Below are 72,089 nucleotides of genomic sequence, written 5' to 3'. Positions count from 1 at the left end.
ATAAGATTATTCTACAGGAAGGAAAAGTTCAAGGATTATGCCTCTTCCAGACCTGCCCTACAAGTGATACTTGAAGATGTTCTCTTGACAGAGAAAAGGAATATCAATCACCAAAACCCAAGGCAAATGCAGAGAACATCCCATTGAATCAACAGAAGAAGACTAAACCAATGAGTAACCTTTTGCTAAAATGACAGACCCAAATTACCACCCAGTCATACTAATCCTGAATGTAAATGGATTAAACTCATCAATTAAATGTCATATATTAATGGATTGGATCAAGAAACAAAACCCATTTATTCTTTACCTACAGGAGAACACATCTCACCAACAAAGATCAGTGGAAAAATCTCATGGATTTTGATGTTTTTGCTTTAGTTTCTTCAAAACAGTTTTTTTCTCATATTAAATTCTTCACTGAATCATAGATCATACAGTAGCATCATTTTCTTCAACAAGATTCTTGATTTTCTTTTTCATTTTTTCAATGAAATATTAGTCATCAGTAGCATGTCATTTAACTTTATAGCACTGTAAATATCTAGTTTTCTTTCTGGTGTTGATTTTTTGGTAGCTTTTCATTTAAGTGTGTAATACAGAGTATCATATCCAAAAGTGAAGATACAATGCAGTGTACATCTCTACTTCCAGATCAAAGACTGAAACTGTTAGATATATCTAGACAATAGGGTAATGGACTCTCTGCCATCGTCTATATCCACAATATCAGCATACACTTAAGTAGCAGAATGATGGACTTATGACTGTTTATGAAGAACTACACTATTGTAACAATGCAGGGTAACTCAGTGGCAGGGAGGGGATTTGTGGGGGAGGTAAGGAAAATCCCAGGGCCTAAGGAACTGTATAATAAACTAATTTTTAAAATGAAAATAAAGTAAAATAAACTGACTTGAACAGTTTGATCATCAATAAGCCTAAGAGACAGATATGGAACTTTCCAGCCCAAAGCGGCACAATATAAATTGTTTCCAAGTATATGTCGGACCTTCCCCAGAAAATGTTTAGCTCGTAAGGCAAGCCTTTTATAAAATATATTTATTTTTATAGGAAAAATACACTCACAGAGAGAAGTAACAAAGATCTTCGATTTGTTGTTTCACTCCCCAAATGGCCACAATGCCTGAGGCTGAACCAATCCAAAACGAGGAGCCTCCTGCTAGTCTTTGAGTGAGTGTAGGGTGCCAAGGGTTTGGGATATATTCAGCTGTTTTCACAGCACACAGGAAGTGACCTGGTGCCCAGCTGGGAAACTGGTCTTTGCACGAGCATGATTAGCCAATTGAGCCATTGTGCTGGGCCCCTAAAATAAGTCTTCGCAAATTAAGGTAAGGTTAAAATTATTTCGTGTATATTCTCTGGTTGTAATGAAATAAAACTACAATGAATAACACAAGATATGTTGAAAAATTCATGGATACATGGAACTTGAACAACAGATATGTGATTAACCAATAAATCAAAGAAGAAATAAAACGGAAATATTAGAAGACATACCAAAACAAATGAAAATTAAAGTTCAATGTATGAAATTTATATGTATGAAAACAGCAAAAAGAATCATTCAAGGGAAGATTATAGCAAAAGAAAGAAAGAAAGAAAGAGAAAGAAAGAAAGAAAGAAAGAGAGAGAAAGAAAGAAAGGGAGGGAGGGAGAAAGAAAGAAAGAAAAGAAAAAAAGTCCTAATGTGAAAAGAAGAAATAGAAATGCATAGCCTAACTTTATATTTCAAAGGGTTAGACAAAGAACAAGCTTATATTTCCAGACAGGAGACGGAAGGGAATGATAAAGCTTATACAAGGAATAAATGAAATGTAGACTAGAAAATGTAGAAATTAAGAATTTTTTGTAAAGTCAAACAAAACTGATGACCCTAAAGCTAGACTTATCTTGTGAGAAAAGACTCAAATAAGATTAAAAAGACATTAAAATGATACTAAAGAAAAAACATGAGAATAAAGAAATTGCTAAGAACAACTTATTCCAAGTAATTGGCTAACCTAGAAGAAATGAACAAATTCCTAGAACCATCCAGCCTACCAAGACTTAATCATGCAGAAACAGAAAACCTAAACAATGACCAACAAGGGAATTGAATCATTAGTAATCAAACACTGCCCACAAAAATAGCCTAGGATGAAATGGCTCATGGGTGAATTTTACCAATAATTTACAGATGAATTAATACTAATCCTGTTTAGACTTTTCCAAAAATAATGAAGAGGGAAGGATACTTTTAAGCTTATTTTACTGAGGTAAGCATTACTGATACCAAATCCAAAGGCACGAGGAAAAAAAGATACTTTAGACCTATGTGCATGATGAACAGTGATTAAGAAGAGAAACAAACCTCAACAAAACACCATCAAACTTTTAATATTACATTAAAAAGATAACACTTCAGGATTAAGTGGAATTAATCATTCATTCTTGAAAAGCCAGGATGATTCAACAAAATACAAATGAATGTAATGCTCTACCTTAAGAGAACGAAAGAAAAATATTTCAATAAAAAAATCATTTGAAAATTTTAATATACTTTCAATTTTTAAAAAATTTAACAACAAAGTAACTATGCAAGAAATGTGCCTCAACATAATGCAAGCTGTGTGCCCAGCATGGTAGCCTAGTGGCTGAACTCCCTACCTTGCATGCACTGGGATCCCATATGGGTGCCGGTTCTAGTCCAAGTAGCTCCACTTCCCATCCAACTCCCTGCTTGTGACCTGGGAAAGCAGTCAAGGACGGCCCAAAGCCTTGGGACCTTGCACCTACGAGGGAGACCCAAAAGAGACTCCAGGCTCCTGGCTGCAGATCGGCTCAGCTCCAGCTGTTGCTGTCACTTGGGGAGTGAATCAACAGATGGAAGCTTTACCTTTCTATCTCTCCTCCTCTCTGTATATCTGACTTTCCAAAAAAAAAAAAAATGTATATATATGACTTTAAAAAAATTAAAGATGGGGCTAGAAACAAAGCTGACACACAATGTGCGTGGACTGATGTGGGTAACAGACTGAGCTAGACTCTGTACTAGTAAACATACAAAGAAATCAAGTATGAGATTATCTCAGACAAGGTCTTTGGGGATCTCTCCAACTGAACCGATAAACTCAGAATTTCAACCATGGGGAGAATCACAGGATCCATGTCTGATCACAGAGTGCATGTGTCGGAGCTGGGTCTCCTCGGTGGCTTAGATGAAACAATGGACAGCATCCCCAGATGCACATGGAGAATATGGAGTCCATTAGAGCCTTTAGAGGACAGCTGGTACCATAGCAGAGGAAGCAGGGCAGAACAAATTGGTCAACTACCCTAGCCATGTGTTAGCAGCAAATATCTGAGAGAATGTCAAACAATGGACCTTGGAAGGATTTCCTCATCCTTGGATCCTTGAGATAAACAACATTTCAGAACTATCAAACTATTGAAATTACCTGAGCACAACCCTCAGAGCATGTTCCTCACCAGGAACCCTGGCATGATGTCAGGTGGGGTTCCCATATCTGGCTGCTGAGGCAGTTAGGAGGCTGGGTGTGGTTTCTCCCCTCATCCCCCAGATACAGGAAGAAAACGTGGAAACACTAGGTCTCTCAGCTTCCCCTCGCCCTCAACCATATTTGGAAAATAGGGAGAAACAATGAGGGTGACTCGAGTTAAATGATTTCTCTTTTACTATCTAATTAGAAGGGTGAGATATTATTTTGATGAATTATTAAATCAATCATTTTTCAAAAATAAAGAGTAAAACGTGAGCAATCAGTGATGTACAATTGCAAGGTTAATAAAAGTGATGTTATCTAACAGAAATCAAACAAGGAAAAAGTTATAAATTCAGTTGCATTTAACAATTCAGTGATAAAATGTGTTATTTTTCTTAAATAACAAGGAGAAAAGAGATAAGTAACTGCTAAGTTCTACTCCAATGCTAAAAATATATCTAACATCCTTTCGTTGACAAGATATTCTCCGTAACCGAGGCTGGTACACCTGTATTCTAGAAGGAAGAGAAAGGAAAAAGAGTGGCACTATACCAGGAAAGCGAAAGGTTTCCACAGCAGTTTTCCTTTAATACAACTTTGATCAAAGTATTTCATTGCCTTTATTATCTATCAAGATGTCTGCAGAGAACATCTTCAGCAAATTGAGATAGTTTCCTTTTTTAATACATATTTTTTCAAAGATTCATTTGTTTTTATTGGAAATTCAGATATACAGAGAGGAAAAGAGACAGAGAGCAAAATCTTCCATCCATTGGTTCACTCCCAAAGTGGCTGCAATGGCCAGACCTGAGCTGATCTGAAGTCAGGATCCCAGAGCCTCTTTCAAATGTCCCACGCAGGAGCAGGGTTGCAAGGCTTTGGGCCATCTTGGACTGCTTTCCCAGGCCAGAAGCAGGGAGCTGAATGGGAAGTGGAGCTGCAGGGATATGAACTAGCACCAATCAGGGATCCCAGTGCATGCAAGGCTAGGACTTCAGCCGGTAGGCTACTATGTAGCGTTTTTTAAAAATCAGTGACAGAAGGGTTTAGGAGGGGGAATAGCAGGACCATCTTACTAATAAACAGAGCTGTATTACTATAGTAATAGTAATATCCCTTTTTTTAAAAAAACTGCAATCACAATTAATACAATTGGATTAACGTCACCCTAAGATTGATTTAAAATTTAAAAAACTATCCAACTAAATAACCCTTAGCATAACTAGGCAACCAAAGAACAGGAAGCCAAAAGTCGAACAATGGAAATTAGGCAAAAATCAATTGCTGTAGGATTTTAATATAAAATGTAAAAGATCTTAATATAAAAAATCATGAGATAAAATATTAGTGCATTTTTATAAAGCTAACCAAAAGAGTCAGTAGCAGAATTCCAACGTTTTTCATAGTGATCACAACATGAAGAAAGCTAAATATGACAGTATGGTGAAAAACAATTGGAAAATCCACAATGGAAGTGGAAAATTAAAAAAAACATCTCCAGAAAGTGATATTCAAACCATAGAAAATATTGAGAAAAAGTAGATTGAAGAGGATGAGAATGTGCAAGCTTGGGAAAAGTATTCCAATTCTGTGAGACTTAGCTTACTAGGGCAGTGCAGATCAGACTAGCTCATCTTTTAGGTGACATTCAGGAAGTTTCAAGAAATTGAGATAGTAAGTTTCTTGCACAGTATTTGTATGTCAGAATGCTCAATAGAGAAACTCGATGACAGCCATATTTACACTAATAATGTGATTAGCAGAAACTGATGTAGTAGTAGCTACGGATAGTGATCGTATCAACTTGTTTGAGAAAACTTGGCGTTCAATCCTTCCTTTAAACATATTTTTGATAAAATTTTACAGAATTAACTCTTCCTTCTAATGGTAACTTGATCATTGTATATACTATAAAATTTTCATTTTATTTGTGCTTGTTTCATTTGAAAGGTAGATAAAACAACAGAGTTCTGTCATCTGCTAGTTCCCTTCCCAAATGTCTGAAATAGCAATGGGTCAGATGAGGCCAAAGCCAGAATTCAGGCGCTCCTTTGGGTCTCCTAAGTGGGTGACTGCAGTTTAAGCACATTTAGTTGCTGTCTCCCAATGTGTTTACTGGCAGGAAACTGGAATGAAAGTAGGGCTGAGAATTGTACTGGGCCCTCCAACTCCTTAGATTCCTGTCACTTGGAGATCATGCTTCCTTACGTATCAACAGCTCAGAGTGCCACATGGTGGTCCCCATCTTGAGACTGCACACTTCATCTGATCATTTCCTGAAGGATACATACAATCCCTTCTACTTCACTTCATTTTATTCTACTTCTACTTCGTTTTATTCCTACTTATGGACCTCATCTCTTCAATTTCAAGCATCCTCTATGTTGTCCTGTGTTGGGGACTCAGGATGAGCAAGCTGTCCATGGAGGGTTCACACAGACCCAGGTTAAGGAAGCACACTTTCTTCTGGGCACTCAAAGGCCAAGTACATCAGTCTTAATATAAAGGGTCTCCAAGAAGCTGTGGAAGTGTATTTTATGACAAATGTAGGCAGATATGCATGGGTTTCAAACTTTTTGCACCAAGATAAACTTATATTATAATTCCATTCTCTCAACTTTATAAAGTACCCTCATATATGATTTTGTAATATATAAAATTATAAGCTTGGAAACTGAATTAAACATTTCTAGATAAATGGGACAAAGAAGAAATATTTTTCTGAAAATTAAAAAAAATTTGGAACTAAATACTTTAAATTCAGTAAGTAATATTACAAATACTACAGATAAATATGAGTATAACTAAATGATATTTCAATATAAATGCATATTCTTATTTTTTGGGGTCAAGAACAAGGGCTAAATAAATGTTTTCTTTATTTAAAATAAAAAAGGTTGAAATAAAATGAACTATTAATTAGAGTTAATAAATGTAAGGAAACAATAAAGATAAAAGCTAGAATTAAGAGACTATAAAATATAGCCTCAAATACTTTTATGGTAAAATAAACAAAACTCTAGGAGAATTAACTAAGGAACAAATACATGCTCAGGCCTGCTCACGTGTGCACCTGCCCATACCCACAAAACATCAGAAGCAAAACAAGGGGAATAGTCACTGCTGATATGAAATAAAAATGTAGTGTCAAAACTGGTGATGCCAGCAATTTTAAAACCTGAAGAAAAGGATTGAGCTCCAAGAAACATAATATTTGTTTAAAATTTTTTAATGAAAGTGGAAAATACAAACTGACACTGATCAATGAATTAATCTAAAAATTCTTCCAGTTGGTTTCCAAAAGACCTGACACACTATGTTCTGAGTTATCACAAGAAACAAGAATATTTGTTTTTGGTGAAAAATGCTTTGTAAAACAGAATTAAATACATTATGTAACATCTATACATACATATGTACATATATGTCAGACTTTTTAAAGTGAAAAATCAAAACAGTTTAGTTAGTCAAAAATAGGCACATGCAAGTTTTTAGATTCTTTTCCTCAGTTAGACAGCTTTTAAAATTTCTTTAACTTTTCTTCAAATGAATTTGTTAGTAACTCCAAATTTGTAATGTTTTTTTATTTTATCCTACTTGGATTCGCTGTTTTGCAATGGAGGAAATTTGCCATGTGATCAACCATTTAGTGTGGGAGTCTGAATACACACAATACAAGCTGGAGAGACAAAGTGATGAGAGACAACAACAGAGAGAGACCAGAACAGTAGGATTATGGGTGACAACCAGGATGACAGGAGGATCTGTAAGTTCCTCCAGGAATCCAGAAGTACTTCCATAACGAAGTCTGCTGGAAGACTTGATGCTAATTTAATAACTTGGAATTCTGGGTTGTTTTATTTGGATAGTAATGTAAGGAAGAACTTAAAAATGTATCTTAATTGTAAATGTGCCTGTAGTTATATATGTTTTATGTCAATTATTTTTTATTAAGTTTTTAATGCCTGAGTAAATACATCCAGATTTTGTTGGTAGGAGATACAACATGTGAACAATAATTGTTTATTTGGCTCTGTTTCATGATTTGTTTGCTTCCTTTATTGATTCTATTTTTTTGTATTTTTAAGTGAACACATGAGAAACTAATTATAAAAAGTTCAAAATGAGTTAATTGTGAATAGTAGGAAAATGATACCAGAGAATGACTTTTAGACAACTTCACTAGATAGGCTTTCCAAAAGCACATGTTGTGCACTGCACAGCCTTCTAGCTTTGACCTAATGAAATAAACAAAAACTTAGTTTGTGCTTAGCAAGCTTTAATCCTAATTTAGCCTTAAGTATGACTTATACCGCTGGTCATTTCCCTGTTATAGTGAATTTCATGAGATAGTCACATACAGTCTTATATAACCTTAAATACCTCCCAATGGCCCTACCTCTAAATTCTATCAAAATATGAATTTGAGATTCTGTTCCCAACACATACACGTTTTGGGACATTATTCAAACTTTAATGATCAGTGAATTATAAGAATGAATATATGTATATATGTGCGTATGTGCGTGTGTGTGTGTGCATGCATATATATATATATATATATAGAGAGAGAGAGAGAGAGAGAGAGAAGATTTGTAAGTAAATGGATGTCTCTGCCTTATTTTTACTGACCTCCTTCTGAAAATAATGTTTGGTGACCCACATCCTTTTCATTGATGACGAGATCATTCTTTTCTATCTAAACCACAGTATGTGAAATATGTAACATTTTTTCCATGTAACATTTTTCATAGTCTCTGATGCTGCGATCACAAATGGTAATCACTTAATAATCACATAATCATTGTAATTCCTGAACTATTTATTTCTCTGATGACTTACAGTTTCAGTGAGTTCATATTTCACTCCCTGAATGAGTTATACTTTGGTTAAATACTAAAATCACTGATTTTTAATAAATACTTATCTATTTATTTGGAAAGAAGAACTACAGGAAGAATGAGACAGAGAGAGAAAGACATGGTTTCCATCCTCTGATTCACTCCCCTAAATGGCTACAAAAGCTGGGGCTAGGTCAGGCTCAGGAGAGATTAGAAATCCACCCAAGTCTATCATATCAACCCTCTTCCTTTGCCTTCCCAGGGTCATTGGCAGTGAGAAAGATTGTAATTGGAGCAGATGGAATTTGTATCAGTGCCCAAAGTGGCTGTGATGTCACAAATGTGGCTTAGCATGCTATTCCACAATTATGACCCCCTAAAACAATGATTTTAAAGTTAATTATTTTTTCGTATCTCTCAATGCCTAAGAGAAGTGAGAGAATGCTTGGCTTGACTTTTTGTATTCCTCTGTGTGCTTCTGAGTGTAAACATCTTCAATACAGGCTGATTCATAACTTAATTTAATACCTAACAGATTGCCTGGTCATAGAGTCACCTTTCTACGTGCAGAATACCACATCACTCAGATTATATGAACGACACCATAAATCTATGCAGACACTCATTTTGTACTAGTGCTCAGTACCCTTAACCTCATCAGAGAGCCTGATAATCCTCAAATAATTTTGTTGGCTTCTTGCACTGTTGCCTAGTAATGAAAACAGAACCTCCTTCCAGCTATTGGCCTTCACATCACCCTTTGGGAAAACACACACAGACACACATGCACACTGACACACTGCTAGATATTCAACAAGACTCAGTGTTTATTTGGGGACCACAAATAGCTTACTTGGGTCAAATAAGATAATCCCTTCAGGTCTTTTTCCTTTGGGCCCTCATATAACAAATCACATGTTTGTTTTAAGTCTTTTTTGGCTAGAAAAGAAAATGGTATGGAAAACACTGAATTTTTAATATTGTTAATCTATAGCTAACTCAGTTTGCTGTCTTATGCAATACTGCAAGAAACAGCTGGAGTCTACTAAGCAGAAAGCACTTTTATGGTTTCTCTTAAGGGCTATTAAATCAACGTGATGAGAGCACAGCTGGACTGGATCCTGAAAAATTTATCAGATCGCACACAATACATAAAGGAAGCACGCGGTGCTATTGCAGACTCGGCACCAGCCTCCTTGCTTAGGCCACAGGTGGAGTTTACCAGAGAAAGCAAACTCCCCTAGTGAGCCCTTGAAAATCTGATTTTTCTCTATACCTCTCCCTTATGCGTGGGTGTCTTCTTAAAATACCAGTTACTCATGCAACTCTTAAAAAGATTTTTCTGGCTGGAGTTACTGGCATGACTAGGAAGTACAAGGACCTGCTTGGCTGTCTCAATATAGCTTTCAACACCAAGAGTCATGGTTTTTTGCTTAATAATTTTTAGCACTTGGTAGATCCAAAATTACAGCCCTTATGAAAACTGAGAGAATACAGAGACTGAGTAAAGCTTTTGATAATAGCCAATGCATAAGCAACAACTTACACATTGTTAAATTGAAGCAAGAATAAGACAACAATAAGAAATTAGAATTGTTTTTCCTTTTCTTATCTGAAATAAATTTCCTCAATTTTTTAAGGAACATGGATGTCATAGATACAAAATCATTATTACTTAAATGGTATGCAAATATTTTCTATTCTGTGGTTCATTAAACCAACAGGTACCCATTAAGTGACACAGTGATAGAACTGAAAAATAGAAACTAACCTTCCGAACCTGTTCGCAATTAGGCATAATGGCTCAGGATTCTATTCCAATGATTTCTGCCATCTTAGTCTCTATGTCAAACTGAGAGGACAGCGACATAATGGAGCATGAATATAAGCCTAAACTGGGAAGTCGGATTGCTGATTTTGAGGAGCTAAGCAATTTCTGCAATTTTTTTTTTTAAATCTGTTTCATTTGTAAAATGGAAATAATTACATTTTTCCTCTATAAGTATTAAAAAGGAAAATGTATATGAAATATTTAGCTCAGTGACTGGCATGCAGTTAGTCCCTATTATTATTATTTTTTTAAAGATTTATTTTTATTATTTTTTTATTGGAAAGGCGGATATACAGAGAGGAGGAGAGACAGAGAGGAAGATCTTCCGTCCGATGATTCACTCCCCAAGTGAGCGCAACGGGCCGATACTATGCCAATCCGAAGCCAGGAGCCTCTTCCGGGTCTCCCACGCTGGTGCAGGGTCCCAAAGCCTTGGGCCGTCCTGGACTGCTTTCCCGGGCCACAGGCAGGGAGCTGGAAGGGAAGCGGGGCTGCCGGGGTAGAACTGGCGCCCATATGGGATCCCGGGCGCGCAAGGTGAGGACCTTAACCACTTGCGCCACCGTGCCGGGCCCTATTATTATTATTTTTTAAGATTTATTTATTTGTTGGAAAGTCAGATATACAGAGAGGAGGAGAGATAGAAAGGAAAAGCTTCCATCTGTTGATTCACTCCCCAAGTGACCGCAACAGCTGGAGCTGAGCCGATCTGCAGCCAGGAGCCTGGAGCTTCTTCCAGGTCTCCCACGTGGGTGCAGGGTCCCAAAGCTTTGGGCCGTCCTGGACTGCTTTCCAGGACCACAGGCAGGGAGCTGGATGGGAAGTGGAGCTGCCGGGATTAGAACTGGCGCCCATATGAGATCCCGAGGCGTTCAAGGTGAGGACTTCAGCCGCTAGGTCATGCCACTGGGCCCAGTTAGTCCCTTTTATATCATTCACCACTTATGCTTCCTCCTCTGTGTCCTATTCCTCCTTCCCCACTGTGATGAATGCCCCACTGTGGCATTCATCACCTTCATAAGATTATGAATTTTTGATTATAAAATGTGCCTTATTTATTTATGCCTATATCATAACACATTTAATTTTTGATGGATGAAAACATGGCTTAATCAAGCCCTTGGTGATAAATCATGTGTCATGCTCTACTGGATAAGAAGGCCCTAAAATGAGTATCAAATCCTATCCATAATATATGGCTGGAGAATTTCCCATGCTACAAAACAATTTTAAAATACATACATGTCAAAATGTAAAATTATATGCTATAATAGATAGTGATTACCATATATCATGGGTTTCCATAAAAATTTATTTGCAGAAACAAATCAAACCTGTAGTGCTACATCATGGCATGATTAGATCAAGCATTTTTATGTGAGAGTTCCACACTGGTGGTGGCCATGTTAAATTCTGTCATGTGAGGAATCTGTTCTAGGGTAATTAACCATATGTATCTCATGACATACAAGAGTAAAAATAAAAAGTTAAAAATCAGCTAACCCAATCACCAGAAAAGTAAGCTTAGTAAGACTATCTTTCAGCAAAGGCTAATGATATTTTGCCTGTTACAGATAGTTTAGGAACACAGAATTTTTATTTTTCCCCTTGACTCCCTTATATTAAGATCAAAAGTCCACTTCCTTTCTGCCCTAAAGCAATAACAACAAACAAACTTAAATTTCAGAGGTTTACAATTTTTATACAAGTTTCATTTTCCTCTAGGAACTTTCAGAAAGCTCAAATTAGAACTACTTATACTGAACTTTTTATATCTCATTTAAAATACTCTACCCCACCCTCAACCCATGCAATATCATATTATAGCCAGAAAAGTGGAGGTAAGATGCATATCTTGTGATCTAACTGCCTCTTCCAAATTAGAGTCCAGAAATCATAATAGTCTTGAACATTCCTCTTATTTCCAATGTAGTTTGGAATCATTCAAGCCCTGTTTTTAACCATCTGGGTACTAATCACTCCTGTATAATTTATGTTTATAACATAGTTTACACTATTTACATTTGGCACAAAATGAAGGATAAAACCAAGGCCTGTTTCCAATTTGGTTATTGTATCACAATATTCTGATGTTGGTCCTTCCTATGATTTTCACATTTCATACTGCACTTTTTCATGTGACTTTTATATTCTGTTGCCATTATAGCACAATAACTAGAGAACAATGGTGGAAAAAAATAATCAATTTATACTACAAGAATTCAGACAGGTAAATAGGAATTTGGCCAAGTTTTCCCCAATCCAGCTCTTTAACACCAAATGTATTCTCTCAACACATTGCTGGATAACAAATATCTTACCCATATAAAAGTAGTATTATAAGCAATGCCATTGTGTCTTTTTTCTTTGCATGAAATTAATCTTTCAAGGTCTTCATAAAACCAAAATCTGCATATTTTCACAGAATGGGTATTAAAATTAAGACTGATTTTTTCCATTAGAACCTGGTTTTAAAAATTAGTATATTGGGCCCAGCGCGGTGGCGCAAGTGGTTAAGGTCCTCACCTAGCACGCCCAGGATCCCATATGGGCGCCGGTTCTAATCCCCGGCAGCCCCGCTTCCCTTCCAGCTCCCAGACTGTGGCCAGGGAAAGCAGTCCAGGACGGCCCAAAGCTTTGGGACCCTGCACCAGCGTGGGAGACCCAGAAGAGGCTCCTGGCTTCGGATTGGCATAGTATCAGCCATTGTGCTCACTTGGGGAGTGAATCATCGGATGGAAGATCTTCCTCTCTGTCTCTCCTCCTCTCTGTATATCCGCCTTTCCAATAAAATAAATAAATAATAAAAATTTTTAAAAAAATTAGTATAGTAGTAGACGGACACATGTTTATCCTAATGGTAAAGAGAGTGGATAAAATGCCCACACCCAATATTTGTCATGGATGGTTAATTTCCTGCCTCTTGCTCTTAACTAGACTTCTGCTTTTAGCTTTCTGCTAATCCAGATCCTGAAGGCACTGGTGAAAGCTCAAGTTTTTTGGCTCATGCCACAAATATGGAAGACTTGAGTTGCTTCACATTTCTGGTTGTAGTTGGGAATAAATCCTCATTGGGCAGGGGGTGTCTTTTCCTCACTTTATCTCTTTTCCTCTCAAATAAATAACATTTAAAAAATCAACGTATGGCACTGTTCACCAACTTCTGTGATGAGAGTGTCCTGAACTGTAGGACAATGGAACAGAATAGGAATCCATGCAATTACAACTAACTCATCTTTGACATACAAGCTAAAGTCAATCCTTGGAGAAAGAAGTTTCTGAAAGGCATGATTCTGGGAAAATCTGATGCATGAATGCAGAAGTATGAAACAGGATTCCTACCATACAGCATATACAGACATCAACTCAGAATGGATCTGTAATCTGATCTACACCTGAAACAATGCAATTATTGGAAGAAAACATTGGAAAACTTGGCAAGGACTATCATAAACAAAGACATCTTGGAAAACACTCCAGAAATATGGTCAATTGAAACAAAAATAAGACCTGGTCCAATAGCCTAGCGGCTAAATCCTTGAAATCCGAGGATTCCATATGGGCACTGGTTCATGTCCCGGCTTTTCCACTTCTCATATAAGCTCCCTGCATATGGCCTGGGAAACAAGACAAGGATGGTTCAAGGCCCTGCCACCCTGCACCCAGGTGGAAGACTCAGAAAAAGCTCCTGGCTTCTGGCTCCATCGGCTCAGCTCCGGCTGTTTTAGCCACTTAAGAAGTGAACCAGCAGCTACAAGTTCTTTTCTCTATAAAACTGATTTTCCTACAAAATAAATAAATAAATAAATCTTACAAAAAATAGCAGACAAATGGTATTGCAGCAAGCTACAAAGCTTCCTCACAGCAAAGGAAACGCTCATAAAAGTGTAGAGGCAGCTAAATAAATGGGAGAAAATATTTTCAAACTTTGCAAATGATAAAGAATTAACACTGAACATCTTAAAAAGAGCTGAAGAATCAACAACAGCAAAACAAAATAAGTTAATAAATGAGAAATAGTCATGAACAGGTATTTCTGTTTTCAAAAATCATTAATATTCACATGCATAATGACTGCAACTCAGCTCTTCTTTCGAGCTCCCGATGCGCCATCCCATGTGTGTTTTCAATTTGATTTCCTCCATTTCACGTCACATGTTTTAAGGGTGCAACTTAAGTGTCATATCCTTTAAAACTTTTTTCTGCTCTACCCTCCCATTTTTTGCCTACTGAAATTTATGTGTTGAAACCAGTTCATTGTGCTTTGTCATAGCCAATTGTGAGCACTTATTTTCAACAAAATATTCGATATTTATACCCCGACAGGTTGAAATTGATTAATATGAAAGTGCCTAAATAACATAAATAGGAAAATGCTAATATTTTGGTTTATTACTTTGTTCTTAGGAATCAAAGTTTCACTTAAATACTATAGAAATCATTATTTCTATTAAATATATGCCAAAAAATTCATAAGTTGTTGTTATAATGTATTTTATTGGGCTATTTTTGTTAGGCATTTTTTCCATCTTACCCTTAGGTAGTAAATTCTGCATTCAGGACTGTCTCACTAGTTCAGATTCCCACAATAGTGCCTAAAGAACTCTACGGAGTCACTAGATTATTTTTAATAAAATAAACTATGCCAGCCAAATCAATAAAATATTCAGTTATAAAATATTTTCCAAACTGATAAATGAATGTTAAAGAACTTCAAAAAATAGCATAAATGCTCAAAAGTATTGTGTAGAGCTTATCACACAGAAGCAACCACTGTTACATATATAACTGCTACTTAGCTCTTCTTGCTATCACAAATACACAGTGCAATTTAATGTATAACTTTTATAATTTTCTCACAAAATATTGTGTTTTAAAACACATTATGAATGATTTTGCACATCATAAGTACTTTCTGCGTCTACATTTGTAATATTATATGTGTGTTTATGAAACTTTGCACCATTAATTAAATGTCCTCTGATGTAGCCTGATCTGTTTTTAAATATTGATTTATATGAGAATTATTGGAGTGTAAGGGCAGCAAGAAATCTCTAATTAACATTCATATTTATTCTCTTTACATTTCTATAGTCATTTCCATATTGTAGACTATTAAAATTACTGTTTTAAATGACTGTTTTTAAACATGAGAACTTGAAAATTATCTTCTAACAATAAAAATTCACTATGTCTACAGCATATGAGGTCTTATTTCCCTAGTCTTCGCAATCACTAGATACTCTTATCTACCTGTCTACCAAAGAAATGAACAAAAGCAAACCCAGTTTTATTCACAAAATTTTACTGGAATTAAAAATTGGGAACATTTTCCTTGAGGTATTTCTTTATACTCAAGATACAAAGTTAAAATAAACTTCAGAAGATAAATATTTCCATACTTTACAAGATATATTATTTCTTTCCTTTAGAAAGTCTGCTAAAATTTTTGAATATAATATCCTCTATCAAATCCCAATTTCAGTCCTGAAAATCATTCAACCTGTTGGGAAGGAAAAGCCATTCAAATCTGTTGGAAAATAAAGCTCATTTAAAATGGACATTATAACATAGTTATTGATGACCAAGTATCAGGATGTGCAAAGTATACCATCATCTGAATAGAACCACCAATGTGGCCTGAGACTAGAAAACTGCCATCCCTGGGAGCTATCCAGGGTACTGGGCTGAAGCTCTGACCCTAAAAACTGGTACCTGAGTTTTCTGAATGTGACTTCTATTTTCTTTCTGCCCAAACTTTCCAAATTCCAAATGCAGCTCCAAAATAATAGATGTATTCTCACAATGAATTTATTAAATCAACCAAATGATTTTTAAACTAAATTTGAAAAGTTTTTGTTACCCTTTTCCTTACTTGTCTATTTGAACAAGCTGTCATTTTTGCCTAAGACAGCCTTTTTTATTTAGTTGAGTACATAAAACAGATGTCTTAGCTGTAGCTCCCATTTTCAATGAAAATCAATGCCTTTGCATGGTTAGACAACGTGTCTAAGAAAATATTTAATGATCCGTGAAACTCCCTTAACCACATGAGTCTTCTTCTTTTTTAATATATAAGCATCAACAAGTCATTTTTCCATGAAGTGAATTTTTGATATCCAAGACTGTCACTTTCACTTACACAATATGTTGCCTTATTATCTTTAAGCTGGCCTCCTGTCACTCTTTCTTATAAAGACTCATTTATTTTTCTTGGAAATTTAGTTTTATAGAGAGCAGGAAAAACAGAGAAAAAGATCTTTCACCCATTGACTCACCTCCCAAGTGTTTACAACAGCAGGAGCTGAGCTGATCTGAAGCCAGGAGCCAAAAGCTTCTTCTAGGTCTCCCACTCTTAAGAAATGCATTTTGCATCTTATCAACATTTTTAAATTTTTTAAGGGCTAATCCTCTACTTCTGAAAATTAAGTAGAAGAGTAACAACTGCAGATAACCCACAATTTAACTAAGTTAAAGAACGTGTCAGATATTAGGTAACTTGAGAGAACTACGTATTTGCAAAAATCTGGGCCATTCATTCTCTGACAAAAAATTAGTCTCAAAAAAGAGCTGGAATCCTTATTTTTAGAGCTGGAGAATCTTTAAATAATTGTGGCATAAAAATAAGAGAAAAATAAAAACTATGTCAATTGTCTCCTATTTTACAGAAGGCCATGGCAGTTATATTTCTATTCTTTGTAAATGACCTGTGAGGATACATCTCTATTCTGCCACATGGAAACTCCCCACATAGCCAATACCCCACTCAGTGATGTCAAAACAATGACTATCAAATAAAACATCTTGTCATCTATATATATATTTTCTTTAGAAAATATGGAACATTCTCCAAGAAGACAAAAATGAATGAGAAAGACAAAGCATATCAAGTGAGTTACTATAAAATGTAGAAGTAATGATTCAAAAAATTTGCTACTCCTTGGTATGACACACAAGAATATAAATAGCATCACAATAATCCCATCACCAACATAACCAATATAAATGACCACATCTGTAATTTTAGATTTGTCTATCTCCTCCATTGTGTCAATTTATAACCGGAATTGCAATGTGAAGAAATTCTCATTTATAATATTTATGACTGCATTTCACTTTTATTTGTTGATATACATTTAAGTATCTGGAAATTTAAAAAGTAATCCAAACTAAGATTATATTTAAAATTAGAAAGTTTTTTCTTAATTATTTTATTTTTATTTGAAAGACAGATTTACAGAGAGAAGAGACAGAGAGAAAGATCTTCTGTCCGCTGATTCACTCTCCAAGTGGTCACAATGGCCAGAGCTGAGCCAATCCAAAGCCAGGAGTCAGAACTTTTTTCAGGGTCTCCCGCTTGGGTGCAGGGTCCCAAGGCATTGGGCCATCCTAAATTGCTTTCCCAGGCCACAATAAGGAAGCTGGAAGAGAAGTGGAGCAGCCAAGACATGAACTAGTGTCTGTATGGGATCCCGCTGCTTGTAAGGAGAGGATTTAACCACTGAACCAACACACCAGGCTCAAAAAATGGGAAATTTAAAATTCAGGGCAACTGAGTTGGCAATCACTCTATGAGGAGATGATGTTCTGTTATGGCAGGATGCACTGATTTTAATGAGACAACTATAGACTAGATTCCAGTAACATCCCCCCTAGTTGTGTCAATCAAAACTGTCATTAGACATTGCCACTGTGTCGTAATGTTAATGTACTCCAAATCGTCTTGGTTAGCAGTCATTTTCTCTTTATCATCTTTTTAAATTTTAAATTTTATGGTACAATTCTATATGGTCTGGGATTTTCCTACTCCTTCAGCAAATCCCCACCATCCAATGATTTTCCCCTTATTATTATGATAGTATAGTCCTTCATAAGCAGTCATAAGTCCATCATTCTGTTGTTTAAATGTGTCCTGAAGGGCCCAGCGCGGTGGCGCAGTGGTTAACGTCCTCGCCTTGCACGCCCGGGATCCCATATGGGTGCCAGTTCTATCCCAGCAGCCACGCTTCCCTTCCAGCTCCCTGCCTGTGGCCCGGGAAAGCAGCCGAGGACGGCCCAAAGCTTTGGGACCCTGCACCCGCGTGGGAGACCCGGAAGAGGCTCCTGGCTTCGGATTGGCATAGCATCAGCCATTGCGCTCACTTGGGGAGTGAATCATTGGACGGAAGATCTTCCTCTCTGTCTCTCCTCTCTGTATATCCGCCTTTCCAATAAAAACATAATAAAAATAAATCTTTAATGTGTCCTGAAATCGCAGGTACAGACAATCACAGACATTCCAGCATCCTATGGTTAAACATATATCCAACAGTTTCATTGGGAACCCATCTTTGATTTGGAAGTACGGATATATACTGCATTGTACCTTCACATCTGGATATGGTAGTCTCTATTACGCCATCACTATATATTCCCGTAAATGATAAGCCATGCAACAAAGTCAACAACCGGAACAAAGTTAAAACAAAACATTTACAGCACCATGGAGTTAAACAGCATGCTACTGAATAACTAATTTATTGATAAAGAAATGAAAAAACACAAACGCTTATTGGGAAAATGATGCTACTCTGTGATTTAAGAGTCACTGAAGGATTTGATAAGAGAAATGAAACTATTTGGAAGAAATGAAAAATAAAACAAAAATAGGCCAACAACAAAATGTTACAATATGTACATGTTCCTTATATAGTACTGTTATTCACAGATTTAATTGTTCTAAAAAATATTTTTAGCCAGATTGCCAACTAGTAACTCATCTAAAAACATCTGTGTTCGATTTTTTTTCAAGTTAGTGACCTTGCCTAGGTCAGTAACACTAATACATCAATATGCACAGGCAATAACACAGAGATGAGTATAATTCTGCTAAAGAATATTTTCCATGTACCTTAACTAAGTACTAAGATATTTGAATAGCAATTGTTTTTATTTTCCTAGAGATACTAGAATGATTAATCTTATTCTTATATAAAATTGCCAGGTAAAAATTCACAATAAAATGAGCATGTGTCAGATTTTAAGTTTTAATTTTTACCTTCAGAAGTAGTATCGCTGCTTCCAATGAAAGACTGTGCAGGTATGTGTGCGTGTGTGTGTTTGTATGCACATTTCCTTTCTTCTAAATTCTGCCCGTCTATATAGAATCAGTGTTGAGTAAAGGTTCTCCTGTATACAAGATATAGGCATCTACTCACAATGCTTTCATACAAGAAAAATAGGAAACAAATTCCAGAATATTCTTAAGCTTTCCTACTAAGAAAGGTATAGATTACAAAACAAATGTATTTTTGATTGTAAAAAGTAAATCAACCAATAATATAATAAATAAACAAAATATAGTCTTATGAAAATCTTACAAGTTGTTTCTGAAGAACATTTTGAAGGGTGTTACTTTTCTTTTTGTATCATGTTCCATTTTACATTTCAAATGAAAACAAAATATTATTAATGTAATAGCATTGTAATATCTTCTAAATGTACTATCCAGATGTAAAATGAACCCTTTTGTACTTTTTACTTACTATTTTACTTAATAAAACACGTTTGTAGGTTTTTTTTTTATTAAAAGCTATTGCTTTAAACCTTTCAGTAACATTTTTTGACTTGCACTATGCATGCCAGGAACATAAAGCCAAGAGTCGTGGAATTACAGACAGCTCTTGTCAGCACAGCGTTTCTTTTTGTTTTCCTCCACACATGCACCTCTAATAAGCTTCGCAAACACATGCTAATTCCCCTGAGCAGAATTAAAGCAACAATCACATTCCCAGATCTTAAAGAAAGGAAAATATTCTGTTACTGCTACCCAGTGGTGACTCAAAGTTTCTGGGACAATAGGTACTTTAATCATATCTTCTTTTCTACTCCCCATCATATTCTCATCCTGCATTCTCAATATTATTTATAATCAAAATCTTGTCCTTCTCATGTTTGTATCTTGCCTTCTCCTTTGTTTAGCTTTCTATAGACTCCCCACTCGAAAATATTTTCCTCTCTTGGCATTCCCGAGATTATGCTCTAAATACAAATACAGAGATAGATTCAAGAGGTGATCAGCAGCACGAAGTGTGCGAGCAAAACTTCTTAGCTGATTCAACTTAATTTTCTATGAACATGGATTCTTTCTTTCAGGATTCTTCAGAAAACTCACTCTAACTGTAGTTCTCCTAGAAGAGTTGGGAAAAGAAAAGATTAAAATGGTTAACCTCTCTGATTTCAGTTCCTATTCTTTGCAATAATGATAATGGTATGCCTCACCCTTAGCTATCCGGAAGGTTAATGCATAAATATAAAGCACTAAGCAGAGTACTTGCACCAGAATTAGTACTGCAACCAACACCAACATCACCATTACTGTCACCAGCACAAAATCGCAAACTAATTCTTTGTCTGCATTAGGAAGTGATTTTTGAAGTTCTCCATATTAAAAATTGCTCATGTGTCAGACTTCACAAAAATTTGTGGAAAATGAAACCAAAACAAGTTTATTTTGATGCAAATAGATTTATTATGATATGTTTTCAATGAATTTTAGGAAATCTCCTATCATAATCATGCTTTCCAAAATAATTCAGAATGCAGTTTTCCCAGATGCGTCCTCAAAATGACTGCAGGAAAGCCTTAAATGTTTAGTAGTCTCGGAAACATGTCATGTTACTTACTCACGAGGTGTATTTGCTTAGGACTGCAATCTGAGTATCCAGGGCAGAATACATAGTTGTCTAATTTATTTTCTGTCTGTGGGAGGAAAGTTAAAGGAACAAAATGATTTCAAAGAATTGCCAAAATAGTGAGACATGAAAATGCTGCTCAAAATGTGAGAGGTACAAAAAAAGTACTCTTAGAAAAGCAGAATTATATCTGGAATATCTATTAAGTAATGTGTGCAGTTACGTTAATTTTCTATTTTCAATAAATAAAAAGCAACATATACGGTGTGCAATAGAATTACCACTTCAATTTCGAACAAAAAGCATAAAATATTCCAATGTTTGAGGAATCACCAAATCAGGGCCCAGAGCAATGACTCAGTGACTAAATTATTTCCTTGCAAGTGCATGGACCCATGACGGGTACCAGTTCACCTCCTGGCTGCTCCACCTCCCAACCTGTTCCCTGCTTGGGAGCTGGAAAAGCAGTGGAGGATGGCCCAAATCCAGATCTCCCACACAGAACATCTGGAAGAAGCTTCTGGCTCCTGACTTGGGATTGACTCAGCTCTGGCCGCTGTGACCACTTAGGGAGTACACAGGTGGACAAAAATACTTTCTCTCTGTCTCTTCTTCTCTTTGTAAGTCTGCCTTTTCAATAAAAATAAATAAATCTTATAAAAAGATAAAGAAAGAAAAATGACTGAAACAATCAAATCTAAATAGCATAATGGAAGCAGATATTGAACTGATATTTTTAGAAGTTGATGTAATAATTATCCAAGGCAATTTTTCATAATGTAATAGAATATAATGTCCAGAACAAAATGCACAGACTCCACTGTGCTTCAGGAAGTGTCAACAATGCATTTATCTCTGCAACCAATCAAAAAGCTGAATAATCTCATCATTCCAGAAAGTTCCCTAATAGTCTCTTCATTTATTCAGTCTATATTTCTAAAAAAATTATTACTCTCCTAATTTGTATAACTTTACATTAGATGTGCTGGTTCTTGAATTAGTACAAATGGATTGTACATTATATATATATACATACATACATATATATGAATTTTTAAAGTGTAACATTAAAAGAAGATAGTACAAGTAATTGTGTCATGGTGGTCATGCTAGTTTATTTTGTGGTGTGTAATTTTTTACTTAATAATTTTATGTTTTAATTAATGCTTTTATACTGCACTGAATTATGCCAAATTCTGTTACATTACGGTAGGGCAAACTAAACAAATAAACGTTACTAGAAGGCTACAAATTGGAGAATTTTACTTCTGTGGAATATGTGAATATGGTAAACAGATACTCTGTCTAGATTTGTGTAACATCATAACTGCAAAATCTCCCACAAAATATGCTAAAAGCACATGCAATCTGGCACAGCATGCAGACTCAGGAATGGGAATACTACAGAAGTGGGAGTGGAACCAAGGAGAAATCGTGGCGTGACAGAAGAGTAAACGGACAGGACGAGAACAAACTGAAGCTTAATGGCCTCATAGCCTTCATCCTCTCAAAATTGCCGCTAACTTTCCAACTTTTCCTTTCTCAAAGTGAAGGCACACTGAAAGATGCTCATAGAAGGAAGGAAAAACGGTAAGCATTCAAGCAACAAGTGTTGCGTGTTAAAGAAGCAATGAAATCTGGAAGCATGTAACTATCATTTAACACAGGACTTAGAAATAAGAAGCCTCAACTGTAAACATTGAATATGAAACAAGTGAGTCCTCTACTGAAAAGCTTGTTTCAAGCTTATAGACCTGTGAGTTTCACCAATTTATCCTTTCACATCCACATTGATACTGATTATCTAACCAACAGCAACAAATACAAGTGCAATCAGTAAGCAAAGAAAATTTTGGAAGAAATATTAGCATTCCTGTATTAGTGTTCATTATGCTTGCACAGATTACACTATATACTACCTCTATTAATTAAATTTGATTATAAAAACCTATATTCATGGTAGCTACCAACTCTAACAAGCTATGTTTATTTTTTTAAGATTTTTCTTTTTATTGGAAGGCAAGATTTCCAGAGAGAAGGCAGACAGATCTTCTGTCTGTTGCTGGTTCACTCTCAAGTGATGGCAATGATTAGACCGGAGCCAATCCCAAATCAGGAGCCAGGAGATTCCTCCATGTCTCCTACACAGGTCCAGTGTCCCAAGGCTTTGGGTTGTCCTTGACTGCTTTCCCAGGCTACAAGCAGGGAGATGGATGGGAAGCAGAACAGCTGGGATTAGAACCAGCACCCATATGGGACCCCAGCACATGCACTAGACTACTAGACTACTGCACTAGGTCTCATAAGCTGTGTTTTGCAGCAGTCATATCCAGGAGATCCTTTGCTGTGTGTTTGGCTAATGTTTGTGGGGTGGAAGAAGCAATGGGCAAAACAAGTGGCAGTGGGTAATAAGTGGATTAGCATAAAAGAAATACTTCTAAACAAATAACCTGGGGAACCTCACAGGAAGATGGTGACTGTCAAATGTGGTTCAAAAATTTGGTCCAGTTACACTCTGTGGCATTTTAAAATTACAAAAGCTCTATTGGATTGGACTTCTCTGAAGTAAAACAATAAAACAAACACTAGTATTTCCCTTTCTAACTCATCATTAATTATAACCAGAACAAAAGCTATACCATTGAGAACTAAGTGATCTTCACAAAAGAACACAGATCAAATTCATTTATAAATCAACACATATTGAAAATATATGAAAAAGTATTACACCTACATTGAATAAAACTGAAAATGTTTTCATTATAGTTTCATCGCTCTTTAATTTTTTCTATCATTGAGCAACATTTTGGGGACTCTTGCCTTATATGAATACATTGGCCATTAATTGACAGCTATTCAGTATTAACATTTAATGTTACAGAGAAAAATGAGGACAAATTTTTGTTGAAATGGCTTTTGATGCCTTTCTTTGAGCAATCTTCTCACTTACAAACTAAAATTTTCAAAACTGCTACATCGGAAAAGTTGAGTGTTTTGCCCCCTCATCTCAGACATTGAAAACAAGGATTCTCTTATAGCAGCAAGTAAAATTATTTTGAAATTAAGTGAGTCTTGATTTGTTAAAGCAAACCTCACCATCATCTGACAGAACCTCTTAGCCACAAACTCTCAAGTAACACTTCTCTGTTATTTGTTTGAGAGAAGGAAAAGTTTCGTGCTACTGCAAGTTGAGCCACATACAGCAGGAAAGCTGCTTTCTTTAAAACAGCCATGACACAAAGTTTATAAGAAAGTTATTTTCATAATGGTTACTACATGGTAGCAGAATGTATCCCAGAGTGAAATAGTTTTTATTTATTGTTAATTTTGTACAATGCACTCTATCTGACTTCTTTTCCGATATAAAGAATTATTTGCTCCTTACAGACAAACCACTTTCAAAGAAATACTTGTTAATTTGGAATAGTCTGAAAGGATATAGCATGCTGTACAGTGCTGCTGTAGACTCAGTTCCAAGAAGTCCCCTCCAGCACTCCTGTTTCCATAGGCATCCTCTTTTAAGAACTTCACATGGTCTATATAGCCATCCAAAAATCCTATTCGAAACTTTGGTATCGCAGAAATTTTGGATGATCTAAACTGAAATATCACACAACTAACTGATATGCTAGGAAATAGGAAATGTGCTGAGCAGTATTTGAAGGCACAGAAAAGAACAGGATTGCATGGGCAATAAAGGGCAGATGATGGAGAAAAGGCATTTCACAATTTACAGTATTGGCAGACACAGGGAAGGGAAGAAAACAGTGTTTAAGAAGAAGCAATCAGGGAAGGAGAACAGAAATATCAAAAGTCTGGAGAATTATGTATTTTAAAAAAGTGGCACATTTTCAAGTGCTTCTGGGAAGTGAAAGGAAATGGTAAAAATCCTGTTGACTGAAAAAAATATAAGTTGTTGAACACCTTGATGAGGGCTGTTTCAGGAATTTCAGGAGAATCGAGAGAACTGGCTTTGTTTGAGCTTTGCCACTGGCTGAGGTCTTCTGCTAAAGATATAGCAACAATGGTGCAGTCCAGACCAACTGCATCCTTCTGTGCTCACATCCAAAAGGCAAATGGTGGCACTACAACCACTCAGCTTTACTCTCTGCAGCCACGCCTGAGTTCAAACAGGCCCCATTTTCCTACCTCCATATGCTCCCACAGTGCATCCCAGCTCCAGCCCAACCTAACTTATCATGTCCTACATGACCACAAACTTCACCAGAATGCCCCTCGCTGGAGTCACATCCTCTATTCTTTGAATTCTATGTCCCAACAGGCCTCAAGTATGCCATGTGTTACCTGACAATGCAGCGTCAGCAGTGACCTGAGAATGTACAAACAAGAAGTTTCAGGCACTGAATGACTGCATCATTGAGTGACTTTTTTCCTAAGTTCACTTCCTGGAGCAGAACTAGACTGTTCACTAAATCCATCATATCTAGAACCAGGACGGGAAGAAGCAGTATCAGGAGGTTACTCAGCCGCCACAACAAGACAGTATCTAGGGGCATCATCATCCTGGTGGAGGACATCAAACAGCTTCAGCAAAGTTTGAAGAGATGCTTCAGAGAAATGACCCTACGAGCTTCCAGGAAACCCCTGTAAACTTTCAGACAGGACGCTGAGAAGGTTGCTCTCATGCCCTTTAACAATAATGCAAAATACACTCTTCATGAAGTTTGTTTTGAAGACACTGAGCGTTTAGGAAATGCAAGCCAGCTTCAGGAACACTGGTACAATTTCAAGTGACATTCCCAAATCTGATTTCACAACTACCTTAGAATGATGTGTACTAACAATGTACGAGTTTAGGAGCTAAGGACTTTTGGAGGTGAAGAATAGCAGAATTCTGAATTTACTTTTTAAAATTTATTTATTTATTTATTTATTTATTTATTTATTTTATGTATTTACATAGTTTATTAGGGTAAAAAAGGTTCAAGGGCTACAGGAAAGTGGGTAAGACTATTATTTTTTCCATATTGTTTCCTTTATGTTTAAAGGGGGGTATGAAGGGAGAAGGCCCACCCAAATTCCCACCCCCGACAGGTCCCAGATGTAGGGTATGCTCTGAGGTTCTTGCTCAAGTGGTTTTGATATTTCAACAGTTATGAATTGCTGCCAATCTTGCCACTCCAAGCACTATGAGGTCCTTGAAGAATCCACTGATTGACATAGTCCATCATAGAGTTTCTGTTTGTACTTTTCAAAGCTATAAACTGAATCTGCACAATTATGCCTGTTCTAGAGGAAGCAGGATTCAAAATAGTACCAACAATAGGTCCACTCTTTCACCTGCAAAATGAACCCGCTTAAAGGAATATCTGTAGTGCGTGAAGCATGAGAAATGTGCTGTGGAAACCAAGACACGACAGGCTCCTTGTAGAATGACATTCAAAATTGGCAGGGATAAATGGCAGCAGCCTTCCTGAGTGAATATCAGGACCTGAGCAATGTTAACATCTGAATTTATCATCTACAGAAAGCTTCTGGGAAGCAAACAAACCAGGATTCCTTCACCTCTTCCTTTTCCTGACTTCAGCTGTAGTCACTCCTTACGACTGACAGCCACACAAGAAGGATCCTTACAATGAAGATAGTTGCAAGTGAAAACCAACAGTTTATCATAATGATATTGATGAAAAAATTGTGTTTTCAGAGAAATTATATATTGCCAGCAAGAACAAAAGATTTAATTCTTTAGAGGTTTGAAATGGCCTTGCACAGTTTTATGAGAAAGATCTAGCACAGAAACGTCTAGCACAGAAGCTCCTTAACAATAAATCCTTAACGGGCCCAGTGCGGTGGCGCAAGTGGTTAAAGGTCCTCGCCTTGCACGTCCGGGATCCCATATGGGCACCGGTTCTAATCCCGGCAGCCCTGCTTCCCTTCCAGCTCCCTGCCTGTGGCCTGGGAAAGCAGTCGAGGACGGCCCAAAGCTTTGGGAACCTGCACCCGCGTGGGAGACCCGGAAGAGGCTCCTGGCTTCGGATCAGCATAGTATCGGCCCGTTGCGCTCACTTGGGGAGTGAATCATCGGACGGAAGATCTTCCTCTCTGTCTCTCCTCTCTGTATATCCGCCTTTCCAATGAAAAAATAATAAAAATAAATCTTAAAAAAAAACAATAAATCCTTAACAATCAATACTTATTTTTTAAAACTTATTTATTTATTTATTTATTTATTTATTTATTTATTTATTTTATTATTCCATGATACAATCTATAGGCTCCAGAATTTCCCTTCTTCGCTCCCCAAATCCCTCCCCTACTGGTTCCCTCCATATTACTATAATAATATAGTTCTTCATAAACAGTCACAAGTCCATCACTCTGATATCCAAGTGTGTTCTGACATTCTAGGCATGGACAATGGCTGAGAATCCATTGTTCTGTTGTCAAGATATATTTAACAGTTTCATTGGGAGTCTATCTTTGCTTTGGAAGTAGAGATGCACACTGCATTGTATCTTAACATTTATATGAGATAGTTACTATGCATCCCCTTAATGAAAAGTCATAAAACAAAATTAAAAACAGAGATAAAAGTAGAAGATTAAGAATGTTATGAAGTTAAATAACATGCTACTGAATGGCCAATGAAATGAAGAAATGAAATGAAAAAGAAATGAAAAACAAAACCAAAGAGCTTCCTGAAGCAAATGATGCTACTTTGTGACCTAAGAGTGAGTGTGGAAATTAATGACAAGAACTTTTGTTTAAATAAATGAAAATAAAAATAAAAGTATCAAGTCCCCTAAGATGCAGCAAAACAGTACCAAAGGGGCTGTTGGTCTTTTAATTTGCATGAAGGTTGCCTTATATCAGATACACCATATGATATTTGTTCTTTGGGATTGATTTATTTCACTGAGTATAGTGGTCTCTAGTTGGAATTATTTGGTAGAATTTCATTTCTTTAAATGAATGAATAGGGCCCGACGGCGTAGCCTAGAGGCTAAAGTCCTCACCTAGTACCCCCTGGGATCCCATATGGGCGCCAGTTCTAATCCCGGCAGCTCCACTTCCCATCCAGCTCCCTGCTTGTGACCTGGGAAAGCAGTTGAGAACAGCCCAAATACTTGGGACCCTGCACCCGCATGGGAGACCCGGAAGAGGCTCCTGATTCTCAGCTTCAGATCAGCACAACACTGGCCATTGCAGTCACTTGGGGAGTGAATCATGGGACGAAAGATCTTCCTCTCTGTCTCTCCTAATCTCTGTATATCTGACTTTGTAATAAAAATAAATCAATCTTTAAAAAAATAAATGAATGAGTAGTATTTCACGAACTACATATAGCAGAATTTCTTTATCCACTCCTCTTTTGACAGAAATCTGAATTGCTTCCACGTCTTCGCTATTGTAGATTGTGATGCTGCAAATATAGGATTACGGATCCCTTTCTCATATGCAGATTTCATCCAATTAACCTCACCAAAAATGTGGAAGACCTTTATAATGAAAATCATAACACATACAAAAGAAATAGAAGACAGAAAAGATGGAGAAATCTATTATGTTCCTGGATTGGCAGGATCAACATCATCAAAATGTTCGTATTATAAAAAGTAATATGCAGATTCAATATGATCCAAATCAATATCCCAAAAAGCATTCTTTTCAGAAATATAAAAGATGATACAAAAGTTCTTCTGGAAACACATGAGACCACAAACAGCCAAAGCTTTCCTCAACAATAAAAATCAGGCTGGAGGAATCACAATTCCAGACCACAAGACATACTAGAGGGCAGTGGTTATCAAAACAGTCTGGTACTGGTGAAGAAACAAAGAAGAAGATCAATGGAACAGAATGGAAACACCAGAAGAGAAACCCACACATGCACAGCCAACTAATCTTTGACCAGAGAACTGAAACTAATCCAAGGGAAAAGTCTGGTCTCTTCAACAAACACTACCAGAACAACTGGATAGTAGCCTGCAGAGGTAAGAAGCAAGATCCTCACCTGTCACCTTAACAAAATCAGCAATACATGGATCAAGGACCTAAATATGAGCCCAGAAACCATCATACTTTTAGAGGAAAATATAGGAAGCAGTCTCAAAGATGTAGGAATCAAGGAAGACTTCTTAGAAAAGTCAGCAGAAGTATAGGCAGTCAAACCCAAAATAAACAAATGGGACTACATTAAACCAAAAGTTTCTGTACAACTAAAGAAATGATCAACAAAATGAATTAGCAACCAACAGAATGGGAGAAAATGTTTGCTCACTACATAATAGATAGGGAACTTATCTCCAGGATTTACACACTCAATAGCAGAAGAACATACAACCCTGTGAAGAAATAGGCAAAGAGAATGAATAAAAGAAAAAATTCAAGTGGCTAAAAGGCATATGAAAGAATTGGTGCTTCTAAAGATTCAAGAGAAAAAAATTACAACCTGGCCTATCCCAGGAAAAACTCTTGGATTACATGGTTGTTTGGTTGATTGGGTTTTAATAAACATATTTAAGCCTAACACGGTAGCCCAGTGGCTAAAATTTTTGCCTTAAATGTTCCAGGATCACATATGGCTGCCAGTTTGAATCCTGGTGGTCCCATTTCCGATTTAGCTCCCTGCTTGTAGCCTGGAAAAGCAGTTAAGGATGTCCCAAAGCATTGGGCCCTTGCATCTGCGTGGCAGACCCAGAAAAGGCTTTTAGGCATCTGGCTTCAGATTGTCTCAGCTCTGGCCACTGCGGCCACTTGGGGAGTGAAACAATGATGGGAGTTATTCTCCTTCTCTCCTCCTCTCTTGTATATCCAGCTTTCCAATAAAACGCCCATGTGTTTTGATGTTTTGGATTTCAGTTGCATTTCTTCCCAATGCTTTCTTTTCTCTTATCTAATTCATTGTTGGCTCATGGATTACACAGTGTCATCATTTTACCCAAGAGACTTTCGTGTTTTCTTTTTGTCACCTATGCATTTGTTACTCAGTGGCACTTTTTTTTTTCATGGTGCTGTAATTTTGTTATTGTTTTTGCTATTCTAATTCATACCAGTGGGCCTGGCGCAGTGGACTAGCGGATAGGAGCCTCTCCTGGAATGCTCCAGGATCCCGTAAGGGTGCCAGTTCTAATTGCAACATCCCTGTTTCCCTTCGAGCTCCCTGCTTGTAGCCTGGGAAGGCAACTGAGGACAGTGCAAGGACTTGGGAACCTGTACCCTCATGGGAGACCCAGAGAAATTTCCTGGCTCCTGGCTTTGGATCAGCTCAGCTCCAGCCATTGCTATCACTTGTTGAACGAATCATTAGACGGAAGATCTTCCTCTCTGTTTATACTCATCTCTGTATATCTGACTTTGCAATAAAAATAAATAAATCTTCATATAATAATTCATACTAGTTGTTGACCTTATTTCATGGCTTCTCACTTATGGGAATGTATAGTGATGGAGTAATAGAGACTGCCATACGCAGCTCTGGGGATACAACGCAATAAGCATCCATGCTTCCAAATCAAAGATGGACTCCAGTGAAACTGTTGGAAGTGTGTAGACAATGGGATGCTAGACTGTCTGACACTGTCTGAACCAGGAATGTCAGGGCACACTTAAACAAAAGACTGATGGACTCAAGACTCTTTATGAAGGACTACACTATTGCAGCAACATGAGAAAAATCGGTCTGGGTGTTGGAGTGGTATGGGGAATCCCAGTCTCTACAAAATTGTACTATAAAATTCAAAAATTCAAAATAAAAATTTAGCAATAAATAGATTTTAAAAAAAACATACTTAATGCCATTAAAATATCTAATAAATTTCTTTCTGTTAAAATAAATATTTGGCAAATCAGTGTCAGAAACAGTAAAAGGTCTTGCTACTGTAATAATACGGGGGAAATCAGTGTAGGGAGGGATTTTGAGAGGGGTAGTGGGAAACTCCAGATATGGAACTGCATTATAAAATAAAAAAAAAATGTTTTTAAATGTCTTCTTGGAATGAATTGAAGAGTCCAAGGTAGGAGAACGGAAAGAGGAAGAATTGGTTAATTTCTGAGTTTTGTTATTGTTGAAATAAGAAAACCAAGAGAGGGTATGTTGTGCCCCAATGAAGTGTACTGTGCACTGCCATGTAGGCATCTCATATTAAGTCCTGGCTGCTCTGCATAACACCAAGCCTCCTGCTGATGCACATGGAAAGGCAGCAGATGGATCCCAAGAATATGGATTTCTGACTCCCTCTCGAGAGACTTACATGGAGTTCTAGGTTCCTGGCTATGGCCTGAGTAGGTTCTGGCTGTTGTGGTCATCTGGGGAGTGAAATATCAGGTGGAAGAAATCTCAAGAAATTCTCTCTCTCTCTCTCTTCTCTGTCTCTCTCTCTCTCACTTTCTTTTCCAAATAAAATAAAGTCTTTAAGAAAAAACAACTGGAGGAGAATGTGGGAGATGTGAATTACATTTTTCTATTTTTGCTTTTGAAGGAAGGTGATGTGGAGATGCATTTGAGATCTGTAGACAATACATTGGCTGTACAAGTGAAAGGCATGGGCATGTGTGATAGCTGGTGTAATGCTTTTGTGGAGACAGTGAAAGAGTTCCAGACTCAGGCCGAAGCTCACCGAGAAATTGAGCAACTTTTTGATTCACAACAGTAGGGAAAGCGGGATAAGTATGTGAAGATGCAGACCAGCTTGTAGAATTGATGCTGGAAACATGAGATGTTGTTTTCTTCAGATTAACCTGATTTTCCATACAAATGCTTTTTATGAGACTTCATCATATTAATGCTAAAAGGGAAAACTTTACTGAAGACTTGAAAAATGGTAGAAAGGTAAATTAGTAGGAAAATATTGTGGGGTGCTGGAAATATTGAGTATCCTTTCAAGATTTAAACTTGAGTCCAGTTTGAGTGCTTATGGAACTATTCTGTTGCTAAGTATTGGTGCATGCAAAAGTACATATAGATAGTAAGCAGAAAAATGTGCTTAATTGACACAAAGTTTTGTCAGATGGACCATGGGATCAAAGAGAAGAATGACAGATCAGGGCCCAGGAATGATGGCTCAGTAGCTAAATCCTCACCTTGCATGCAATGAAAACCCATATGGGCACTGGCTTATGTCCCAGGTGCTCCACTTCCCATCCAGCTCCCTACTTGTGTCTTGGGAAATCAGCAGAGGATGGCCCAAAACCTTGGAACCCTGAACCCACACAGGAGATCAGGAAGAAGCTCCTGGTTTTGGAAAAGCTCAGCTTCAGCTACTGTGGTCACTTGAGGAGTAAAGAGTAGATGAAGATCTTTCTGTCTCTCCTCTCTGTATATTTGTCTTTCCAATAAAAAAAAACTTTAAAAGATGACTGATCAGAAATTAATATATTTGCACCTAAAATTCTAATAATTGTCTACTTTTTCTATGTGCTCACATATGAGTTTTCTAAAAAAATTACAAAACTGTAAAGTTGGATCAGAGGTAAAAGATAAAGCACTTCCTACATGTGGCACTTATTCCAATTCAAACTTTAACTCAAGTTATTTGAGCACAGATTTTGAATATCTAGATAAATATGCTTTAAACTTTGTGCTAAACTGTGTAGAACACTATCATATAGATCAATTGAGGAATGCATGTATAAATAAAACTGCTTAAACATTCCAAAATGAACCAAAGACGCTAAAAGAATGCCAAAAAAGATAATACAAATGCAATTAGAGCAGACTCTATAAAGAGAGAACAGAAGGAGGTGAAGGCTGTGTCTCGATAATGCCAAAACAAACAGCTGATAAGTGAAACATCTAGTCAGTTAGCTGGATGTTTTGTCTACAGGGAGCCTGGCAACGGACTTGACAGATTTTTCCTTTTTTTTTTTTCTGCTGAATTGACTGAAATAAACGGTTATTGTAGGATCAGTGAAAGAGTCACAGAGGAAGAAAGAAGCAGGATATATTTGGCAAGAGAGTCTTTGGAACTCTAAGTGATGAGTGATAAAATTAAAGGAGATTCAAACTGAAACAAGATTTGAACTTGGAATAAAAGATATATGGTTTGTAACACAACAGAAATATTTTATGACTAAGAAAAGTTTGAGATCCTAAAAGATCAACTTTTCATCTCTTGCACTGTCATTGCAACATTTATTACAAGCATATTTCAGTAAAATGCAGTTACAGTTTAACTTGCAATTATAGCTGTATTCTTCTTTCCATCCTTCCTATCCTTGCATTGTTTTTAATGCTTGCTATAATGATATCATTGTTGTTGTTTTTACTGCTGTTAGCATTATTATGTTAGCGGTAGAGGCAGAAGGAGAGGGAGGGAGAGAGGCATAGATGGACAGAAGCAGGTTGTGCACAACTGTTGGCTCAGCCTTCTACATCAGCTGAGCCTGGGCCAAACCAAAGCTGAGAGTCCAGTGCTCAACCCTGGTCTCCCACGTACTTCCAATGTATGCACAAGGAGGTAGTCTACATACTGGAAAGGAACTTAATACAATTCACAGATCTTTCAAGAACAAGCCCATGTGTCCAAATTCCTATTTAGAAAGCAATATAAGTCATAACACACATCTTAAATGCATTTTATTTGAGGAGAAGAAAATTGCCAAAAGACAAACATTATACCCATAGGTCAAGTGACCAGTAAAGAGAATAGAAAAACACACTCAGCACAGTAAAATGCTTTTTAAAAAACATGTCTTTTGACATCAGTGTTTGCACATAGATTAAGTTTATACACATTCCCACATACATTGTGCATAGTTATTTGGGCTTTAAAATTTTCATGAATTCCAACATATTAAATCAGAAATTCTTCATGCATTTTAGGTGAACATTTACAGAAATTATTGGGAAAGTGTTATGATCGATTCTATAATACAAATCATGCCAGCACTATGTTGATTCTCTTTGTACTAATACTTCTAGTCTTTCTTGATATTTTTTCTTAGATTTCCCTAAAATGGTTCAATTGTAAGCCTTTTTCAAGCACCATTGTAAATTATAATGGAATTATGGTATACGAGACCAAAGGATTACGTCTTTTAAATTCTTCTGTCCTGCTCTGCAAGAAATATCCTTCTATAGAACCTGAACCACGACATACTTAGTAAAAACATTGTCGTGGAAGATAGACACCAGTTTTAATCTCAGTCTTGTCATTTACTAGCTCTATGATTCTGAACAATCTGGTGTGGATATAGCTGAGTTTTGGGCAGGATGAGATAGCATATGAACGTATCCAGCACTTGCCTGAATTTCTTCGTTTTTACTTTACATAATTTTGGGAAAATATAAGATATAAAGAAAGAGGAGAGTAGGAGGGGAACATGGGCAGGAGGGAGAACAGAGTGGGAATTATCACCATGCTCCTAAATTTGTGTTGTCCACTTTTTAAAACACACACATAATAAACAGATCACTACAATTTCAAAATGCATTTTGCAAACTAGTAAACTAAAATATAAACTTCTTCCCAGAAATAGCCATTACATTTGCTAAGCAATCCCTCAATACTTCATTCTAAAAATATATGCATATTTACTCATAAGTCCAACTCCAGCTTGCATCCAAAAATGTGTGTATTTTGGCTAAAAATATGCCTGTTCACAAAGGCCAATTTTTTTTATAACTTTAAAGAAGTATTTGAATTTATTCAATACAAAATAATATTGCAGACTCAATTCGTACATTTTACAGGCTCATTCTACTGTTTCCTCCTTAAAATTTGAACAAAATGATGTTGCCGTTTCAAAGTTTCCTAGTTTCTCACTCTTGAGCAACATACAAGATTTTCATAAACTCATACCAAATTTATGAGTAATTGGAAAATTATTTCTATTTTCTTATTAAACCAGGCGCTTACATGAAAATTGGTACAAAATGTGAATCATGTGAATGCTCGTATTACATAACAAAAAGTCACTTTCATATAATGCGTAATTAAAGGATGTACATTAAGAAGGAAGTTTTTCAGAAAAAGTTTCTTCCATAATATTAGACTTTCCAAAAAATTCAATTATAAATAACTTTATAATATCTTAATAATTTTAAATCAATAGACATGCTTTCTTTCTGATAATTTTTTCTTTTTTTTTGTTATTTTTTTGTAAAAACCTCACATCAGCTTCTTTTTGCTTTCTGAAGCATTGATTATAAGTAACATCTGCCATCCATCATTGACTGCCCTGTGAAAGAAAACAAGAAGTATTCCAAGTTTGTTTTGAAAGTGCCGTGGAAATAAGTTGTTTAAACAGAGTAAGAGGTGACAGATAGGAAAATCAGCCAATCTTGAAAGAATGTTGTTGGCAATGCATTAGGTAGAAAAATGACCAAACTAAGAATAAAGTTTTATCAACAATTTTTTTTGAAAAAGCCAACTTAAGATCCAAGTTGATGTTAATTAACCCAAAACAAGACCACATTGACTAACTGTATAAAATTCCTAATCCGTTGTTCAAGTGAAAAATGTCTAACTTATTTGAATTTTTTACACTCTTGTCTTTTGGCAAAGATTAATTATAAGAAGAGTATGGCCATACTCTTAGTAACAGAAAGTTTAAGGTACCTGGAAATGGAATACTACAAACAACGTATTAATTTCAAATTTTAATGCCAAAAAATGCAATTGAGTCAGATACAGTAAAGTCATTGATTGCATTTTCATAAGTTAGCAAAAAAGTAAGTTGGTAACACCAGTAATGAATTTGAAAATCTTTCCACTCTGGAGGATTCAGAATGTTTATGTGTTCTTTTTCTAAATATGCTAATATTTTAGACAGAAGAAAGGAAAAAAAGAACTGATTATACCCAATTTCACCCAAAGAAAACTAATCCCTTTAATTGCCACAATTATAAATTCCCCAAAATAGCATAAAATCTAGAGCTAAAGGACTGATCAATAAGTCTGCCAAATATTAATTCACATAAATCTCCAATCATATTTTTATTGTTAAACAATATAAAAATGTATGCCTGCATGTCCCATTTTCCTATATATATTTTCTTAACAAATATCCCCCAGCAATGCACCTCATTTTATAATTTAATTATATTCAGTTTGTGATATGTCAAGTTACTCTAGGACTTCACTTTCAGGAGGTTTTTTTTTAAAACTAAATTTTTTATAGAGTAGGATATTCTCATGAAGATATATGAGTTCTGTCTTTTGTCTTCTGTAAAACTATTATCAAAAAACTTTATATTTCTATGAACACTAACACATCTGCAAAAAAAAAAAAAACAAGTCATAAAACCTTCTAGAAAAAAAAAATCATAAGATAGAATGACTGCACTGATAATCTCCAAGGAGTGGCTGAAAAATGTCACAGAGAGGCAAATATTTAGTCTAGCATTTGGATTGCCCAGGTTTTATGATACAATACCTCACTTGATATCTGACTCTGCTTTCTGATTTGATATTTCTGCTATTACTGACCATGGGAGGCAGCAAGAATGGCTCAATTTCCTGGGTTCCTGCCACACAGTTGGGAGTGTTTCGAACTTTTTGCAAACTACACTACAGCCAGTGCAGGCATTTTGAGATGAAATGGATGGATAGGTTTGCTTTTGTCTCCCTGTATGTCTGACGCTTTCTGCTTCTGAAAGGAATAAAGGAGTTGTGTGGAAGGAAGAAATGAAGGAAGGAAGGAAGGAAGGAAGGAAGGAAAGAAGGAAGGAAGGAAAGAAGGAAGGAAGGAAGGAAGGAAGGAAGGAAGGAAGGAAGGAAGGAAGGAAGGAAGGAAGGAAGGAAGGAGAGAGAGAAAGAAAAAGAAAGAAAGAAAAGAAAGGAAGGAAAGAAAGAAAGAAAGAAAGAAAGAAAGAAAGAAAGAAAGAAAGAAAGAAAGAAAGAAAGAAAGAAAGAAAAAGGAAGGAAGGAAGAAAGAAAGCAACAGGAGGGAGGGAGGGAAGAATAGAAAGAAAAGGAAAGGAATGGAAAAGATGGAAGGGACTGAGTGAAGAAGAAAGAGAGGGTGGAGGTAGGGAGAGAGAAAGAGGGAAAAGTTAAAAAAAAAGTGCAGAATCAAGGCTAACACTGATTTTGTTGCATGACTGTGAGGGTGATGTTGATTCTTGTCTCGTGTTAAAGGAGAATTTATTTATGGTCAGGGACAGTAAGAAAACCAAAATTTATTGAGAATAAGAAACCGCCTGTTGCACCAGTCAGGAGGAACATTCCAAAAGGAGAAACTGAGAAGTTCACAGATGTTGGCTCTTAAACACAAAATGATTCTCTCCGATTGGTCCCTTTCTGAGAAGTGAATACACATTTAACCAATAGTAGGCAACAGGAGCAGAACAACCTCTCAGGAGGCCCGCACACAACAACAATCAGGAGACCAGCACAGCAACCAATCAGGGAATTGGAAGTATAAACTGATGAAATATGCTGCGTGAACTAAGGACCTGACATTAGAAAAGTCTGCTATACAGTGTAGAGGGCTCAATGTGGTCTGGTCTCTCAGGACACCTGGAGAGTAACATCATGTGTGTGCCTTCTCTTCCGCTTTTTCTTTCCTTTGCAGGGGTCACGGAAGTCCCTACCAGTTGGTTATAAAAACATGGTCTTGATTCCCATATTTAGATAACAATGAGAAACAAAGTATTTTCCTTTTTACTTTTGAAATTTAGAGGACTGTACTTACACGTTTTCTCAGCCATTGAGTTATTTGTATATACTAGGATTATCTATTTATATTCATTATTTTGCAGCCTGCTACCCTGAGGAACTCTCTTATGAGTTCCAATAATCTGTTGATTGAGTCTTTTGGTTCTCTTGAGTATAGAAACATGTCATTTGAAAACAGGGATTATTTATAATTGTTCATTTCTGATTTGAATTCCTTCGACTTGTTTATCTTGCCTAGTATCTCTAGTGAGGACTTCCAATACCATAGCAGTAGTGAAAGTGAATATCCTTCTCTAGTTCCAAATATTATTGGAAAAGCTTCCAATCTTTTCCCATCCAGTATGATGCTCGCATTGGGCATGTCACATATTACTTTTATTATTATTATTATTATTAATTACATTGCATTATGTGACACAGTTTTATAGGCACTGGGATTCCCCTCACCCCTCCCAAAACCCTCCCCCCATGGTGGATTCCTCCACCTTGTTGCATTATCCAAGTTTAAGTTCAGCTGAGATTCTTTCATTGCAAGCATATACCAGGCATAGAGTCCAACATCTTATTGTCCAGACAAATTCATCGGCTTGTTGGGGAGACCATCTCTGATCTGAAGGTAGAGCCGACAGAGTATCATCCCTACCAATTAAAAGCCCCAACATAACATCAGCAACAATTTATAATGTTATGGAATTAATTGACCTAGTATTGAGTAACCAACATGTTAAAAAAAATGCAAGTTCTTTACCATATGCTGTGACTCCTTTATTGACATTTCAATTTTAGTTTATACACAACCAGGTTTTATACACCTTAAAATGGCTCTGGATTACTATTCAGCTGTCTCGTGTCTATTTTCATTATAGTATTTGGCATTATATACCATTGAAGCATAATTTTGCTGAACTTGGCTTTATTTTTTTTTTTTTTTTATGTTTTAGAGTAATTCATCTTGGGCCTGGCTCTGTAGCCTAATGGCTAAAGTTCTCACCTGGCTTGCACCAGGATCCTATATGAACGTCAGTTCGTGTACCAGTTGCTCAACTTCCCTTCCAGCTCTCTGTCTGTGGCCTGGCAAAGTGGCAGAGGATGGCCAAAGGCTTTGGGTCCTGAACCTATTTTGGAGACCCAGAGGAATCTTCTGGCTCCTGGCTTCGGATCACCTCAGCTCTGGCCATTGCAGCCACTTGAGGAGTGAACCAGAGGATGGAAGATCATTCTATCTGTTTCTCCTTCTCTCTGTAAATCTGATTTTCCAATTAAAAAATTATTAATTTTTGTTTGGTTGTTGGTTATTTTTTAAACCTGTCATTGATACTGTCTCAACCCAGATGTTTCGAAGAATGGAACTTGCATTATTTTTAACATATTGTTTACCCAATACTATGTCAATTAATTCCATAATGTTGTATATTGATACTGAGGTTTTGTTGGGGCTTTTAACTGACCGGATCTTTACTGTTAGCCCTATCTTCAGACTAGAGAAGGTCTCCCCAAGAGGCCACTGAACTTATCTGGACAATAAGACGCTGGACTTTATGCTAGATATGTGTTTGCAAGGAACGAATCTCAACTGAACTTGAACTGTGGTTATGCAACAAGGTGGAGGAATCCACCATGGGGGGAGGAGTATGAGAGGGGTGGGGGGAATCCCCAGTGCCTATAAAACTGTATCACATAATACAATGTTAACAACAATAAAAAAAATTAATAAAGCTTAACTTTTTTTATTAAAAACAATGATCCACCTATACTTATTTTGCTTAGGGTTATTAGCAAGAAGTGGTGCTGTATTTTATCAAATGCCTCTCTGCATCTATTGAGATGATCATATGGTTTTTGTTTTTCTATTTGCTGATGTGGTGTGTCACATTTATGGATTTGCATGTGTTGAACCATCCCTGTATGCCTGGGATAAATCCTTCCTGGTTTGATGTATTGCTGATGTATTGTTGGATTCTTTCAGCTAGCATCTTATTTGGGAACTTTATAACTATGTTCATGATAAATATTGGCCTGTAGTTTCCTTTCTTTGTTGTATCTCTGTCTGCCATTTTTTATTAAAGTGATGCTGCCTTAAGAAGGATTGCTTCCTTTTGTATTGTTTTGAGTAGCTTGTGGATAATTGGGACAAATTCTTTTTGAAATGTTTAGTACAATTTAGAGGTGAAGCCATCTGTTCCAGGGCTTTTCTTGGTTGGGAGTGATATAATTATTGCTGCAAACTCCATCCTGGTTATTGGTGTAATTAGATTGTGCCACAATTCAACATAAGTAGATTATATGTATCCAAAAATCTATGCATTTCTTAAAAGTCTTCTGATTTGTTGGCATGTATTTGCTTGTAATAGGTTCTGATTATTCTTTATGTCTGAGGTATCTGTTATTATTTCCTATTACATCTCTGATTCTATTGACACATATCTTCTCCCTGCTTTTTTGATTAGCTGTGCTACTGGCTAACCTGTTTTACTGAAATCTCAAAGAACCTGCTCTTTGATTCATTGATCTTATGTATTAATCTTTTGATCTGTATTTCATTTATTTCCTCCCATATTTTCATGATTTCTGTTTTTTTTTTTCCTGCCCAATTACATACTGCCTTTTTAGTTTCTTCACAGAAGCGTTAATCAAAATGAATTTTCCTCTTAACACTGCCTTGATTGTGTACTACAAGATTTGATAAGTTGTGTTGATGGTTTCATTCAGTTCAAGCAATTTTTAATTTCCTCTTTGATTTCTTCTGTAACTCATTGTTCATGTAGTAACATGTTTAATCTCCAAATATTTGTGTGTCTTCTGGGATATTTTGACTTTCAGTTTCCAATTTCCCTCTACTGTGGTCTGAAAAGATGGATAGTATGATTTCAATTTCTTTTAAATTTTCTGAGGTTGGTTTTGTATCCAGAATGTCCCTGACAATGTTCCATGCACTGATGAAAAAAGAGTGTATTCTGTATCCACAGGATGAAATGTTCTGTACATATCAAATGAGCCTATTTGTTATATTGTCTGGGCAAGCTCTGTCAATTCCTTGTTGAATTTCTGTCTTGTCAGTCATCCTTTGAGGTTAGCGGGGTGTTAAGATCCCCATTATTATTGTATTGGAGTCTGTTTCTTCTTACAAACCCATTAATATTTGTTTCACATAGCATAGCTAGGTGCCCCGGCATTTTGTGTGTATATATTTATTATGATGACTTTTTCCTGTTGCATGGATCCCTTGACCTTATGTGGTATCCTTCACCTCTTTTAATGCTTTTAACATTTAAATCTATATTATCTAATATTAGAATGACTATACAAAAGCATTGTTCCTTTCCATCATTATGGAGTTTTCTTTTCCATCCTTTAACTTTCAGTTTCCATGATTCTTTGTTGGTGAGATGTATCTCCTGTGGGTAATAGGTAGATGGGTCCCGTTTCTTGACCCAGTCTACTAATCTATCATTTGATCATTTTAAGCCATTTAAATTCAGAATTAATATCAATAGGTGGTGATTTGGGCCTGTCATGGTAGTAACAATTTCTCACTCAGTGATTTAGGTTTCTTTTATCATTTTAATGGGATATTCTCCACATTTGCCTTGGAATTTGTGGATGCTATTGCTTTTGTCTGTAGCACATTTATATACAACATTTGGAGGGCAGTTCCGGTAGAGGTGATATCTTTCAGTTTTTGGTTGCTTTGGAAGTTTTTCATCTCATTTTTAAATACAAAAGGTATTTTTGATGAGTGTGTTAATTTAGGTTGACTTTTTCTTTCTTCTAGGATCTGGAATATGTCACTCCATTCTCTTCTGGCCTATTTAAGTATCTCTTATTTATGTTCAATCTAAGATAGCTAGATTTTGATGTGTTGTAGTGAGGGTTGCTTTTGGCCATCTCTACTTAGAGATCTGTGGCCCGCATATATTTTGTTTCCCAATTCTTTCTCTAGGTTAGGAAAGTTCTCCATTATTATTTTATTAAATATGTTGTTTAACTCAGTTTCTGTTTGTGCGCTTTCTGGGATTCCCTAACTCCTGTTTTTAACTCCCTTAGTTCTTGCACTTTTCTTTTCAGCGTTACAGAGCTCCCCTCGCAGCTTTTTGATTTTTAGTGTTATTGCAGGAGGTCTCTTCCACTTTTGAGAATCTTTTCTTCTGCCTCACTCATTCTGTTCTTCAGGCTTTCCACTGATATTTTTTAAGATTTCTTTTTTTTTATTATGGGAAAATCAAATTTACAGAGAGAGAAAGACATTCTGTCCACTGATTCACTCCTCAAATGCCAGCAACAAACATGCAGGTTCAGGGTTCCCAGGGTTTTGGGCCATCCACTGCTGCTTTCCCAGAGGACAAGCAGGGAGCTGGAAGAGACGTGGGATAGCTGGGAAACAAACTGGCATTCACATGAGATCCTGGCGCAATCAAAGCAAGGATTTTAGCCACTAAGTTGTAGCACCAGACCCTCAATGAATTTTTAATTTGCTGTATTGAGGTCCTCATTTCTAATAATTCAACCCAGTTTTGTTTCAGTGTTGCCATTTCCTGTGCAGTACATTCTGTGAACACTTGTGTGTGCTTCTCTTTATTTTTGAGATTTATAATGTGTTTAAATTCTTTATCTGACAGCTACTCAATATCTTCCTCAATTTAGCTAACCCTAAGGCTGATATAGCCTTTTGCTCCATTGTGGTTGAGGCTTAGAAACCACATTCTTTTTACTTGTGCCTCTTCTCCTCCCCTTGGCAACTGCAATTCTGATTAGCAGACACTGATTTTTCAGGCAGCATCATTCGCAGATCTACAGGTCAACTTTGCTGATCCTGCTCAATGCCCAGTTCTCTGATATCACTTGTGTCACGACCTCCAGCCAGTTTAGTCCTAGGCTCTCATGCTATACTTCTTCCATGCTTCCTACCACCTCAATTGCTGGTTTTCTTTCCACTGCCTGTGATCCCATTTTGTGGCCACACCATTTTCTGCTTAGCTTTTCCCACTCTCCTGGTTCCAGCAGTGCCCAGGATTAGGGAGACACAAGTTGTGACTTTAAAATCTTGATTAAAGAGCCCAGCATGGGATCCTAGCAGCTAAAATCTTCACCTTGCATGCACTGAAATCTCATATGGGTGCCAGTCCGTGCCAGCAGCCTCACTTCCCATCCAGCTCCCTGCTTGTGATCTGGGAAAGCAGTAGAGGATGGCCCAAAGCCTTGGGACCCTATACCCACATGTGAGACTCGGAAGAAGCTCTTGGCGCCTGGCTTCCGGTTGTCTGGGCTCCAGTCATTGTGGTCACTTGAGGAGCGAGCCAGAGGATAGATCTTTCTGTCTTTCCTCTTCTTTGTTAATCTGACCATTTCCAATAAAATAAATATATTTTTAGAAAGAAAGAAAGAAAGAAAGAAAGGAAGAAAGAAAGAAAGAAAGAAAGAAAGAAAGAAAGAAAGAAAGAAAGAAAGAAAGAAAGAAAGAAAGAAAGAACTCGACCATAAAGCTGTCAGTGGTGCCCATTGCACAAGTTTTTTTTTGTTTGTTTTTCCTTTTTCCTTGCCAGAACCTGCTGGCCATCATGTCTGAGGGCAACCTGGACCTATTTAGGATGGATCCTGTGGGATGCCAGGTCAGTTTTGTTTTCCCAGTAGAAGCAAATATAATGCATTGAGCCAGAAGTGAGTTTCCCCTTGGTTCAGCAGCTGTAACCACTCACTTATGTCCCTCAGAACCTTTGACACAGAAGTCAAAAAGGCAACAGATGTGGCACTATTTGGGATCAAGGTTGTGAAACACCCCCGGTTCCCACACCCATCTGCTCAGGTTCTACCACTCTACATTTGTTCATCTTAGATTTTTAAAATCAGGAGGACCTGCATTTCTATGCCTGGATTCGCTTGCTGAGTGCCCAGTGAGCTCCCATTCCCACCTGGCCACCGATGGAGCTCTCATCACTGCTAAAATATGTGTTCATTGCAGCACTATTCCACTGTCTCTACTGCCTCACTGTGTCCACAGGTCCCTGGTGGCCACTGCTGTTAGCCAGTCCTCTCCTATTTCCCAGCATCATGATTGCCCTCTTTGCTTAATCTCAGGAAATCCTTCTGTGTCCATTGTAACCTGTCTTCGCCCTTTTCTACCATTTTGCATTCTCGTGTTCCATTTTTGATCCAGCTCCCAGCTAATGTGCATGGGAAATCAGCAGAAGATCGCCCAACTCCTTAGGACCACGTGGGAGATCTGAGAGAAGCTCCTGGTTTTAGTCCTTTATCTTGCCCAGAACCTGCAATTGGGGGAATTTTAGGAGTCAAATAAAGGAATACTTCTATCTCCCTTTCTCTCTCCCATTTTTTTCTCTCTCTCCCCTCCTCTCTTTCTTTCTCTGTAACTCAATCCTTCAAATAAAATGAACCTTTAAAAAATCCTCATATTTTATTGGCATTCTTGACATAAAAACTATGTTTTTTTCCTATAAAATTAGAAAAGCGTTGTAGTCTTTCATTCATTCTACCAAAAAGTGGTTCTTGTCTACTTTTCATTAAAAATATGAGAATGACTGCAATAACAAAAATCCCATGATTTTTTAAAAAAATATTTTTGAGGTATTTTCAGTTAGCTATATGTATTTATATGCAAACATTTGTAACCAAGGAACATGGTATTGTGGCTAGAAGTGGTTAAAAGCAGAAATCTTTGCTTGAAATTAGAAAAATAAACACGATAAAAACAGAAATTCACAGCACCCTGAGATCATCAAGGACAGCGACAAACATGTGGTTAATGTTGAGGTTTCCTATTATGTACTTAGCAGCAGCAAGAATGACATAACTACACCAGCCATAACTAGGAGACAGGAGAAAGCAGCAGTATTTCAGCTTTAACTGATTCTCTATACTATGTGAGTGCTTCCTAAAGTTCATGGAAAATTCACATTCCCTTTTCGTTGATAGTCCATGAACTTGTTGAAGTTTCCTCATTATGAGGATGCTAACATGAAATGTGAGTATTATTGAAGAGATGAATAAATCTAAATTTCGATAAAGAAGACTCTAAGAAAAATGTTACACAAAAGTAAGGCAGCTTTGAATAGTAAAATTTTAATTATAAATGATAAATAAGTTCTAGAGAGCTACCGCAAAATATGATGCATATAGTAAAAAACACCATACAAAGAATATTTAAAATTTTTATTCAATAAGCATACTATGAAAAGTATTTGTGGGTCTATATTTTTTTTATCAAAAATTTAATTTATCCACAGTTTTCTGATGCCTTCCCACACAGTACACAAAAAGAATGGTTGAAAGAGCAGATTTAATTATATTATACACAATATAATATATGATATTTATGCTTATGTACTTATATATAAATAATACAATATATAATATATTTATATAATAGATACATTACTATATTATATATAATGAGTATATAATATATATTTTATAATTCTATGTGTATTATATATATACACACACATATATACATTTAAATAAACACATGTTGAAGGCAAGCCTCCAGGATTTCCAGCGTGCCCACTGCCCTTACTGTTGCGAGCTTCCTGTCACTCATCATGTTAGCGTGACTAGGGCTTATTTTCAGAGTTTTTCTTTTTGCTGTTTATCTCATCCAGTCTCACTTAAACTGCAAACTCCTGTTCTCAGCCTGAAAGCCTCCTCCACATAGAGTGTATTTTATTGAATTCCTGAGTTAAGTTTTATAAAATCTGGACTCTAGAACTTTCATGTTTCAAATATAAAATTATTTTTACTCAACAAAATGCATCTCCTTGCTTTTTCGCTAAGATCATTGATAACTTCCAATGAACTGAGGTTTGGGTTCTAACTTCCTGAAACCACTTAGAATCTCCTCTGAACAGTGACTCAGATATTGAGTCTACCTCTCTAACTGGGCCTACTCTTTGCACATCTGGTCTTCACAATGTATTTATAATTTATGATACTCAATATTTTCCACAATATTTCTTTTACTTTATATTTACTATTTTTACTACTTTATATTTACTTTATATTTAAGTTTTTAGTATTTAAGAATAGATGTAGTGATCCAAATAATGAAAATTAATTTTCCTATTTATAGTTTTCTTGTCCCTTGTTTTCTCCCTGTGGATCGCATTAATTTTATGATATATCTCTCTCATTAAGCAAAGTAATAACTTGTTATAATATATAAGAAAATCAGTTAAGGCAAAATGATATTTAAACTGTTTTTAAAAACTCAATACAGGTTCCTGATTTTAAAAAAAAATGAGCTGGAAATCAAACTTCAGCTCATTAATAATTATACTTTATAATAATTTTATGGTTGGCTTCATATTAATTCTCATAATTATTTGAAGAGTGTTATCTAATCATGCTTATCATGTTCATGTTTTAAGATCCTTAAGGAAGGCTGAAACATAGGCTAACTGCTCACCTAACTTTCCACTATTTCACTTTTTTTTTAGCAAATACTATCACTGAAAAGGTGGACTGTAACACACTAAATACCCAACTTACTTAAAAATGACTTATTTACATTTCCCACAAACTTGTTCTTTTCCAGAATTCATGTTACTATCAGTGCAGTGTCCAGTACACACAGAAGACAGGACTGGCTGTAGTTAAAAGGCTGCTGTCTCAAATAGCTCCAATCTTAGGAGAAAGTTAGGTTGCTGGCTTCACAGTCAGCACTGAGTTGAGCTAGTATGCCGTTCCTGAGGGAAGAGCTTCTTACAGAGCCGCCTTAACTAAGTTACTCGAGTGGAACACAGGAAAGGAGGCTGCAAGAAAGAGGTGATGGAAAGCAGATACAAATCCAGGAGCCATAGCTAAGGGGTCAACTATGATTAGATATTGGAACTGGGGAAATTTGCCTTTACCCTGTCTTTATGAAAGAGGTCAGGGAATTTCACTGTGGTTTGAATATTAGTTTTTATATTGAGTTTCTCCCTATAATCCATAAGCTAAACATTAGTTCTCTAAAGACTTGTGTTAATGGTACTAAGGAAATGGGAGCTTAATCTAATTTTGGTGTTTGGAAGTGGCAACTTCTGGAAGTGAATGGGTTCAGTTAATTAGCAAGGGTAGAGTCCATGACTAAATTGTCATGATGTTTTATTAGATTACATATGTGACAGATTTTTTTCCTCTTGCTGTGTGATGTTCTGCACTGCACTGAATGTCGTCTGCTGCCTTATATGAGCTGCCTCTGAAATATTGTCTACTGCACAAGCATCAGCAACTGAAGAGGCCTAGTCCTGATTCATGCACTCTATGGTTGTTCCACATATATTGTGATTGTCCCTGTGGACAGGATTTGAATTCAGTGATCTAGTTGGGGAGCTCTCCAAGAAACATCACCTGGAGTGACTTCATTCTTCTGTGAACTAGCCAGTGCAGGACTAGTCTTGTCCCATTACCTGCAGCAGTCAATGCAGATACTAGTGGATGCAGCTGCCTGGTCAGTTCAGCCCCAGCCCCATCTCTCTTGTTAAATGATGGGTGCTACAGTCTAACCCACCCCAGTCCACCACAGGCCATGTGGTTTTCATGCAAACCAATATATGTCATGGCCTAGTCCACATGACCCCAAATCACCTCCCCCAGGCCTGTCCCTGCCCTGGTTTTAGCACATGTCAGCATGTACTACAGTCTAGCCCAGTCTGTCCCACATCCCATCTGGCTCTCATGCACACACCTAGGAGCTGAAGCTTAGCTCATCTGGACCCAACCCATGATCCAGCCCACACATATCCTGATGGGTGATGCTGCCTTGACCAGCCTGACCTGCCCACAACCCTGGATTGCATGATTATCAGCAGAGGCTGAAGCTTAGAAAAAAAAAAAAATTGCTCCCAGTTTCTCTACCAAGCTTGCTCTCAGTGCTGGATCTTGACCAGGGGTAGTGTGGTCCAGCTTGACATGACATGCACCCAGTCCCAGGACTTCGCAGCCTGTGCTGCAGGCTAACCCAGAAGGCCTGCACCCACTCTGACTCTCCCGACCCCCAGCAAGTTTTGCAGGATAGCCTAGTCTTACCCACCCTAAGACCAGACCAGCCCCAGTCTCAGCTCTCACACTCACCAGTGGAAAGCAGCCCATCCAGAAATGGAGTCCCCGAATTTTCCCAACCAAGCCTGCTCCCAGCCTCAGATCTTGTGTGCACAAGCAGCTACTGTGGTCCATTCTGAAATGGTTCACCCCATTTCAGCCATTTGCCAGTAGGTGTCATATCCTGGTTCATCCTGGCCCAGCCATTCTCTGTGAAGGGTACAGAAGTCTAATCCAGCCTGACGCATCCCATTATCACATGCACTGATACATTTTGTGTTAAAGTTAAACTTGGCTTACTCCCAGTCCTGCTCTCATTTGTGTCAATATGTGCTATGAAATGGATCAGCCCAACTTGCCTCCTGACCTGGCTGACACATATACTGATGCAGCCCAGTATGGCCTGTCCTTCCTCTCGCCTCAGCTCTCTCATGCTCACCAGTGGGAACCTGCAACCTAGCAGGGGATTTCTCCAAGTTCTCCTATCAGGCTTACTCCCAGTCCTGGATCTCGCATGTGCCAGATGGTGCTGTGGTCCAGCCTGACATGGCCTGCACCCAGGCCAGGCATTTACTGGCAAATATTGTGGCCTAGTCTGATTGGCCCTCACCAATTCTGGTTCTCACTGGTGGGTGCTACAACCTAGCCCAACCTTGCTATCCCAGGACCAGACTCTCATACAAACTGGCTGGTGCTGTGGCCTAGCCTGTCCAGTACACACCCATTCTAGCTCTCATAAGTGCCAGTGGATGCTGTGGCCTAACTCAATCTAGCTTGCCCACAAACCCAGCCCACACACATGCTAACAGGTGCTGTGTCTTTTCCAGCTGAATCTGCCCCCAGTTGCAGCTCTTATTCTCACCAGTAGGAGCCGCAGCTTAACAGGAGAGTTCCCCTACCAGGTGCCTTGGCCTAACCTGGAAATGCCCTCTGGTGCTCCTTCCACCACCCCCACAGAAGTACTCTGTCTCAGCTCCCTCGCCTTCCTGAAATTACAGCGTCCCAGTCTACCTAAGGCCCCAGAAATAATTTCTCCCCTGTTAAACATGCCCTCAGGTGCTCCCACTCAAATACATTCTCAGATCCCCTTCCCACGCAATTTGCAGCCCTCGCCTGGAGGCCAGGGTGGCATGTCTCAGCCCAGTGTACCTGCCTTCCTCACATAACTTAAAAAAAAAAAAAAAAGACTAGACCATTATTCTAGCACGCTGCATAGTTAACACAGAATTGGCATTAACCAGCCCAAAGTGCCTGACAGCTGTTGGCTGCTTTTCTCCCAGCAGAGTAACACTTGCCTAGGTACAAAGTAACCTAGGCAATTTCCCATAGCTGGGGCAAACTGACACAATTCTACAGTGAAGTGGTTTAAATAAAACATTTTTTTAGTTCTGATAAAATTTTGTATGGTAATTATTATTTTACAGATGATAAATAGGCTAAACAATTTGTTCAAGCTGAAGAGTTGGATAATAGTAACTGAAACCCAGGTGCATGTCATTCTAATGTGTTTGCTTTTCCCCAATGCTTCCAAATATTTGACTTCTTAGAATACTATAAATTACATAGTGCTTTGTATACTTCCTGGAAATCTACTTACTAAACTGTTACTAAGAGAAATCCATTCAAAGTTTCAAATCATCAGCCTAGAAATGAATCACCACCAATTCTTAAATAGAGAATTGTCTGTGCTACCAGAGAGTTCAGAAATATGTTCTCGATTCAAAAGATGAATCATGCAAGCAAGATTTGTGCTGGAAAATAAGCACAATTTTTTTCTGACCTTTGGGTCTCTGCCTTTTTCTGCTCTGATGGTGAACCCTTGTTTTTCTGCAAAATAAAATCTCATTATTCCCTGAGGTCCCATTTCCCTTTTGAAATAGGGCAAGCAGAACGTAAAAAAGTAAATAAATTGCACAAACTCTCCAAAAGTTTGCCACAAACTGAGTTGATGAAGCAAATGTGAGCATTGAGTTGAAAGCCCGACTATGTTTTCCAGTGCAAATAAGCTAAATACAAATTTAGGAAATACAAATTTACTAGGGATCTTATTAAAATGCAGATTCTGTGTCAAAAGATATGAGACAAAGCTTTTTTTTTTTTTTGGCAGTTTTAAGAAGCTCGCAGATGACAGTTATAATGCTGGTTTCTAGATCCAATGATGGATAGATGTTTGCTTCATGTAAGAATTTATTCTTACCTAAACTATCAGCAGAGTGTGTGTGAATTAATTCTCATTGATTTTATTGGGATAAAAGTATAATATCCCTGTCTGCTAAAATAACATCTTGTATAATTAATATTTACCATTGTAGCAGATTAACACACAATGCTACTCCCCAAGCCACCACAACTGGATCATGCATATGGATTTTTGACTTCCCTGTGTTTGATAATTTTATAATTATATGTAAATTATTTAAAATGTCATATTTTTTCTTTTGGAGAACATAGCAACAATGACGATAGGAAGGAAAATTATTTTACTTTTCTCTGTAACTCCACTTTCCAATAAAAATAAAGATTTTTAAAATGTTTTTATGCACATTATGAATTCATAAAAACCAAAAGATCTTATCTGGCCGTGTAGGTCCTTACTGATGCCTCGTCAATATTTTCTTGAAACTGAGTAAAATTTAAGTACTTGATTTCTGATACCAGCAAGACTTGGTTTTATCACTTCTGCTACTAACAATATTTGCTTTTATCAAAACAAATTCTCTTACAAGGTAATATATGAGGTAGCTCTTACTGTTATAAGCAGGTTTCAAAAATAGTTGACAGAGATGGATATTTTATCGACTCAATAACTGAATTGATTATAAGTCAAAACGGACTTATTTTTGGAATTTGATTATGCTAATAAAGTGAAGAAAAGCAGTCTTGAATTTCTCTTGCAAAATTCTTCATTCTACCTCTGATGGTGACTTTGATTCTTGAGATACAGATTAATGCTAAGCGGTTTTGAATATCTGTTTTGATAACATCACATGATTTTCTTATTCTTTTTTTTGTGAATTTTCTGATGGAGTTTTATTTTTTCCCTTTTGTGACCTAATTGATAATGTCTTCTTTTGATTAAGAGAAGTAGGTCACACGGATACTAAGTTATTTACTTATTTTGAAAGTACACATGGCTTACTTCACTTTACCTCTGCACTCAAAGTCCATAATTTGAACTATGAACTAATAATACCTTATATAATAATGATCATACTTGTAAAATTAGTTTTATATCTATTACTTTATATAACCTAAATATTTATTATAAGTTCAGAAATACTTGTGTAGGTTTATATTGTTTCCTGTCACACTAAGCATTTCACCACCCACTAAGTGAGACACGAGTCAAAGCAATTTAAAAAAAGGACACCCCATTTGTCTGTATTTATCTGCTGGCATAATAATGCTAAATATCCTGTCACTCTCTGGTTGTGTTTGCATTCATAGACAGTAACTAAAGGTTAAAAGGAAGTCAGTAATCCACTCTCATACTGTGAACATCTTTCTGCTTTTGTTTGTTAAATGGAGAATCACTATCATTGACCAGTACTAAATAAAATAATTACTAACAGAAAATGGCAGAATTGCATACTGTCCCAGACAATGAGTGATTCCACCAGCCTTATTAAAATGCTCTGTTATTTTCCATCATCAAATAAAACCTGTGAGAATATGCTATGTCAACACATTGTTTAATGATCAAAAGCATAACACATTACTACTAACTACAGTGATGACTCTGCACAACAGGTGTAATAGACTTCTTCCTCCTTTCATCAACATATCTCCAAACCTCCCCTTCGTTCCAATTCCGATTCTCAACATTTACCGCTCTACTTTAATAAGTTAAAACTTTTACAGTACAAATAAAAGAGATCATTTGGCATTTTCATGTGTATGCCTGGCTTATTTTACTTAACCCTGTATCCTCCGGGATCATCCGTATTGTCACAAATGGTGAATTTCCTTTTAAAGGTTGAATTGTGTTCCATTGTGGGGAGGTTTGAATTTGAAACGGGAAGGCCAGCCAGGGTGTCCGGTGAGCTAAGGTGGTGTGCCGGGCAGAGTCGGGCTGTGGAGACCCCTGAGAGCATGTCCTTTCCTAAAGCGCCGCTGAAACGCTTCAATGACCCTTCGGGTAGTGCACCATCTCCAGGAGCTTATGATGCTAAAATTTCAGAAACAGTAAAAGGATCAGTGTCCTTTCAGAAATCACAGTGATTTAAAAAACAGAAAGAATCTCAACAGAATGTTAATATTGACAAGGATACCACATTACTTGCTTCAGCTATGACGGTCAAGACTTGAACTCAGGGGAAGATTGCACAGCTTGAGGAGAAACCTGTTTCAATAGAGAAAAAAAAGATGGATGAGAAATCTGAAAAAGAAAAACTGTTAGAATACATTGAAATCAGTTGTGCATCAGACAAGTGGAGAAATATAACGTTAGAGTTTTGCCTGCAGTTAGAAGACTGCTTGAAGCGGGAGGCAATTCACAAGAAAATTTTAAGCCTCTGTACCCAGTCTTTTTGAAGGAAGGAGAAACCTGTTTCAATAGAGAAAAAAAAGATGGATGAGAAATCTGAAAAAGAAAAACTGTTAGAATACATTGAAATCAGTTGTGCATCAGACAAGTGGAGAAATATAAGTTAGAGATTGCTCAGTTAGAAGACAGCTTGAAGGAGAGGAATCAAGAAATTTTAAGCCTTACCCAGTCTTTTGAGGAAAACGTTGTATTGTCTAAGCAGTTAGAAGAACTGAATGCAAAATGTCAACTGCTTGAAAAGGAAAAAGAGGACCTCATAAATTTGAATACAGAAAAGAGTGAAACTATGAATGCTAAGATTAAAAACTTAAAAGAGAAGCTTATTCTGGAACAACAGAGATATGAAACTCTACAACAAAAAAATCAGAAATGAATTTACTTCTACAAAAAGAGATGGAATCATCTTCTCATCTTCAGCAATTGCTGTATTACCTTCAGGAGCAAATAATTAAAGAGAGGGATGACTTAAAAGAACAATTAAGGCAAGCACTGGATGAGTTGGACAAGTTACAGCAAAAGAAAGTACAAGCAGAAAAAATGGTCAAGCAGTTGGAAGAAGAGATACCGTCTTCAGCTGCAGAACTGAAACTCGTGGAAGAAAACCTAAGAGAGAAAGAGGCTGAACTGGAGAAAAGCCATCTTGCTCACTCTGAGGCCACCCAGCTTTTACAAGAAAAGTATAATAGTACAGTACAAACCCTTGAAGATGTTACTGCTCAGTTTGAAATCTATAAAAGATCAATGGCTAATGAGATGGAAGATCTCAGCACTGCAAGAGGAAGTGTCCAAAACAGAAAAAAGTGCCAAAGACATTCAGCATCAGGTGTTAGCAGCTGAGAATGGCAACCAAGAATCCACAGGATGTGCGTAAATCTACAGACCCAATTAGAACTTAAGGAAGCAGAAATTAAAGAAGTCACAGTATCTTCTGGCAAAAAAATATCTGATCTGCAAAGCCTACTTGAGCAACAAAATGAAGACTTTAGGAAACAACTGGAAGAAAAAGAATCAAGGAAAGCTGGAAAAGACAACATAATAGCAGAATTAACTGAGGACAGTAATAAGTGTCATCTACTTTATGAAGAACTATATGAGAAAACAAAACCTTTTCAGGAGCAACTGGATGCATTTGAAGCAGAGAAACAAGCATTGTTGAGTGAGCATGGTGTGGCTCAGGAACGACTAAATAAATTAAGAGACTCATATGCAAAATTGTTGGGTCATCAGAATCTGAAACAAAAAAATCAAGCAGGTTGTAAAATTGAAAGATGAAAATAGCCAACTAAAATCAGAAGTGACAAAACTCCGCTCTCAGCTTGCTTAAAAAAAAATGAGAGAAAACTTCAGGAGGACTTGGACAAAGCTCTGGGTATCAGACGCTTTGATCCTTCAAAGGCTTTTCATCACGAAAGTAAAGAAAATTTTGCCATGAAAACCCCACTAGGGAAGGCAATGCAAACTGCTGCTGAACTCCTAGGGAGAATCGAGAAATCATGCACCGTCTGGAAAACCTGTGAAAAACTACTTTTTGTTACAAATTATTGTGTTTATAATGCTGTATTTGTATTTTTTTAAAGATTTATTTTTATTATTATTTTTTTTATTGGAAAGGCGGATATACAGAGAGGAGAGACAGAGAGGAAGATCTTCCGTCCCATGATTCACTCCCCAAGTGAGCACAACGGCCCGATGCTATGCTGGTCCGAAGCCAGGAGCCTCTTCCGGGGTCTCCCACGCGGGCGCAGGGTCCCAAAGCTTTGGGCCGTCCTCGACTGCTTTCCCAGGCCACAGGCAGGGAGCTGGAAGGGAAGCGGGGCTGCCGGGATTAGAACCGGCGCCCATATGGGATCCCGGGGCGTGCAAGGCGAGGACTTAACCACTTGCGCCACTGCGCCGGGCCCCTGTATTTGTATTTAATGTTATTTTAGTATGTGAAGAAAGCTCAAACCTTTTTATTTACCAAAAAAAAAAAAAAAGAATTGTGTTCCATTGTGTATGTATACCATATTCCTCCCAAGTATCTGTTGATTGATACTTACGTTAATTCATTGTGAATAGGGCACATGTATATAGGACATACTGATTTCATTTATTTTGGACACATGTCCAGCAGTGAAACTATAAGTTCATACAGTAAGTATGATGACCATTCATATTGGTTTCCATAGTATTTATAGTACTCAAATGTTCCTTTTCTCTATCTACTAACCAATACTTATTTCTCTACTTTCTAAAGAAATCATTCTAACAGCTTATCGTTAGTATTTAGCTTATCGTTTGTATTTTCCAGGGTATTATTGATATATTCCTTTGCCCATTGTGTGTCTTTTTCCAAAAAATATCTTTTCAAATACTTTGTATATTTTTAAATTGGGGTACTTGGTTCTTTTTTTGCAGTTATTTCATTACTTACTTGTTTTGAATACTAAATGTTTTCTTCACATGTTCTGGAATGGCAGTTAAGTCTTTTTTTCAAAAGACTTATTTATTTTTATTAGAAAGCCAGATCAGATTCAGGGAGAGGAGTAACAGAGATAAAGATCTTTCATCTGATGGTTCATTCGCCAAATGACTGCAATAGCTGGGGCTGAGTCAGTTCAACACCAGGATATGCTACCTTCTTCCACGTCTCTCACACAGGTGCATGGGCACAAGCCTTTGGGCCATCTATACTGCTTTCCCAGGCCATAAGCAGGGAGCTAGATGAGAAGTGGAGCAGATGGCACATCCCAATGCTTGTAAAATGAGGATTTAGCCATTAAGGCATCGTGCCAGGCTCAATGACATTTGAGTCTTTAAACCATTTTGAGTTGATCTTCCTTTAATGTTGCATAAAACTAAGGTCAAATTTCACTCTTTAACTTCTAGATACTCTATTTTCCCAATGCTGATTTATTAAAATGACTTTAATTTCTCTATTATATGCTCGTAACATGTTGTCAAAAAGTAACTGACTATAAATGCATGCATTTATATCTGTGATTTCTAGTCTGTTCCCTTGATTTATGAGTCAATTTCTTTTTGTAGTATCAATGGCGTATTAGTTGGATTACTATATCTTCATACTAAATTTTGATTTGACACCTCCTGCAAAATTATCCTTTTTTTTTTAGTCAAGATTCTTTGGCTATTTGATTCTTTTATGCATCCATATTAACTTTAGGATTATTTTTCTGATTCTGTGGGGAAATTTTGGTTGGGATGATCATAGAGATTGCATGAAATTCACAGATAGCTTTAGGTGGTGTGGGCATTTTAACAATATTCTAATCCATGAACACCAGATTTTGTTTGATTCATTTGTGTCCACTCTATTTTTGTTTTTAATGATTGGCAAATACATGAAGATTTTTTCACATCCTTGGCTAAATTTATTTCTAGATATTTTTAGAAGTTATAATAAATGGAACTGTTTTATGTCTTTTTCAGACTTTTCACTGGCAGTGCATAATAATGATACTGATTTTTCTTTGCATCTTCATCATTTTAATGGGACTCATTAGATTCTGATGAAGAAATTGGCATTTTCAATCCTATTACTGATTTTAACCATGGCACATTCAATATTCAATGTAAAAAAGTTAAATAGAATGTATTTCTTCACTTGTCATCTCAACAGATTTATTCTGTTTCAAAATATTTATTGTTTCTAAAGAAATCCAGATACTGATATGAAATCAAGTTGATACACTAGGAAGAAAACCTGAATATGTCAAATAGGATACATAGTGAAAAGCTTTAGCAACATACTTAGTGAAATGGAAGAAAGAATTATATATATATTTAAAATCATAGAAGAAAGCAAAATATTCCTGGAAATGAATGAAGATGGAAACACAACATAGAAAAACTTACTGGATACAGCAAAACCTGTATTAAAAGGGAAGTTTATAACCATTATTGCTTACAGCTAGAAGTTAGGATGCATTTAAAGAACTTTAAAAAATAAGGAATACCAGTTCCAAAATTCCTAGTAAGAAATAAATAATTAGCAAAGAAATCAATGGAATCTGGGCTGGGGCTCAGGTGCTTGACCCTCCTGGCTGCATGGCTGCAGCTGGGGGCATCCGGCTGAACCGAGCTTGATTATTGGGATCCTAGCTCTGTCCATTGATGCCATTTGGTGGGTAAATCTTGAGCTGGTCTGACCTTGAGGCCAGAGAAATTTCTTCATCCACAGCCACCATGTTGTAGGCAAATTTTGGGCAATTTCACACATGCTCAGGAATCTGGCTCTGCCCACCACCACTATGCTCTCTGTGGAGCTCATGGGAGTCTGGGATGAGGTGTGGATACTTGACCTTCACAGCTGCATGGCTACAGCTTGGGGAATCCAAGTCAGCAGACCCAGGTTCCAATTGTGCCTGGCGAAGCACTTGGGCCACCTGGGCTGTGCTCTGAAAATTTGAGGGTGTGAGGTTACAGGGAGTCTGGGAGATGGCACAGGGAGAGATGAGCAAAGACTTGAGGGTTCATGTTCAGATGAGGAATGACTTCTCTGAGACTTCCATGGACATGAGACTTCTCTGAGACTTGAAGGAGTACAACATGGAACCCACCAGTAAGCATCAGAAGAGGGAGTGGGTACTGTGAGACTTGGGCATGATGTTGACAAATATGTGAGTGAATCAGGTCTGGGGGTAGAATCTGCAGGGAAGCATGTAAGCTCACTCATGTGAAACAACAATCTCCATGTACACACACAAGATCTGTCGCAGGGAAGAGGCAAGGTTGTGAAGCTAAAGGGATAGCCTAACTGGGCTGGAATGCCTAGTGACAAATGCAAGAGCCAGAATCGGTGCATTGTCCTGGGCTGAACATGGCTGCAATCTCCCTCAGCATGAGGGTAGACTGGGTCTGGAGAGAGCCGTGCTGGACTAGACTGCAGCACCCACTTGTACTCATGAGAGTCAGGGTGGGTGTAGAATACGCTGGGCTAGGTCTTGGCTCCCACTGAACAATGTAAGAGCTGTGTCTGGGCATGGACCAGTATGACTTGGCCGAAACACCCAACAGTAAGAACTGGAAACAGTGTGGGCCAATTGTGCAAGGACAATATTCCTGCCAGCACAAGAGGTGAACAAAGTCAACCTGGGATAAGGATCCACCAGAATGGGCAAGATCTGTCACTGAGAGGAGACCAGTTAGAGTTTAGTGAACTCCTTTGTCAGGTTGCAGTTCCTGTAGGTAAATGCAAGAATCAAGGCAATGAGCAGCTCAAACCAAACCAGGTTACAGTATCTACTGGCATACATGTGGGTAAGTCAGGGGTGGGCCAGGCTGGGCCATTTTATAACACCCACTGGAAGATTTGAGAAGCAGGATGGAGTGCAGGAGGGGCAGTCAGGCTGCAACAGCATCCAGTTCACACTGGAGCTTGGATGAGAGGTTGACATGGCAAGGCTAAGCTCTAGCACCAACCAGCACAAGCTAGAACTTGGGCAGGTTGGATCAAGCTAGACTGAAGGCCCAACAGAATGGTGGGTGCTGGATCTGTGTGCCCAGGTGTAGGGTCTGGAGAGGCCTGGATCTCATGGCCCAGGTCACTGGGCCCGCTTGTTATGGGTGGTGATTTTGTGAGCCTCAGGGGTGTAAGGGGCCAGATGAGCCTGGGTCTTCTGGCCTAGGTCCTAGGGCTCACCTGTGTGGTGGCTGTTGGGTCCGTAAGCCCCAGGGCTGGAGGTCTGGTGGGGCCTGAGTCTCTTGGCCCAGGTCTTTGAGCCTACCTATGTGGTGGATGCTGGATCTGATAGCCTCAGGTGTGGGGGTGTGGAGGGGCCTAGATCTTTTGGCCCAGGTCAATTGGCCTGCTATTGTGGTGCGTGCCTGGTCGATGAGCCCCAGGGGTGAGGATCCAGTGGGTCCTGGGTTGCATGGCCCAGGGCCTTGGGCCTGCCTGCACAGTGATTACTGGATCCATGAGCCCCAGGGTTCTGGGGTACAGAGGGACCTGGGTCTCCTGGTGGCTATATGGTGAGTTCTGGGTCTGTGAGCCCCAGGGATAGAGGTTCTGGTTTGGCCCAGGTCTCCTGACTCAGGTCTGTGAGACTACCTAGGAGAACTAAACTCCTCAGTGTAAAAGATGGAGTGCTGGATGGCAGACCATGGTGCACACAGAGAACATAACAGCCCAGTGGGGCCTGCAGAGGACATCAGGTACAATAGCAAAGAATAGAGAACAGAACATATAGACAACTATCCCATCCAAATGATAACAGCAAATATATGGGAAAATGGAGACTACAAAGTTGACAATGTCAGTCAATACACATTGTAAGGTATTCCTTATCCACAGATCAGCAAGATTGACAGCATTTCAGAACTATCATATCCACCTGTGCAGAACGCTCAGAGCATGTGCCACATTGCAACCCTGGGTTGATATCGGGTGGCCTTTCCCCATCTTGGGTACCAGGATGGTGGGAAGGCTAGGTATAACCTATCCGCTTATCTCCCCCTACTTTGCAGAAATGGAAAGAAGAAATAGAAAGTTTGGAAACAATGGTCACAAACACTTCTCCCTAGCTCTAAATCCTTCCCACCCTGATTGACTATGCAACCATCACCTAAAATAATAATAATGAAAGAAATGTAAAAAAAATTAACTAAGTTGAAACCAAAAAAACATACAAAAGATCAGTAAAATGAATAGCTGCTTATTTGGAAATAACAAATGGAATTTATAAATCATTGGCACTACCGAACAGACAAGAAAATCATTGAGAAACCTCAAATCAATAAAATCACAGCTGAAAACAGAATTATAATAATACACACCTCAAATGAACAAAGAATCACCAGGAATTACTACAAACAGCCATATGGCAACAACTTGGAAAATCTAGAAAAAGATGGATAGATTTCTATCTAAATTGAATCACGATGACACAGAAAACCTAACTAAACCAATAACTAAGGTGGAAATTGAATCAACAAAACCTTCCTAAGAAAGAAAAATCCAGGACTCTTTGGCTTCCCCACTGAATTCTACCAAATTCCCAAGAACTAATTTCAGTTCCTCTCAAACTATTCAGCACGGAAAACAGAATTTTTCAAAATTTCTTCTATAAGGCCAGCATCTCCTTAATTCCAAAACCAGAAAATATACAACAAGGAAACAAAAGTATAGACCAATATAACTGATGATACAAAATCCTCAACAAAATATCAGTTAATTCAATCCAAAAGCATTAACAGCAAGTTCATTCACACAGACCAAGTGGAATTTATCCTTGGCCTGCAGAGATGGTTCAACAAACAGAAATAAAAAATTAGACAGATGGGCCCAGCCTGGCAACCTAAGGCTAAAGTCCTTGCCTTGCGTGCATATGCGAGGATCCCATCTGAGCACTGGTTCTAATCCCGGTGGCCCTGCTTCCCATTCAGTTCCCTGATTGTGGCCTACGAAAATCGTTGAGGACAGTCCAAGACCTTGGGACCTTGCACCCATGTGGGAGACCTGCACCCATGTGAGAGACCCCTGACTTTAGATCAGCACAGCTCAGCATGTTGCACTCACTTGTGGAGTGAATCATCGGATGGAAGATCTTCCTCTCTGTCTCTCTTCCTCTCTGCATGTCTGACTTTCCAATCAAAATGAATAAATCTTTTAAAAGTTGATATGTAATATTAACAAGCTAAAGGATAAAAATATGATTACCTCAATAAATACAAAAAATCATTTAATAAAAATACAACACCCTTCCATGATTAAAAAAAAGAAAAACCTAAAGTAAAATTGGGTATAGAAGGAACATTTCTCAACACAATTAAGGCAATGTATGACAAAGACACAGTGACAATCATAACGGAGAAAAGTTAGAAGCATTTCGATTAAGATCTAGAAATTCTTACATTGCTATTCAGCATAGTTCTAAATATTTTAGCCATAGGCATTAGGAAAAAAAGAAAAAAGGAAGGCATACAAATCAGAAACAGAAATTCAAACTATTTTTGTTTACAAATGACAGGATTCTAGGTTCAAGAGAATCAAAGAATCCAGTACTGGAATTCATCAGTGCATTTGGTAAAGCCACAAGATATAAAAATCAGTATATAAAAATCAATAGCCTTTGTGTACTTAAACAATGTCAGGGGTGAGAAAGAATTGCTAAGATCAGCCTATTCACAATAGCTATCAAAAATTTAAACAATGTGGAATAAATTTAACTCAAGGGTGTGAAACATAAATAGGATACAAAGTAGAAAATCCTATATTTGCTCAAATTAGAATTAATATCATCATAATGTCTTTATTACCCGAAGTAATTTAGTTTCAATGTGATCTCAATCAAAATGGCAATGATATTCTCATGATACACACACACACACACACACACACACACACACACACACACATGCCTTGTGTTTAAAACTGATCTTAGAATAATCTCTCTCTAGTAGGGAGGGATAAAAATAAGCTAGGACTTTAGGGAACAATCTAAAGTGATGGCATTGCTCTTGCCTACTATACAATTTCATGAAAACTCATAAAGTGATACATAGAACATACAGGTGTTGTATACCTATGCAATCCCAGCTGCAGATATTCAAAATTTCTCAAGGTACCACATTCTATTTTCACCAGAAAAATTTATAGTTTTTTTTTAATTTTATGCAGCAAAATAAACTCACCTTATAATCCCATTTTACACCTTTTAAAGTATGCTTGTATTTGGGTTTTTTATTTGTCAGAATCCACTGAATGCCGTACGTTAGATGTGCACATTTCATCATGTGGCTATACATTGAAGTTTAAAATGAATTTAAAGACTCCTTAGGGTGGCAAAGAGAAGCTTCTTGCACCTGGTAGCTTTTTTTCTTCCAAAAAGTGATAAACTTGGCAGCTGTAGGTCCTTGTAGGGACTTTTGGAAAAGCTGGGAAGTCTATAAATCAGTTCTTCTTAAATTGGCTGCACACTGGAATAACCCAGGGAGTTTTAAAGAACAGTGATGTCTGGGTCCCACGCCCAGGGATTTTGCTTTAATTGGTTTGGGGGTGGCCTAGCCATCAGATGTTTTAAAGCTCCCCAGATAATTCTAACATGAAGCCAAGACTGGGAATCACCGCTAAAACTGTTGCTGGAAGCATGCCGCACTGCCTCTTGCTTTGGACAAACATTTCCTAAGAGATGATGGCATTCTTTGACATTACAAAGTCTTATATAAACCATGTCAATCGACATGTATCTCTCCATCAAACCACCACCTCTTTGTGATTCCCAGGGACACGCAAAAACAAAGTCAGAAAAAATAAAGCACAAAAAATAGCACTTGATTTAATATCAATAAGCTGAAACCTCTTTATCTGCTTTGCCTTCGGATATCTATTCTCTTCACACCCTATTTTTTTCTATTTATAACACTTAATGAGGCTTCTAGCATGTCTATTCTACCACCTTGCAACTATACACACACACGTATATATGTACACTTTTTTTTAGCACTGTATCCATTGCACTTACATATTACAGAACCTAGATATATTTATATTGAATGATGGAATGAACTTGTTACTTGCCATTAAGTTACACACGAAAATGAGTGTTACTATCATCTCTAATGAGAAGAAAATAAGAATATGCAAAGCTTTTTTCTTTTTTAGTAAGCTGCATAGTAAAGAATAAGAAATATTGATAGATAAATCTTTCTACACATGTGTACAAGATTCTGTTAACAGACATGCCAATCCACAATATGACAAGTTATGAGTAATGGCAAAGAAAAGAAACTGTGGGTTCTGAGGGAAGGAGGCAAATGGAGAATACAAATAGCTTGGACAGCCAAAAATTTTGATTTATTATGAGCTTGTCATAGACAAAGTTGTAAGCAAGCACCCCTCCTCTGAGAGAAATACATACATAGGCAATTCTTACATTTCATAATTGCCTAAGAACAACACAGTGCATCAAACTTTTGTGTGGACAGAACTTGGAGCAGGAAGCATAATTTAATACCAACAAATAGAAGTGTCTAGCACAGTTTAACAGCTGTTGTATCATTTATCATTGTTTATGTTTTATAGGTATTATATTGTGGATTATTTTGAAGGTCTGGGGTTCTGCTCCCAAATCAGCACACAGACAGGAACAGAGCCACTGTAACACCAGCACAGCAATGCTCCAGGGGACATTTCCTGGGGTACAAAAAGAGGACAGCTGCGGTTTTTCAGCTCTTCCATTGCACACATTGTGAGCATTTTGGCACTGGTAATGAATTCTGTTGTGTGAAGTGTATGCCTTAGCCTAGTCCATGCCTTCCAGGCTTCCTTCCACCAAAGTGGGCAACTGAAAATTACAGAGATTGTCTTTTTTTTTTTTTCATTTCAGACTAAATCAGATCTTAAGTTTTATTCAAAATAATATATTTATCACAAATGATTTAAACTAACTCATTCAAAAATTCTCAGAATGCCATGCACATGATTTGTTATTGATGGTTTTAGTTTCTCAGTATTTCTAAAGTTAACAGTTATCTTCCTGGATTGGAATGTTGGTTATTATTTTTTTTATTAATTACATTGCATTATGTGACACAGTTTTATAGGTACTGGGATTCCCCCTACCCCTCCCCTAACCCTCCCCCCACAGTGGATTCCTCCACCTTGTTGTGTAACCACAATCTCAAGTTCAGTTGAGATTCCTTCATTGCAAGCATATACCAAGCATAGAGTCCAGCATCTTATTGTCCAGATAAGTTCAACGGCTTGCTGGGGAGACCTTATCTGGTCTGAAGGTAGAGCCAGCAGAATATCATCCCGACCAATTAAAAGCCCCGTCAGCAACAATTTATAATGTTATGGAATTAATTGACATAGTATTGAGTAAACAATATGTTAAAATTAACTACAAGTTCTTAACCACATCCTGTGACTACTTCAATGACATTTTAACAATTGGGGTGCAAAACATTTTTAGGAGGGGTGTGCAGAAAAATCTTCAATACCTTGGTGAGGAGTACTTGTTCTTTGTGTCCTACCTACACATACCTAGTAAGGTATGTGTAAGTCCATGCTGACCAAGCTTTCCTGGTTGTTCTCTGCCTATCTATTCTAATGTGTGTGTGTGTGTGTGTGTGTGTGTGTGTGTGTGTGTGTTTGGGGGGGCGCTCTGGAGCAACCCTGATGGTCATTGCAGAGGGTGGGAACCCATAGTTGGAACTAAGTAAGAACCAGAGAAAGCTCCTCTCCCTAATCCCATAGGAAGTTTACTGTTCTTCTGATTCTGAGGACCGCTCAGGGTTCCTGGCTGTTGTTCCGATGACCTTGGATCCTACGAGGAAGGATTTGGGCTTCTTCCATCCCATGTGGTAGGTCCAAAGGCGGCGGGGGTTGGGGGGGGCTGTCCTCTGAGTTATCAGCCTCCGAAGGCATTCCAGTTCCCCGTGGTCTCTTTGGCAGTTGGGATGTAGTCCTTGGTGCCCATGATGTTGGTTATTTTTAAAATGAAATCTAGGTGGTAGAGTATGCATGTGTATGGACACACATACTTTATGTACGTGTTGCCTTTTCTTTCTTCTTTGAACCATTCAAAAGTAACAAGTCACTTCAGAAGCATTACATCTGTTTCACTGGATAGAGTACAAAGAGAGCCATCCTTTTTTTCCCTAACATATAATACATAGTGTGGTCTGGGCCTAACCCAAAAAAAAGAAAGGTGAACTAATTTATAAGTCAAGAAGGACCCATAAGAGTGAAGAAGGCAGTGTCTGCTTATAAGTCTTTTATAGAAATATCAATGATATAATGGTTAGCATAACAAGAAAATGGAGACCATATTTTCTAAACATAAGAGCAATATTTTTGCTTTTAATCCATCGTCACATAAAACATAATGAAATTTTAAGCAATAATAACACCTTAAAAAATGGCATGATTGCTGTGATTGAAAAACAGACTGAAATAGGAGAATACTGGTTGACATGAGACATTTTCTACACAAAATCTAAGCTTGGAGGCAATAACTGATTTTAACTTGATACAACCAACGTTTCACAGGAAGTGAATACCCCTGTGCAAGATTCTAATCGGAACAGTTAGGCAAACTGTGTTAGCTGCTTGTTGCTACCTTATAAATATCACCCAGGTGTCACAGATTACAGCTATGAAACAGTTATTACCTGACAGTTGCGTGCATGAAGCATCTGAGAACAGCTTTCATGGGTGCTTCTGGGTCAGGGTCCATATTTTCCATGAGGCTGCAGTCAAGACAGCTACGCAAGCACAGCCATCTGAAGGTGTGACTGGGGCACAAAAGGTTGCATTTCCAAGGCTGCTTACTCACATGGCTGGCAAGTTAGTGCTAGCTGTTGGCAGACGGCTTCGATTCCTTTTCTTGAAAAACCCCTGTGGAGCAACTTATGTGGTAAGGAATTAACAGCTGTTTACACCAAAGCAATTAATCCAAAAGGAGCAAAGTAGATGCCGCATTATCCCTGACAATACACAAAAGCCACAAATCCTCATGTCTTCAACACCCTTTGTTACATGGGTTGGCCATACTTACTGTTGAATGTAGTACCACAGCAGACTCAATGTCAAGAAGCATTCAGAACCAATGGAACACCTTGGAATGCTGCCTTACCATATCGGTGAACATGTACAGAAGAGGGGCACTTTAAGTAGGAATGATTGGCACACATCCAGCCTTCTGTACTCTATTACACACCAGATCAACACCAAAAGGCACCTTTAAATGAGTACACATCAAGAAATTGTAGGCGTTATATTTAATTGTGCCTTCTGGTGCAGTTGTCACGTCTGAGACTTCATAGAACTTTTCCACTCAAACAAATTCACTCTCTTGGAATTACTTTGCTAGGGAACTTTGCTTGGTATCTCTGAGAAATACACTGTTTATTATGGAAGTGTGCCTCTGAACCAGTTCGTCGGATGCCTGAGGAACCCAGAACTCATACATTCTCAGCTGACTGAGAGTGCTAACAGGAAGCAGACTTTCTGCATGGGACTGTGCCTGTCTCACTGATCAAGTATGGCTGGATATGAGCGGTGCATCCCTGTGCTTCCTTCCTCATTACTTGCTTGTAGCCTGGCATATCCCCTTCCTCAGTTAATTGGTTTCATTGTTTGAATTTGTTTCTGAGGACCTGGTGCCAGGTCCTCGCCCTGAATGTGCCAGGATCCCATATTGGCTGCCGGTTCTAATCCCGGCAGCTCCACTTTCCATCCAGCTCCCTGCCTGTGGCCCGGGAAAGCAGTCGAGGATGACCCAAAGCTTTGGGACCTTGCACCCGCAGGGGAGACCCGGAAAGAAGTTCCTGGCTCCTGGTTCCGGATCAGCACAGCACCGGTCATTGCGTTCACTTGGGGAGTGAATCATCGGATGGAAGATCTTCCTCTCTGTATATCTGCCTTTCCAATAAAATCTTAAAAAAATCTGAAAAAAAAAAAGAATTTCTTCCTGAAAAACATGCTTACTCCTTTGCCACTATGTTGATTCTTACTTAATTTCCTTGCTTGCTGTCTTTAGAAGGGCTTTCTGTGGTTGCCTAGATGATATATATAATATATATATGTGATATATACATATCATATATCCTGTATTCTATTGAGTTCAGTAGTGTGTATTGCTTCAATCACCTTGCATCTACTGTTTCCTTATTTTTCTCGGCACGATTATCACACCTCAGGTCCTGTCTCAGAGGGATAATCCACAGTTTGTTTTTTGGAATTCCATTTTTAATTTACATGTATATTACAGTATTTTGTTTATTGTATTTTGCTAGTTATTAAAATGTAAAACTTCCATAGATGTTATAGAATGGAGACACTTTTAGCATTTCTGTCTGAAATCAAACACAGAGGCATGTACCAATTCAGAAAGTGAGACTGCAACAATAGTATAAGTAATCAATGGGGACTCTCGCAAATTGAAAACTTTGCAAAATACTAAAAGTGCATATTTTTAAAAACTGAGTATTTTCTAAAATAAATGAAAGGTTTTCAGAAGAGTAAATTCTATGTCAGTGTATAAACTAGTCTTGATTAAATAGCATTGAGGTATCCCAGAAGAATATAATGGCCACTAGGAACTCAAACGCTCATTAGCAAAGAACAGTGTCTTAGTATTGCTTCCTGTCTTTTTAAGTCATTGTTTGACAAAATAGTCCATAAGTCATTGAAAATAAGAAATGTACCCAAGGTGGTGATGGTAATAATAAATAAATTAGAGTTTGATTTCAGTTTGCATCCTATGAATATTGATTAATAGACACACCTCAGTTAACATAACCGATTGTCTAAGGACTGCGCCATTGGATTTTTCAAAATTATGTTGTTTATATAGGATGAATGTATTTCACGCACTCCATTATACAGACATAGGAACATAGTGACACTTCCACTCCACCCTCCCTCCTGCCTCTGTTCCCCATCTACTCTCTTCCTTCTGTTTTGTTCGTTTTATACAATAACTTTAATTTCATCTCACAATCTTAGCCCTAACACTACATAAGGAAAGGACATTGAGAAATAGCAAGTAGAAACAAAAACTTGTCAGTTTCTCAAGAGATTCTCTGATAAGCATTTTAGTCGACGATTTGAGAGATGAAATAGGAGGCAGGCCTGTTGCACCTACTAACAAAATTTTAGGGAGTGCTTCTTCTGGAATATACTATTCTATTTGAGAATGCAGCTTGAAATTGCTAACATTTGGAGCTAAATTATTTTTGTTGCAACGGTCTCTCTGTCCATTGCTGATTTTTTCATCCTAGAAGTCAGCAGAAATTTTCACCTCCCTCCCAGGTCTGACAACTAAAACTTACCCCAGACACTGCCAAATAACCCTTAGAAACAAAACTTTCTTGGGTTGAGAACTATTGGGATAGAATCATCAAGTGAACCTAAGGTGGAAGGAAGGGAGGAGGGGAGGAAGGAAGGAGAAGAAGAAGGAAGAAGGAAGAAGGAAGAAAATAAAGATGGAAAAGCAAAAGGATAACTGCTTAAAAAACTGTTATTGAATTTATATCTTAAAAACATGATCATATCTCTTCAAAATGAGGAAAATCTGAACAAATATTCCAATTAAAACAAAATTGAGTTTAAGTTCAACATAAGATATCGAAATATAAATCAAATAGGATAAATACAGTATTAAGCTGCATAAATAGAATTATCCAGATATTTTGAGTGATATTACACTAAATTATGGTATTGAGTTTTTCTGTCATAGCTTTAGAGAAAATAACAGGCTAGGATAATTGTAGGAGCAGCCACAGATAAAGTTTATCCAAGAAAAATCATAAAATAAATGGCTGAAGTAAATAAAAATTATTTAGTGTAGGAAAGAAAGTAATGCCGGAGAACACAAAACATTGATTAAACATTGATCTAGACAGAAAGAATCAGCTGGGACTAGTCAGGAGTGGCGAGCTAACTAAGGAATGATGACATGTACAAATAGTGACGGGGAAAACAATGAAGTAGAAGGGAACTGCAAGAGTAGCTCTCAAGCAGGCACTCAGGAGCCCAGCACTGCCGTTCATCCCCAGGGATGTTTATCACAGATGATCATCTCTCACATTGTCCTGCCTGATTTACTTGAGGCTTCCCTTGATCAACTGAAGCCCATGTGATCACAACTAAACTGTAAGGTTGCTGGCCCACTAAATGCACACACACACAGCAGAAGATTGTGTGTGTGTGTGTGTGTGTGTGTGTGTTTAGTGTCCAAATATATATAGACAGAGACCAAAGGAACTCCTCACGTGTCTCTGACAGTACAACCTACCATTGCATGGTAAACCATTCCTTGAGAGTAAATGAAAATTTGCCTTCTGAGTTCCCTAAGATGTTTATAATGTTAGTTCCCAGCAGCAGACTTTAACAGTGACCAAAAAAATAGAAATAGAAGCATTAATTCCTCTTTATTATCATGTGGCATTTTGAAGTTACCACCGCTGTTAAGCTCTAGAAACACTCATCCATCCATTTAACTTTCGCTACGTTCTCTCCTTTTTGACACTAGACTCAACTTTCCTCAGGATTCGGTGCTACTTACTCAGATATCCGGAACTGTATTGTACCTGTGCCAACTACGACACCATGCACTAAAAAGTTGTTGATCTTACATGTGGTGAGAGACATTTCCTCTATTCATATTAACTCTGCTTTATTCAGACTCACACATGAACTCCCTGGAAGGCATACCTGTTTCTTTCATAGCTTTACCCAAAACAGGTCATATATTCAAATATATATATGCCTATGATGCTGATATATATATACATACACATCATCATATATGTCATAAATATATATATTTAAATTTTAAGATAAACATATTTGAGGGGTTTTTTTATTTGAAAGGTAGATTCACAGAAAGAGAGGCAGAGAGAGAGGACCTTCCATCTTCTGCCCCACTTACTGAATGAACTCCAAGACCACTGCCAGTCAGTTAGAAGCCAAGAGCCTCATCCAAATCTCCCATACGCATGCAGGGACCCAAGGAACTGAACCATCCTCCACCACTTCCACCCCCAGGTCACAAAAAGCGAGTTGGATAGCAAGTGGAGGGCCTGGATTAGAACTGATGCCCATACAGGATGCCAGCACCCACAGGCAGAGGACCAGCCTTCTGAGCCACCATGCCAGCCCCAGCATCAAATATTTTAAGAATATCAGTAGAGCTCGGCTTCAGTTCATCTGAATTCTGTTCCCCCTTTCATTCTAATCAGGTAGCATTAACATGTGATGGCATTAACCAAAAACAACTACACACTAAAAGCTTCTGTTCTTAAGGAACTTTCATACTTTGTAGAGTTAAGAACAAACACAAGTCACTACAGCCAAATCTAAAGAAGATTATATCAGTGTTAAGATAAAGAGTGCTAAATTCTGTTGTTTTGCAAGCCTGATCTCCGAAATTGTTGAAGTTTGTTTATTCACAGGACAACCTGTTACTAACCAGACTTAGGACTGCATCCTGAGGAATCAGAGGCTCCTTTTAGCTGACAGCATTTATTATGAGTTGAGCTTCATCCACCCTTTAATTCCAAAGGATTCCTCACACCAGGGCAATCACCCAAGTGCTATTTAAGTTCATGTCTCAATTGAACCAAGCTATATGTTATATATATATATATATATATATACATATATATGTTATATATATAAAACTAAAAACTAGCAACCCATCAAATTATTTTACTTCATAAACACATCTAACAAATGGAGGAAGGAAGTTCTTGTTTTTTTATGACCTAAAATTTCTACTCATTGTCTCAGGCAAGGCAACTACATGCGCACAGAAAACAGCTAGGAAGAACAAGACTCTCATAAAAAGCACTGCAATATCAGACTGAGTTTTTCTTTCTCTTGTGATGCTGTTCAGGCAATGCGCCTGCCAAAACTCATTCATATTGGAAATATTTTTAACCTGCTGTTCCTCAACATGTAGAAAACAAAGTTATTCCAGTGTATAATATATAACAACAAGGAAAGAACTTCTCCCATTTTATTCTTGATTTCCATGGACTTAAATCAAACTCAATTCGAACCAATTTTCTTGTTTAAAAAGAGGCATCAAGAAAATTTCCAGTGACAAATGCAGTACACTTTGTGGAAGAGCTGGTCATTTCTGAAATAAATATATGACATTTCCAGAACATGCATGTATTGATGCCCTAGGACACAGTATAAGAATGGAGTAAAGCTGGCCCGGCGGCGTGGCCTAGCAGCTAAAGTCCTCACCTTGAACGCTCTGGTTCTAATCCCGGCAGCTCCACTTCCCATCCAGCTCCCTGCTTGTGGCCTGGGAAAGCAGTTGAGAACAGCCCAAAACCTTGGGTTTCTGCACCTGCGTGGGATAACCGGAAGAGGTTCCTGGCTCCTGGCTCCGGATCAGCATAGCATCGGCCGTTGCGCTCACTTGGGGAGTGAATCATCGGATGGAAGATCTTCCTCTCTGTCTCTCCTCCTCTCTGTATATCTGACTTTGTAATACAAATAAATAAATCTCTTTTTAAAAAAAGAAAAAAGAACAGAGTAAAGCAAGGGGAAACTTCTGGCCAGTGCTGTGTGCCACAGGGTCTAAAGTAATGGGTAATTTTAAATAAAATAATGCTTTCGAAAAGATGAAAAAGACAAACATAGGCACCAAGAAAAGATAATGCTGTGTTCCACGTGTCCCATGATTAGTTGCAGAAACTTTCATGATAAAAATTCTTTTCTCACAAAACCTGGGCAAGAATAGAGAAAACTTTTCCTTAGTAGACAAGTCTCAGAAATTTGGGATTAGCAAAGAAAAAAAAAAAACTATCTTTTTTTGTAAAGCATATTTTTTACTACCAGCAAAGTAAATCATAATTATGCAATGGTTCACTTTGTGTCAATGTATAATTTATACATGACATTGTTGGTCTGAGTAGATAAAACTCCTGTGTCTAATCAAATTTTTTTTCAACTCCTGGTCTCTGGAAAACATAAAAAAAACTATAGGAGTGATCAATATATGCTTTTGAAAATGAAAGTAAGAAAAAAAATATATACACTGGTTCACAAATGAGGTATAATCAAAAATTTTATTTTCACGTTAGTTGAAAGATAGACAGAAAAACAGTTATTCAGCATCAACAGTTCTTTGATCCACTATTCACTCCGCCCAAAGTTCTGTAGCAGCCAGAGTTGGGTCCAGCCAAAGCCAAGCGTTTTCTGATTTGTTTTGTTATTTTTGTTTTGTTTTGTTTCGTTTTGTTTTGTTTTGTTTTGTTTTAGTGACTCATAATGGGATATTCTGAAAATAAATAAAAGAACATATTATCTTTTAAATAACATGCTCTGTATTAATAAAGCAACAGTCATAATCCCACAGAACCAGGAAATAGATAAGGATCTGAACAAGAAGTTATTAATACACCTACATCATCCACACAGAGTGGCGAGAGCACAGTTCTTTCAGCCATTTTTGTTGCCTCCCAGGTTTCAATTATCAATAAATTGGAGTCAGGAGGAATGAAATCCAGGCATCTGATGTTGCATGTGGGCCTCTTACATTCTAGGCTAAATGCCCTTGCCTAATTTACTAAATTTTTCAGAGATTTATTTATTTTACCAAAAAGTCAGAGCTACAGAGAGAAAGAGGAGAAACACAGAGAACTTTTCACTGGATGATTCACTCCCAGAATGGTTGCAATGGCCAGAGGTGGAATGATCCAAAGTCAAAAGCCAGGAGCCAGGAGACTCTCGCAGGTCTCCCATGTGAGTGTGGGGGCCCAGTGTGAGCCCACGGGAGCCACCCTCTGCTGCTCTCCCAGGTCATAAGCTAGAAGCTAGATTGAAAATGAGGAGTAGTCGGGACTGGAACCGCCACCCATAGGGAAAGCCAGCACTGCAGGTGGCAGATGGTGCCTGTCCCATCATTCACTTTTGAAAATCTCATTTTCTGCCAGTTCTCAACAAGCATGCGTTATCTATGTTAATGCTTACATTGTAGCTAGTTTATGGAATTTAACATTCATAAGCCTTTAGTCAAGTTTTAAACAGGTTTCTCTGCTTGGAATGGGTGCTTTCCTCATTTTCTACTGGTGAATACTTTTTCTCATTCTATAAGATCCAGTCCCAGCACAAATCTTTCCTGATCATCGTTACAAATCCCTCACACGCCATGTTTAGTTGGCAGTACATATGATTTCTTTACCTGTACACCTATCATGGCTCAAATATCCAAACAATGTCTACTACAAGTCTTTTATATGCTCTGCTTTTATTCCCCCCCTCCCCAGGCACATTGTTGAATATATAGTTTGTTATTCCTATCAAAATAAACCACTCAATGACCTGAATATTTTATGCATTTTTATGTTTCAATGCACCAGACAGAATTATTAGGGACAGAGTGAATGCTTACCTAGAGTAAGTATTTTGATTTTTAAATACACACGATTCAGGCCTAATGCTGCATGTTGGACAATGCCTCATTAAAAAAGTTCTATTATGGGCCCAGTGCCATGGTCTAACAGCTAAAGTCCTTGCCTTGAACATGCCAGGATCCCATACGGGCTGCAGTTTCTAATCCCAGCAGCTCCACTTCCTACCCAGCTCCCTGCTTGTACCCTGGGAAAG

At 37.7% G+C, this 72,089-nt stretch overlaps 1 pseudogene; it reads left to right on the top strand.

Moving 5' to 3' along the window:
• Window positions 1-22,229: 22,229 nt before the first annotated feature.
• On the top strand, window positions 22,230-53,481 carry LOC121146253 (annotated as a pseudogene).
• The last annotated feature ends 18,608 nt before the right edge of the window (window positions 53,482-72,089 follow it).

The sequence above is a fragment of the Ochotona curzoniae genome, unplaced genomic scaffold (genome assembly GCF_017591425.1).
Source record: "Ochotona curzoniae isolate NIBS_2020 unplaced genomic scaffold, NIBS_Ocur_1.0 scaffold_3890, whole genome shotgun sequence".
Lineage (NCBI taxonomy): Eukaryota > Metazoa > Chordata > Mammalia > Lagomorpha > Ochotonidae > Ochotona > Ochotona curzoniae.
This window is presented reverse-complemented; position numbering and strand designations above follow the sequence as displayed.